This window comes from Coptis chinensis, chromosome 7 (genome assembly GCF_015680905.1).
Source record: "Coptis chinensis isolate HL-2020 chromosome 7, ASM1568090v1, whole genome shotgun sequence".
Taxonomy (NCBI): domain Eukaryota; kingdom Viridiplantae; phylum Streptophyta; class Magnoliopsida; order Ranunculales; family Ranunculaceae; genus Coptis; species Coptis chinensis.
Genome location: NC_141462.1, coordinates 61662713 through 61723660, shown reverse-complemented (window position 1 = coordinate 61723660; position 60948 = coordinate 61662713). Strand labels below are relative to the sequence as shown.

Here is a 60948-nt window from a genome sequence, read left to right as displayed (position 1 = left end):
ATATTTATATTAGAGAAATCTTTATTTTCTTTTCTGCTTCTAACATGAGTTTCCATACTTGGCTTTTTTAAGCTTTTGGATTCCCTTTTCATTTGATTTTGGAGGAAATTCTAACTTTGATTTTTTTTTTTTAAATTTTTGGAAACATATTTCTATTTTTCTTTTTCTTTTCTTCTGAAGCAGGTAACTGATTTTGATTTGTGACATATTTTTCTCTTCATTTTTTCGCACTTCATCCTATTTCTCATACTCATCATCTAGGTGGGATTATTTATTTGTGGTTAATAGATGGGTAATGAATTTTTTGTGAAATAGAAAGGGTTAATCAAAGGTTCAGTGGGGCGACTAGCGGGGTAATTTTTTTTTACAGGTGTGAATTTTTGGCTATATCAATCCAAAGAAGGCCTAAATTCTTGCCTAAGATTCGGGTAGTGATCAAGTAAGTAGACGTGTGAACTTCTCTATTCGGAAAAACTACTCCTCTGAGTTATTACTCACATATCACACATTTTGAGGCTATTTAGTTAGATTCTCACAGGATATGAAAATTAAGTTGTCTAACCGTGGGTCCCAGAAACTTGCTGCTATGTATATTTAATGATAGCCAGTGCATGAATGCTCATGAAAAGATGTAAAAACTATTACATACGTATTAACTTAAGTTTTTAGGAACAAGTCCTAATTCTAATGCTAGGGTGAGATTTCTAAATATTTTTCATCACAGAAAAGTAAATAAGACTTTGTCACTAAATTCACTTATTTAGACATAAAATAAAACTATATACAACCTATAAATGCTTAATTTTTGCAAAAGGTTCTAACCACCCCAAACAGTCGTACGCTATGTCCTCAAAGTGTCAAGAGTAAGAAAGAATATACCTGAGAGGCTTGAGCAAAAATAAAGCTGATAGCTTCAACAGAAAATTATGTTAACATCACATATAGTATACAACACAAAAGTGAAAGCACACGGTTAGGTTATTTATTTTTCACATCAAAAAGTAAAACAACAAATATGTACATCAACTTACACTGCCTTAATCACGAATTAGGGGTCTGTCCATTCTAGCTTCATCTTTATCGAAATGACATTCCTTTGTGTCACGCCAGTTTATCATAGTCTGCCAGACTTCGCTCCACTTCCTCTTTCTAGAAGTGTCCAGATGAGCTATCATGTCTTTGTCATTAGGGAAGCAACGAACTTTCCTCAGGTACGTTGAAGAGCGCCGACGCCAGACTCGAAATCTCAAAGAACGAATTATCTTCATCAGACACATAGAATCTACCCGTACCCAGTCATGAAAAGTGGCCTCAAACTGTGGGAAGAATGTCTTCATTATCCGGCATGCTGTAACTAGCAAAGTGATATAGTGCTACCGAAAAAGACGAGCCCTTTTCAGGTTCTCAATTACTAGGTTTGTGATGTTGAAGGTGGTATGTTGCTGGGCTAGAGCATGGAAAGTCTTACAAGTTGATTCGTAGGCAGTGGAAAAATGCCAATCCCCCATGATGTTTAGAAGGATAAACAACATGGCAGTCCCAACATTCATGGTCATATTGGCTAGTGGAATTGTGTTGTCTGGCCATCGGCCAGGTTCTGCACGTTCAATGACTTGGGTGAGGCCATCGCCGTAATGGCCGGCGAAATCTTTCCAAGAATAGTCATTAAAGTTGTTTTGTATGATGTATTGAATGAGGGTGTTTGGCTGAATATAAGGAAGGTCCAAAGCCATAGCAACTGTTGGCTCGTAAAAGAGATGTCTGGTGTTACCAATACGGATTGCAAATCCGTTCAAAATGAAACCACGTGCAGCAGGTGGATCCTCCATATGATCATAAAAATAAGTTGCCAAACCTAGAAAGTATGCCTACTCAGGGTGCAGAATGAAGGAGGTACAACCAACTTAGGTGATGAAGTCTCTGAAAAGATGTCTATATGCAGGAGAATTCAGCAAAGCATAGAAAGACTATTCTAGAATAATCTTTGGAGATGCCATTGTAGAAGACGTGTGATGAAAGATACCAACTGTAGACAAAGATAACCCAAAAATTAGAATACGATGGGAATGACTAAGTAAAAACAAATGACATTTATTATCATAGGAAAATTGCACTATATTAAAAAATAAAAAAGAAAATGACAAAGAACATAAATTTGCAAAATCTAATTTGTGTCATGGGCCCAAGTAAAGGCGAGGATCCTTAGGTGAGAGAAATCCATTTATAAGTTTCTCGATGCAGTCAATCCGTGCAACAGCCCATTGTAATAGGGCGCTTTGTGTCTGGTAAATCTCGGCTTGGCTCTCCATTATGGGAGTGTGATTTGCCAAGAACTGGTTGTGGCTGTGCAAGAATTGTGCTTGTTCCTCGTCTTGTATTGTCCGCATGTCGTGAAATTCAAGAAGACTAGTGATGATGATGTTCTGACGTGTGTATAATGTCATTAGTCCTTGGTGAATTAAATGAAGGCCTTTCATAGGATTAAATACGTTGTGTATTGCATTTTTAGTGAAGATGTTGACAGCGGAACAAGCTTTGCCGGTTTCTGCACCGGCATGGTTCTTTGCAACATCGGGAGTCCAAAAACCGTTCATGTAGACAGAGTGAATGGTGAGAATATTAGTTGTTCTAAGGTACGTAGTAGGAGACGTAATAGGAAAACCCCAACGCACCATGATAAGTGTCACAATGGTTAGCAAAGGAGCCGACTTTTTCCTGGCACGTGCGATCGCGTTCCAAAGAAATTGAATTATGCAAAAATCATTGCATTTAGTCTCCAGTACCCAGAGCATATGGAGGAGGGGTTTTGTTATTTTGGAAGTCTTAGATGTGCCGAGCAAATTATGAGCTAGCCATTGGATCACAGATAATTGGTTTCTTTGCAAGGATCGCTGATAAACAATGTAGTTTTTCCAGTTGTATTCGTCGTAAAAGATAGTTGCAAACATCAGATGCCTTATATTTTCGAATGGTGAGTCATTAAGGTGTACCCCCGGGTTCGTTATGGGAATTTGAAGGACCTCAGAGATGATTTCCAGAGTCAATTCGCGCTTGCATCCGTTTGCACGGACAAAGAATTGCTCGTTTTGGAAATAAGCGTGTTTATAGAATAGGAGGACCAATTCTCTGGAATATAGTGCCTCCTTATGATGTAATAGAGGGAACCATCCTCGACGTAAAATTTCAGTATCAAAATATGGGTGAAATAGACCACTCTGGAAATTTTCCATAAAATTTTGCTCGGGCACGAAAATTCGAGTGAGGACCATTAAAGATGGAAAAAATGGAGTGGTGAAGATAATTTAGTGGAAAAGGGAAGATTGGATTTTAGAGGTGTCTAGCCTAACTATAAATAGGCACTAATCCGAAAATGCAGAAAATACAGATCGAGGTGTTACAGGGTAGTTAGACCACGTGTATCTTCTAAAATAGTTCTATCAAGTGGGAAAGAATAGTGCATGTGACTACAAGGAGCCCTTTTTTTTTTTTTTTTTTTTTTTTTTTTTTTTTGTAGCGTAAATAGCGTAAGTAGAAGGACAAGGAAAATGTAAATATAATATCACAATAAGATGTAACAACGTACAGAGATGTGAAAACACACTATAATGACACGGGGAATACAAACCTAAATATTAGATAGGACTATATGCCACATTAACAACATTACTATAATAAAACTAACGAGCATGAAAACTTGAGTAGCATATTCAATTTGCCACTGCTCAAACTTTTTTAGTGCATCCATGAAGCTTGAAATTTGGTAAAAACTAAAAAACGATATTAGAATTACAAAAGAAGTGTAGAGGGAAGAAGATGAAAGGAGTGAATGTGAAGGATGTAGTGAACTTTCTATTTATAGAAAGGAAATGGAGCCGTTTTCTGACTGTTTGGGTGCGATTTCATGACCGTTTTCTAACCGTTTTGTCAATCGTTAGTGGACGGTAAAGCTCACCGTTAATATATATATATATATAATATATATATATATATATTTATAATATATATATATATATATATATATATAATCTAATATTAGAGATTTATAATAACTAATATAATATTTGACAAGGCAGAATTTTTGGAAAATGTAGGAAATATCAGACATCCTAGGTTGGAAAATTAAAATGCAAACACGTAAATAAAATATCTGACATAAATAATATACAAGACCGGGAAAATAAACCGTCTTCATCGAGAATCCTCGGGGCCGCGAAGAAGAAGAACCATGAGTCCCGCGGCGGCGGCGTAAAGACGAGCTCCCATGGAGGCTAACTATTCCTGGATATCGCCTAGAGTATCCATCACCTGAGCCTGAAATTGGTGTTAGTTTGCCATTGGCATTCGCTGGAACTGGTTCTGTCAAGTAGTCATATGATCCTGAAATGCATTCATGGAAGTTCGCATTTCTTGCTGAAATTCGCCCATGCTGTCTGTCAGCGACTCATGGCGAGTGGTCATATCCTCCCTGAACTCGCCCATGGTATGTTCCATTGATACCTGGCGAGTATACATGTCTCTCATTCCATTGTTCATAGCGTATAAGGGATCTATATAATGGCTCATCTTGCTCATAGCAATCTCATCAAAGAAAGGACGTGAGTTGAACCCACGTTATTATGTTCAACTGCCATAGGTGTTGTGGGTTCCCATGGGGACAATATGCATTTCTTGAAAACATGCATATTCTCATATGGTAGCATAGGGACTAATGGGGTGGCAGACAGAAAACCCAAATTAATCATAACTTGCGTGACAAGAACGACAAGAGGGGCTGACCTGAGTATGGCATGTGTAATGATGTCGAATAGAAAGGTTACGATACAGAAGTTACCCTTGCGCTCCTGGAGGACCCAGAGTAAGTGCAGAAATGTCTTGTTAATGTCCGATGGCTTCGAGGTGCCAATGACATTCTATCCTAGCCATTGAGTCACGACAAGCTAGTTCCGCCACACAGAACGTTGATACGCACGCTTCCTATCCATATTATACTCACCCTCGATTAGCATGTCGAGCATTAGGTCGTAAGTCTGTGGATACATGGACTGCTGCTGAGTCAGCACGTAGTTGACCATAGGTATGCCCGTGATCCCGGAGATTAAGGCGGGTGTGACTTAGTGGTGCATGCCGTCGATGGTGACCCAAAAATGGTCGCTATTAAAGCCACCATTGTTATAGAACTTCAACACCAAATCCATTGAATACAACCCACCATTAGCATACAAGAGATACTCCCATCCTCTAGAGTGTATTTCCGTATAAAAAAATGGAGCAAACATCCCATTTTCAAATAGTGATCCAAAAATATTTTCCACCGAAATTCGCCTATTTCCAGCCATTGGTGATCGCAGGAAGAGGGTGGTTATTGATTTGAGATGAGGGGAAGAATTGGAAGTTGCTGATGGAAGGGAATTCGTTTATGAGCTGTGGGGGTCGCACGCGAGACTTAAATTTAGGTAGAGGTTGTCTCATGCGAGACTGTATTTTGAGGGGACAAGATCCGGATTTTGGGGAAGAAGAAAGAGGGAATGATGATGCGTGGGAGAGATGTCTCGGGTTATAAATGGGCCAAGAATAACGAGATTTGGTTGGTCCCAAAAAATTTTCCAAGCCCAAATCAAGTCTAAAGCCCAATTTAAGCCTAAAAAATGTAAACGCTCACACACGACTCGTTCGGACTCCGAATTGGATAAATGAGCTATCGAAATGATCGGCACGAAAAATGCCATCCAATTGTATGATTCATTCTCAAAGGCCAAAAGAGATTTTGCAAAGAAGGCGGGATGTTTATTTATTAACAAAGGTTATATATATATATATATATATATATATATATATATATATATATATATATATATATATATATATATATATATATATATATATATATATGGTTTTATATCTATACAAGGGAGATTAATGTGAATAACACTGGATGTCCAGAAGAGTCACCATCTAAATTCTTAGGCAACTGTCATGTCAACTCTGGAGCGAACCCAATCCAGCCAGACTGTGGCTTCACCTTTATGTATTATGGTTCTAGGGGTAGGACGGTACCATCCTGGACCGTGCACGCTACGGTCTAATAATATTGCCCTTATTACATACGGCTATCCTCAAACCGCCCCAAGGGAACTCAAAGTAACCAATTCTTGGGGTTGGCCTGGTGGAATCCATTGCCCGTACATGTTCCAAGTAGGCAACATCCGAGGTTGAACACGAATCTCTATGTGCACAGCTTAATGCAAGGGGAATTTTAAAAGACAACAATATATACATATCTACAAGGTGAGTCTTTTAATGTCAGATCCTCAAGACATTTGCGAGTCTTTTAATGTCAGATCCTCAAGACGATTCCCAACCCGTGGGAGAAACGACGTGGCGATGAAGTTTATCCTGCGCAGCTGGTGTCAGACAAAAGTATACCTTATACCGGCTAGCATCGGATAGGAAGTCAAGACCTGGACAAAAGGTGTTTGACAATGCATACACCACCCCATCCTTCCCTCACGTCGTTTACGAGCAAAAGTACTACGACCATTACCCATTCGTGATGAGTGAGACTTATACCAAATGTTTAGCTAAAGTTTGTGAGGCAGAGAGTAGAAAAGGGAAGAGAAGGAAGGAGGTGCAATTTTTGGTACCCATCGTTTACAAGAAGAAACATTTGCTCGCGTTGCAGAAGACATTTATACTTGGTTTTGAAATAGAGTTTTTGTGGACTACGGCTCTGGCGCTTGCAACCACCCACTTCAAAGAACTTTTGAGATCATAAAATAGAAGATGGCCCGACTACCAAAATGGCGTACCCTCTATAGAAAAAACAAGATTGAGTACGCCAAACAAAACCTCTAGTCTATGCAGACCATATCCTGAAGGAGAGTCTGTTCAACAGTTGGGGAGCGTAACTCGTGGGTTGTTTGAGGCGTTGTCCATTTACTTGAAATTCACTGTTATCTTATGGATTAAGCAAAGAGATTGCCCCATAATGGATCACAGTTGACACAATGAAAGGACCAGACCATCGTGTTTTCAATTTACCAGGAAAAATGTGTAATATGGAGTTGTACAGTAAAACTTTTTGGCCAATTTTGAAATCTTTTAGCAAAATATGCTTGTCGTGCACTCTTTTTATATTAGCTTTGTACGATTTCGAGAGATCATAAGCATTACTCTGAATCTTCTCAAGCTCATTTAATTGCAGTTTCCGCTTCTCACCTGCAGCGTTGATATTGTAATTAAGACTTTTGATGGCCCATAGGGCATGATGCTCAAGTTCAACTGGCAGATGACAAGGATTTTCAAAAATGATTCGGTAAGGAGACATCCCTATAGGTGTCTTAAAGACCGTTCGGTATGCCCACAAGGCATCCGATAAGTGGAGAGACCAGTTTTTTCTAGATAGATTGACAGTTTTCTCAAGAATGGACTTTATCTCTTTATTGGAGACTTCCACTTGGTCACTTGTCTGTGGGTGATATGGAGTAGCAACTTTGTAAGTAACTCCATATTTCTTCATTAAAAACCTAAAAATTTTATTAAAAAATGTGTACTCCCATCACTGATGATAGCTTTGGGGACACCAAAACGAGAGAAAATATTTTATTTTACAAATTTCACGATAGTCTTATGGTCATTTGAGCGACATGCGAGTGCCTCAATCCATTTAGACACATAGTCTACAACGACTAGAATGTAGAAAAAACCTTGAGAAATAGGGAAGGGTCCCATAAAATCAATGCCCCAAACATAAAAAATTTCCACAATTAAGATAGGATTTAGGGGCATCATATTATGTTGGGTAATTTGACCTAGGTGTTGACAAAGAATGCAAGCTTTGCAATGTTCGTGTGTATCGCGAAAAAGGGTAGGCCAGTAAAAACCACATTGTAAAACCTTGACCGCAGTTTTCTTAACACTGAAATGACCTCCGCAAGATTGTTCATGGCAAAAAGATAACATATCGGTGTGTTCCCAGTCAAGAATGCAGCGACGAATGAGTTGGTCGGAACAATACTTAAAGAGGTAGGGGTCATCCCAAAAATAATATTTTACAGTGGATAAGAACTTTTTACGATCAGGACGTGACCATGAGGACTTCCTTCTTCAGTAACTAGGTAGTTAACGATATCCGCGTACCATGGAGAGGAGAAAATAGAGTACAAATATTCATCTGGGAAGGAATCATAGATGGATTCAGAATCACTATCAATGTCACCAACCAGCCTTGATAAATGGTCGGCCACCATATTTTCAGTTCCTTTCTTGTCTTTGATTTCTAGGGTGAATTCTTGCAAGAGAAGGATCTAGAGAAACAATCATTGTTTCACGTCCTTTTTCGTGAGTAGGTATCGAAGTGCGGCATGGTCAGTATATATGATGGTGGATGATCTGACCAGGTAAGGGCAAAACTTTTCCAAAGCATAGACACAGCTAGGAGCTCTTTCTCAGTTGTCGTGTAATTACATTGAGCGTCATTAAGAGTTTTACTAGCATAGTAAATGACAATGGGTTTGTCATCACGTCGTTGGCCTAGTACAACGCCAATAGCAAAGTCGCTAGCGTCACACATCAGTTCAAATGGTTGAGACCAATCAGGTGGTTGAATGATATGAGCGGTAGTAAGGGCAGTTTTTAGAGTTTCAAAAGCTTGTTTGCAATTGAAATTGAAGTCGAAGACCACATCCTTAAGCAAGAGATTGGTTAAGGGTCGAGCACCTTTAGAAAAATCCTGAATGAATTGCCTGCAAAACCTAGCGTGGCCTAAAAAGGCATGGATATCGTGAACTGTTCGGGGGATAGGTAGCGAAGCAATTTTAACAATTTTAGTTTTATCAACCTCTATCCCGTCTTTCGAAACAACATAACCTAGAACAAATCCTTTGGTAACCATGAAATGACACTTCTCCCAATTAAGTACCAAATTTTTTTCTTCACAACATGTTAACACTTTAGAAAGGTTAGATAGGCAATCGTCAAAGGAATTTCCATAAATGGAAAAGTCGTTCATGAAGACTTCCATATAACGTTCCACCATATCACTGAAAATATGAAGCATGCAGCTTTGGAAAGTGCCTGAGGCATTGCAAAGACCAAAAGACATTCGTTTGTATGCAAAGGTTCCAAAGGGACATGTGAAAATTTGGAAGTAGCCGTAATAGCCATCAAGAAAACAGTAGTAAGCATGACCGGCTAAGCATTCTAGCATCTGGTCAACGAATGGAAGAGGGAAGTGATCTTTACGTGTTCTGGCATTAAGTTTGCTATAGTCAATGCAAATTCTCCATTTCACTGGATTGCGAGTGGAGATGCATTCATCATTTTTATTTTGCACAACTGTAATGCCAAACTTTTTGGGAATAACGTGGACAGGACTAACCCAATCACTATCAGAGATAGGGTATATGATACCCGCATCAAGTAAACATATAACTTCCTCCCTCACCACATCTTCATGGTGGGGTTAAGGCGACGTTGCAGTTCCCGCGATGTCTTTGTGCCGTCATCTAGATGTATGAGATGCGTGCATACACTAAGGTCTATTCCTTTGATATCATCTAAGGACTAACCGATAGTGGAGCGATGTTCACGAATGACATGAATCAAACGTGTTTCTTTATCGGTAGTCAAGTGGGAAGAAATTACTATAGGGTGACTACCATCAGGATTAAGATGCACATATTTCAATTCAGAGGGTAGAGTTTTTAAATCCAGAGTTGGAGGATTGGGGATCAAGGATTCGTGAGGGGCTGTTTCTTCAATGGAAAAGAGCGAGTCCGGTTTTTTTGAATCAGTTGGCAACGCAGCAGTAGGGTCAAATAATGGTACTGACTCTAATAATGCATGGACATTCTTAATTTACAAGTCATCATTAAACTCAGGATTATCAAAAGAAAGAAATTAGTGTACCTCGTCTGGGGGAAAATAGTTTGCAAAATATTTCTGTGCCACACTATCAATCAGGCTAATCTCACCTCAATATCAGGATCGGGAAGTTGTTTCATTAAGTTGAATACATTGACTTCTACGGAAAGGTTCCTGAAAGACATTGTCATTGAACCATCCCGACAATTGATGAAAGGGTTAGCAGTCGCAAAAAATGGACATCCTAAAATGATAGGAATTGAGTCACAGGCAACTTCGGTATCTAGAATGACAAAATCAATGGGGTAGTAGAAATCTTGGCCTTTACTAGGACGTTTTCTACTATGCCCTTTGGGTACTTGATGGAGCGATCCGCGAGTTACAGGGTCATGTTGGTAGGTTTTAATTCATGTAGACCTAATTGCTTAAATAAGTAGTAGGGAAGTAGGTTAACACTCGCGCCTAGGTCTAAAAGTGCGGTAGCGATATACTTGTTGCCCAATGTGCATGGTACAGTTGGTCGACCTGGGTCTTTGTATTTAACCACACCATTAGTAGTAGTAATGGAGGGAAACTACTCAGTTAGGAATGCTTGTTGAGGAACATTCGTTCTCCGTTTGTTGGTGCACATGTCCTTCAAAAACTTGGCATGCTTTGGCAAATGCTTAAGTGCATCAAGAAATGGTAGGTTTATGATCAAATTTTTGAAGGTTTCTCGGATCTCATCGAAATGTTCGGCAGGTTTGTCCTTTGCCAAACGGGTAGGGAACGGAGCTTTTGGGCGGAATTGCGCATATAGGGAACGGGTAGGGACGTGGATGTCGATTTAGAAGGAACAACTTCGTTCGCTATAGGTTGCGAGGTAGGAATTGGAAGGACGTCAGCTGCGGCATTCGTCGGTTCAATGTCTGGCATACGTATGTGATTGTCGACGGTTCAGCTAGAACAAAGAGTGGTGATGGTATTTAACTCACCATGGCTGGGATTACTAGAACCTGGTGCATTATTGAGTTCGAAGGCAGTGTTTGTGGGCTTAGGGTTGGGAACTGCTTGGCCAGGAAACATGCCATTTTGACTTTTATCCCGTGCTAACAGCTGAAGAGACTGTTGGATAAATGCTAGGATTTAAGATTGGTTATTCATGTAAGTCAAAAAAGTTTCAGCTGTTTTATCGGTAGTGGATTGTCCCAGTGGAGCATTAGGAAAAAGATCATGGTTATTGTTTACGGGTTGATTTTGGTAGCCATAACCTGGATTAGCGGGGACAAGGCTGAGGTTGTTTTAGTACCTTATATTTGCATTGTTGGGAAACTGAATTTGCCCTTGTTGGAATTGCAGAGGATTTCCTTGACAGTAGGAATTGTAGTTTGTGGGTGGTCGTATAGGAGGGTTGTTGAAACCCGGAGGAGCTGGCTATTGGGTAGGGGGACGCCAAGCCAAAAATTCAGATGTTGTCGCCAAGGTGCATTAGGGATGTTGAAAGCACAAGCCTCTTCAGATGGTTGGGGAGGACACTCGTATGCCGAAGGACAATAAAAATCAGAGTGCTCAAGACTTAAGCAAAGAAGACATGGGGAAGCGTTGGCAGCTATGACTTGGTTGGGTTTTTGATCATTTACTTGAACCGAAAGAGCATCGACCTTTTTGGTTAGGGACTCGATAAAAGTTTTTAATTCTGGATCGGGTTTGACCTCGAACATAGACGTAACTTTGGTAGGAGTGTCTTTAGAAGATTTGGAAGAATCAGTGTTACCCCAATGGGTGTTTCGTGAAGCCTATTTCTCAAGAAAAGTGTATGCTTGACTAGTGCCTTTGTCCATAAAAGAATCGCCGTTCATGATATCTAATGTTTCCTTTTGATGGTCAGAGAGACCATTAAAGAATGACCGGACTAAGACAGCGGTGTTGAGTTGATGATGGGGACATTCGAGAAGCAGATCAATAAATTTGCTCCATGCTTCAGTAAAGGATTCCTGGGGATGCTACCGAAAGAATTGAATCTTCTGAAACATCTCTATAGTTTTCTTCTGAGAATAGAAATTTATCATGAATGCTTGTACGAGCTTGGCCCATGTGTCAAAGGATTGCGGCGCTTCGCCCGCGAGCCAAACTGAAGCTTTATCAGCCAAGGTGAAGGGGAACAACCTAAGCAAGACTTGTTCATTGGTAACGGTCAGATGGTGGAAAGTGGTGGCCACTTGTTAAATCCAATAAAGGTGATTATATGGTTTTTCATGGTCTAGACCATGGTAAACAGGTAACAAACCGAAAACGTTTGGCGGAATGCGAAAACTCCTACAATCTCATCGAGTTTAATGCAGGGAGCAGGTCCTTCTTGTAAGGCAGTATAGAAGTCCGAAAGGGGTTTCTCGACTGTGGGATTTTCCTGGGCCATAACTATGGGAGATAATGACAACGGAGGAAGAACTATGTCTAGGAGATAACTTATGCAGTTGTTTATTGTATTTTTGATGAAAATATGTAAGTTCTAACTCCTTATTAGTACCAGACCGTAGTCTCATGCAAACACAAATTTTAATTCTAGGTTCATAAGGAACGAATTATGATAAGAGGATTAGTTATTAAGGAAGAAGGGAGGTGAACCACGTCTTCCTGAGTTGTTGCTAATATGAGCAAATAAGCTAGGAACGTGTGAATATTCCAGCAATCAGGTCACATGAGAGAATTGAGGGAGGTTGTCCATGCTAGCACGTTCCTTAATTAGGTAACCTCAATCTTTCAACTTTCCTAGACACTGATGGAATAGGATGATGATTTATGAAGGTGTATTATGCGATTATTATTAATATAATTATGATGAAATTTTATTATTAGGATTTTTTTTTTAAGTTTACGTAATTAATGTATTATGGAGACGTGATTACGAAACATGCAATTAAAAACTAGAGATGTCAAAATAGATGACTAAGCATGCATTTAACACAAGCTAGTTTTACACAGGAAGGCTACACATGCAACTACATATTACTCCTACATAAATAGAAACACGTCCTACGCAAGCAAAAATATATATAGCTATGTATACACAAAATATAACCTACACATGCAACTAGATGCGAGCTAGAGGAATGTCGAGAATGTACTCATGCAAAGTAATGTCGCGTATGTGAATCGATGTAATATATACATACAAAAATAATCTAAGCATGTGGTTTGAAATTACACAGACATCCAAATATATTTGAATCATTTTAATCGTATTAAAGTGAATATGTAATGATAAATCACATTTGTTTAGGAAAAAGTCTATACATGCAAAGAGTTTTCATGCCAACACACAAATATGTGAGGTAAAACAGGTTATAGCAATCAATCAAATAATATCCTTGACAAAGTTTGAGGAGTTTAAGGATTTGAAACCTGGCATCCCGCTTTTCATTGTATAACGATCGAATTAACTCCTGAGCTCGGAAACTTACTGGAAGTTGGATAAACAGGTTTAAAGAGTCCAAAATAGTACTGAGAGGGAAAATGGCTTGGACTTGAAAACTGGAGTGTTGATACTCTAGGTTAGTCTCGTGTGCTACTAGTATAGTCTCGTCCGAGACTGTAAGATCAATACATTACTTCAACTTCCTATGGAATTCTTAGACTGTACTAATGATGATAATAAAGATCTAGTTTATAGATCTCTGTTAGTAGAAAAAGAAAAGTTGGTACAAGCAGGTGCACAACACGTTAGTATCGCAAAAGAAATAAAAATAAAAAAATGAGGGGGGTAGGAAGGGGGGTTTTTTCTTGATGTATTCCAGTTATTACGTTTAATCTTCGGAGTCCTTAGGTGTGTAGCGGCGCCATTTGATAAACATTAATTTCAGGTTTGATTCTTTTAAGTTCGAAGTCCAAAGTCCAAAGTCCGTAAACGTCCGTTTAGTCAAGTTACCTTACTCACGTGGGTTGGTAGGATAGGTCGAGTAAGGGATCGCCCATACCTTAGGGCACGACAATGTTCACAACTGGATTTACAACTTTTAGTGAGTAGGGTTTTAGGTTATTTAGTTGGTTTAAGTAAATTAACGGCAATGCAAGTAACCTAAAATAATAACGATTGATTTCTACGTAAATAAACAGGGATAGAGAAACAAGAAAAGGGTTAACCATACTCATGCAAGAATCAGTTTCAACAGTTAGAATACCATATCACTACAACTTTAATCCATCTTGAGTTCATAGACAGTGATTCGGGGGTCTATGCGGTGATTTCGTGAGGTTTCCAGTGAAGGAAACAGGTCGAACCCCACCAAATTTTGCGAAGGCAACCAAAAACAGTTCAGCGAACAGAATGGAGCAATGAATATGGGCCATAACAGTTGGGAATTCATTTTCCATTTTATTGTTCATATTTGCTTATTCTATATACATGTTTTTATTTGTGGATGTTTGTTAAAAATTAAGCCCACATGAATAATAGATAACATGGACATAGGCCTGACTAGTAAACAGAAAGATCCTCAGTTCTAAATAACTAAGTGGGAGCGGGAATTTGTTTCATATAAATCCCATGGTCTCCATTATTGGTTTGCTGGTAATGTAATTATACTTGCGCGTCGGTTTTAGTGCCTTCCTCCATATCGGATGAGTCTAATTACGGATTACCAGAACAAACTTCTAAAGGACAACTATATGAAGTTATTAATGTATGGATTCACTTCTCCATATGAAGGGATTCATTACAAATAATGGACTAAGAAGTTGAGTAATGGTATACACTTAGATGCAAGTAATGGTATCCTCCCCATCGGAGTCACTGCTATTATTTGTAGGACCGAAAAAAGGTCAGCATTTTAGTTTTACTTGTCTAGATGGCATGTGTCCACTCTAACGAGTGGTGTGATGTCAAGTGGACGAGAAGTAGAACTAATAAGAAAAACCTCTCTACACGAATGTAGATATGGTAAACTTGCACACTATCGTTGCTTACTACTTCTCGGTGTGTAGGGTGCAGATGGGTTAATTAATTGATTTTTAAGTTAACTCCAAAAGTATTTCCACGAATGTAGAATGGTAAACGTCCACACTATCGTGGCTTACTACTTCTCGGTGTGAAGGGTGCTGATGGGTTGATTAATTAATTAATTTTTGTTATTAACTCAAGAAGTTTTTGCCCTACATAATAGTTATTTTATGTGATTCTCAGGTTTTCAAAATGGTTACTTTCAACCCACTAGCAACTATTCTTAAGGAAAACAAACTTCTTGGCCCTAATTACATAGACTGGAAACGCAACTTGGATATCGTGTTGACTGCTGAAGTGTACAAATTTGTACTCAATAATGAGGAATGCTCACCTAAGCCTGACAATATTGCTGGAAAAGAGGAGAAAGTAGCATATAAGAAGTGGAACAAGGCAGATGAGATGTCGCGGTGTTACATTCTGGCATCTATGTCAAGTGTGCTGCAACATCAGCATCAGGCCATGACCACGGCTTATGATATGATGCTCAATCTCAAGGAACTCTTCAGACACTAGAATAGGGCTGCTAGGCAAACTGCCATGAAAAACTTGATGACCACAACTATGATGAAGGGACTCCTGTAAGGGATCATATACTCAGGATGATGGCTTATCTGAATGAGTTGGAGATCCTTGGAGCTGATATCGATGCGGAAACGCAGGTCGATATCATTCTCATGATGCTGCCTGAAAGATTTGAACCGTTCTGCCTTAACTACAACATGAACAAAAAGTTGTATTCTTTGGTGGAACTTATGACAGAACTTCAGTCAGCTGAGAGTCTCTTTAAGCAGAGTTATGTTCAGGTTTATGCTACTGAGAAGGTTTCTACTTCTACGCCTAATGGTGGTAAGAAGAAGAATAATGTTCAGAAGCATAGGAACATGGCAAAGAAGGGCATGGGACCTCAAGGAGCTATGAAAAAGCCCAAGGGAAAATGCTACAAGTGCAAGCAGTCAGGACACTGGAAGCCAAATTATCCTCTTCTCAACAAAGAGAATAATGGAGGTATGTCTCATGCACTAATCGTTTAACATGTTTAGCGGTGTTATCTACCAAAACCTAGTGTGTAGATACGGAAGCCACTAACCATGTCTGCATTTCATTGCAGAGGTTCCAGGAAACCAGAAAACTTAGTGCTGGAGAGATTACCATATCTTTGGGGGATGCTACGAAGGTAGTAGCTGTTGCAGTGGGAGATGTTTGTTTATCTTTTGGTAGAAATAAGACTATGGTGTTAAAGAATTGTCTTTATGTGCCTAATTTTAGAAAGAACTTGATTTCAATTTCTATGTTAATTAAGGATGGGTATCCTGTTTCTTTTAAATGACAAGATCGTCATTAAGAAAAATAAACATTTTATCTGTTATGGTGCATTAGAAGGAAATTTATACATCATTAATCTTATTCCACCCACAGTGCATTAAATTTTACCCCGAGTAGTATTATTCTAGAAGTATTGAGAGGAGAGACATTAAACTACTTCAGTACCAATTGTACAAGAATAGGAACCACAACGTGTCACAAATGACGTACAAGAACAAGAGGTGCTTCATCGTAGTGGGAGGGTTGTTAGACAACCTGATAGGTGGATTGGTTTGGGAATGTCTTTAGACATAACCACTGATAACCAAGATCCTGATCCCTGAACCTACAATGAAGCACTCCAAGATAGAGATGTAATATCTTGGCAAAAGGCAATGAATTCTGAGATGGAATATATGGATTCTAATAAGATATGGGAGCTTGTAGAGCCACCCAATGGTGTAAAACCCATTGGATGCAAGTGGGTCTATAAAATGGATGTCAAGACAGCTTTCCTTAAGGGAAGTCTTGAGGAAACCATCTATATGGAGCAACCAGAAGGAGTCATTGACAAAGGTCAAGAGCATCTTGTTTTGTACAAGAAATTTGATGGAAACATAGTGGTATTTCTTGTGCTTTATGTAGATTACATCTTACTCATAGGAAATAATGTGAAAGTGTTGTCAGACATAAGGGTATGGTTATCAAAGCAATTTGATATGAAGGACTTGGGAGAAGCGTCCTTGGGATCAAAATTATAAGAGATCGCAAGAAAAGGATGTTGTGCTTATCTCAGGCTACCTATATTGACATTGTGTTGACTCATTTTAGCATGCAAAACTCCAAAAAAGGTTTCTTGCCTTTCAGGCATGGAGTTCCTCTATCAAAGGATATGTGTCCCAAGACACCAAAAGAGATAGAGGACATGAAAGCGGTTCCTTATGCTTCGGATGTAGGAAGCTTAATGTACGCCATGTTATGCACGAGGCCAGACATCTGCTTTGTCGTTGGCATGGTTAATAGATATTAGAAGAACCCATGACAAGGAGACTAGACTGTGGTAAAACATAGTCTGAAGTACCTGAAAAGGACTAAAGATTATATGTTAGTATACCAAGCAGACAGTTTGGTTCCCTTAGGGTATACAGATTCTGATTTTCAGTCAGATAGGGACAAAAGTAAGTCTACCTCAGGTTGTGTGTTTACCTTGTGAGGTGGAGCCATAGTATGGAGGAGTGTCAAGCATAAATGCATGTCTGACTCCACCATGGAAGCTAAATATGTGGCAGCCACTGAGGCAGCCAAAGAATCAATTTGGCTCCAGAACTTCTTGTAAGCAAGTAAACACATTAAGCACAAGTGCCACCTAATAAGAGGAGATGTTACTGTTACCAAGATAGCATCAAAAGATAACCTAGCTGACCCCTTGAGGGGATGGAAATCAGATGCTTGGCAGCATAGCTTTAAGTATAAGTGGGAGATTTGTTAGTAGTATACTAAAAACCAATGCTTTGAGTATAAGTGGGAGATTGATAGGGTTATATACTAAAAGCATTATTTTTGTATTAACTCTAATTCTTTATATTTTGAATGAGAATCATATGGGCAAATGTTATGCATATTATATATGCTATTAGTTATATGCATGTGTCTAATATTTTATGTTGTAGATGATATGGTGTGGACACACAGAAGATCATATCATCAGTACCTTATAAAGTATAAGTAATCGTTCACAACCTAGATGGATTTGGACAAACCATTAGTACGATTGTAGTATAATCTGGTATTAGTCTATCTTGACTATAGGATTACACTAGTACACTTTGTGTGTATTGAACAGGACCAAGTAAGGTTGTTTCTATTTATACTGACTATATAAGAGAACAAACACCTCTGTTATTATGGATGCTTGTCCTCTTAATCCGGATATAATAATGGACACTTATGTGCATTGTATATTGCTTTAAATCATCAATGAGTGAGATTCATTCGTGAATTAACAAACTCGATAGATTGGGTAATGACATTGTATGTAAGGTGTGCTGTTGATTATAAAAGGAATCCGTGTCCCGCAAGAAGTCGGGCTGATGATGTCCCCTTGAGGAGCTCATATAGATTGTCATGTAAACCCTACAGGTGGATTTAATCCGACATGACAATGAGGTTGAGTGGTACTACTTAAGGACATAAGAAGTTAATTAATGTAGTTGTCAGTAACTTGACTTAATCAATGGACATTCGATATCTTAAACACGGGGAGATCAACGAGCATATAATATGGAGCCCATAAATGCTGACACATAATTTGGGATTAGGGCGGTAGTGCAACAATGGCCTTTAGTGGAATAAACCATTTGTTGACGGACTTAGGCCTTGTGTTCTGGGCGAACATGGGAAGCCCAAGCTCGTCAGGAGGCCCAACCCTAATTTCTCCTCATGGTCCTTGTTGTAGCCTATAAATAGAAACCCTTCTCTCCTGGCCAAAATTATTATTCATCTGAATTGAAAAGAGAGGCAAGAAAAGATAGATCCAAAATTGGTTCTAGCTTTGTGAGAAAGAAGGGGGTTGGTAGATCGTTGCCCACACAACATCCAATCTATTGAAATGAATACAACAGAAGTTCAAGGGGTTGATTGTTGATTCGGATTCATAGCTATTGGATTCTCAGAGTTATCAAGAAGCCGGATTTACAGGTATGTTTTCCAATCCAAAATCGTGAGAACCATTAACTCTGCTGCGCGTGGTTTTCACGGTTTGTTGAAATATTCATTCTGAAATAACGGTTCCTACACCAACAGCCATGCCACTTAAGAATTGAGGGAGGTTGTCCGTGCATGCATGTTCCTTAATTAGATAACCCCCAATTCTTTGAGTTTTTAGACACCGTAAAGTATGAAAAAAAAATTATGTAATTACTAGAGCGGTTGGGCATAACGAAGTATCAGATCAGTACTCATGAGGTAATATTGTAATATATATATATATATATATATATATATATATATATATATATATATATATATATATATATATATATATATTCTACATATTCTACTTAACCTAGGGCGTGCACGCTTAAAAATAGTCTAAATTGGGCGCGGGTCACGTTTTGGTTTTTTTTTTATTATTTTTTTTTCTGTAAATTTAAAGGAGCTCGAGCATGCTTAAGAATAGGGTAAATTAGGCGCGGGTTGCACCTAGGGTGTAATGCGCGGGGCGCTCTATGTAAGGGAAATTCTAGGGCGCGCGCGCTCATAAGTAAAAATAGTAGGTTGAAATTTTTAGGGTTAGGTCATGGAGGTGCAAGGAGTTGGTTGCTCAATTCGTATGCACTAAAACAATAGCAATTTTTTTTTGAAAAATCGTGAACAGTGAAAACAGTGTTTTGGTGTGTGTATAGTGAAAATAGTTTTTGTATTTTAAACACGCAATACGTAACAAAGCAAAATGGCAAGCGGCGCCATTTGACAAAAAAATTTAAATTATGTAAAAACAGTAGTTCTAACATGCCAAAATCATTCTAATCAATCTATAATAATACTCTCAAATATTATGTGATAAAGAGGAGTAATTGTGTTCTCCACTCTTGCTTGTACATACTTGTAACGAATTTAGACTAACTAACTATTAACTAATGAGAGATCAATTTATAATATGAAAACAGTAAATTTAATATGCTAAACAATGATTTATAAGATGATAAAAGAGATTAGAGAGGGGTAATCCACCACACGATTCGCTTGGCTATTAGTTTAGTCATCGAATCGCTTGTTGATCCCTAGTGAATACCAAGTCATCTCTGATCATGGTTTCACTAGCATGAGAGTTTGGCTCCACCACAAATCCCTTTGATGGTGGCTCTAAACTCTAGTTCATCATTATGAGGTTTATCTTTAAACACTCACAACAATGAACTTGAAACTCTATTCTAAACAACAACTATTCTAACAAGCAATCATCCTAACGTAGCTTTATTAATCTCCTCTAATGGAGGTTTTAGCCTTGTGTCATTGGATTATCCATATTAAAGTAGTAAAGTAATGACATTAAAGTAAAGAGAATTATTGAATTGAAGAAGTAAAAGCTTTTTTTGAAAAGTTTTAATGGTGGCTACAAACTAAACTAATTCTAACCCTAAACTAAACTAATTAGAGACTAAGGGGAGGAAGAGGAGTATTAAGTTTAGACTTAACCCTCTTTATATAGAAGAGGGTTAGGGTTACATTTGCGTGCATGTGCCAAAAAGAGGGACTTTGGGCCTCTAATGTGAGCCCAAATTCCATTAGGTTAAGTCTAAAGAGGCCACAACTACTAAACATTAATTTATTGCCCTTGATGTCCACTTTTATAGCTCTGATTGGGGCAAGGCTAGGTCCATTGGAAAGCTTATTCTAAGCCGGCTGTTTTGATATAAAGTAGACCCAATTCTGAGGCCTGAGTCCAAAGATAAGTCCATTTAAAGTTCTGTTGACTTTTCTATTTTTTTTCTACCCGAATTGACTTTGACTTCCCAGCTTTGACTGGCTTTGAAAAAAGGCTTTTCTTCATGATTCTTGGGCTTTAAACGTAGAAATTCCTCGACAATCATCTTGACTTGTTTTTCATGCAAAATGACATATTTAAGCACATAAACAGCTTCAAGACCTGAAATACACAAAAACACGTAAACAATGCTAACTCTTATTTATTATAAACATAATTGGCCTAAATGGTAATACTATTAAGGGGTTTAAACTACACTTTTGGGTGCTTATCAGGATTATTCGAGGAGAAATGGCCAATTGAATCTGAAATCATTTTTATTATACATTATACATTGCATGTTGCTAATAGAATATACATATTAGGATGTCAGTTATTAACTGGTGTACGTATTGTATGTGTTTCATTGCAGCACCATTGCTTGGGATGGAGACACAATTCAAGTACACGGTAAACAGTTTGAAGAATTTATGCTTGACAGATTTGTTAATGGCCAGGTAAGCCAAACACACATTTTGTTCTCAACTTCTCATATATCATCGATCAAAATTGACTTACTTCTGGGATGCACTATGCAGGTATTATATTGGTATCCTCGAGAGATGGAGAAGAAAATTTATCCTGGTCGTAAGCCTCAGAACAAACCACTTAGCCATTACTTTGACACTATGACTTGCGTATGTTCGAAACCTAGGGTTATATAATACACAGTGTTGCATACTATTGGTATTGGTATATTCATTACATATTCTTAACGGTATTCTTATGAGGTATTCTTATTAGGTTATTATTAATATTTTTTGACAGACTGTTGTGATTTGGGCAAAACACCTTGAGAAATTTTTTTGATTGATCCACTACATCAACTTCATGAAAATGTTAAGAATCTATTCTTTCCTCTGAATAGTGGAAAAATAGTCAAAGAAAATGGGGGATACCATTGGACGCTCCTACATGATAACATGATGGATAACGTATGGACACACTTTGATTCAATGAACACAAGATATCCCCTCACATCCGTTCCTTACAGGAATGCCACGAAAGTAGTGAGTTACTAAACTTGAGTTTGTGCACTTGCATGTGAAACCATTTTGTTGTCGATCTTAAGTTGTAGGTTTTGTTAGAGTATTTCTGACTTATGATATTTGTCATATCTTCTATCAATTTGAAATGGCAACATAGATGGAACGTGTCTATACAATTTTAAATGAACACATTGCACAAAAGAAGAAGAGCAAGAAACCACTTTTAAAGGCTACGTTGTTGGAAATTGGAAAGTGCCCTCAACAACGACTAGATTCGTAAGTACTTCTAGCCTAGTTCTTTTGTGATAAAGTTTGTCGAACACTGGAAATGTGACGTGAGATTTTTAATACTTCTTTTGTTTGAGCTTTAGGGTGGACTGCAAACTATTTGTGTGCAAATTCATGGAGTGGAAGGCACGTTCCATTGATCACTTCCCAAAATTACACCAAAACGCAATGACTGATTTTAGGGGGGAGTTAGTGTACAAATTACTAACCGATGAACCATACTGCTGGAAAGCATAATAGAAGCAACACCCCCGAAAAGCAAACAAATGTTGATGATATTAACTGGGGGCTTGCAACTGAGGATGCATTGGATTTGACTGTGGATGCTATGGATTTGATTGTGGATGCTATGGATTTGACTGTGATGACATTGGAATGAAGTATCCAAATTTCGTTAGCACTTAGGGCTCAAGTTGGTCTTGTTTTAGTTATGTTAGCTAAGTATCGTAGTTGTATTTACGTGAGTTACTTGTTTGAAGAATGGACTAATTGTATTAGCTTATGAGCTCTTTTATGAAATCAAAAACTTGGCTTGTTTCCTTTTCCTTTTTAAATGGTATCTATTCTGTTAAACTGACTTCATTTTAGTTTTGGAATGAAGATATGATGGTTGAAAGTAGTTCAGGCAATATCACCTTTTATGTGCTTTACTTTTTAATATGACACTTTATGTGACATACTTACATGTGTTTACTACTATGAAATCAGTTCTAAATATAACACTTATTGTGATATGATTTTGAATATGATACTCTATGTGACATATTCAGGCATGTTCAATACTATGAAATCAGTTCTTAATATCATACTTATTATGATATAATTTTTAATATGATACTCTATGTGACATATTAAGGTGTGTTAAGTACTAAGAAATCACTTCGGAATATCACACTTATTGTGATATAATTTTCAATATGATACTCTATGTAACATATTCAGGCGTGGAAATCAGTTCTGAATATGACACTTTATGTGGTATAATTTGTAATATGATACTTTATGTGACATATTCAATCGTGTTCAGCACTATGAAATCAATTCTGAATATGATATTTTATGTAGTATAGTTTTCAATATGATACTCTATGTAACTTATTAAGGCTTGTTCAGTACTATGAAATCAGTTCTGCATATGACCCTTTATGTGGTATAATTGTCAATTTGACAGTCTGTGAACATCGTCCTAACCAACAAACCATGAATAGATCAGACTATAAAATCATACACAAGTCATGAATATGAAAGTTAATATAAGTAGAGAAATAATAGCATTGTATCCCATCATAACCAAAACAGACCACCACAAGTCAACTTACATTTTGAATCTGTTACAATAAGTTTCCAAAAGAACAACACTATTACAAGATTCACAAAAACCGAAGGTCTTCGAGTTCCAACGTCAATTTGGTTGAGGCAATGCCAAATAGAACAACACTACGATAGAGATTAGAGCAAAGGCTAATTAAAAGATTGACAAAAAACTTAGGTCTTCGAGTTTCAACGTCTCTAAACTATCGAGGCAACAAAAAAGACGTGCAAACTTCTCGAAGCATACGTTCTCTATATCATCTATGGGCGCATTTTGTTTAGTTTCGACATTACCATTGAGACAGCAATGTGTTGCCCAAAATAAGCCATATCCCCCAGCAAGTTCATATACAAATACGCGTGGTTAGTTAAAATGAAGATTTAAGGTAACCAAACTATAGATAATTGATTGGACATATTGAGAAACATACTAGATTGTGTCAAATTGTTACCTAATCAAACCAATGTACCAACTTTTCCCAGTCCCAAAGCTCCATGAATTTCATCATGAACACCCCACAGTCGAAGCTATACATATAAAGATACGTAGTTACTATACTTTCAAAGATTGCACTAAACTTAAATTTGAAACTATAAGTTAATTAGGGCCATAAGATCAGATATATACCCATTGTATTGTTGTGGCACATCTTTGCATTTCTCAATAACCCAGTCTTTCACATCACAATTTTTGGCATGGAAATCTCCAATCAGAGACAAAGTGTAGTGCATTTTCGTAACCTAAGAAAACACAAAAGTCAAATTTAGTTTGAAAACATGAAGCGTGGACTGTGAGATATTCTCAAATGATCACAAAAATACTTTTAAGTTACAAAACTCACCATAGACTTCATCGAATCCGTCCCTCCACAAATGTAGGATGCACTACCCGCAAGAGAGTCCAATATCACAACTTTGCGAGCACTAGGATCAAAGACATATAACCACCAATGATTACTGTCGACGACGAGCACAAACCACTACATAACCACAATCAAAAGTAGTTCAAGGTGGAACTCTCTACCAAAGTTGGGAACTGCCTTATCAAACCATGAGTTATAGTAGAATCATCTTACCCTTCGATATTCGCTAATATCATTATCCAATTTAATTGCACGAGCCACGGAAGTTAGCTGCATCTCATTTTTGGTTTTAACCTAAAAAAAACAACATTAGGGACTCAAAAGGTACATCATCATGTTAGCCTTTTATTATAGAACAAAACCATTTTCACTTCATACCTTACTTGCACCCATTAGGTAAGGGTAGTAATAGTGCCTATTGTAGATTGTAGGCTTGCTGTTTTGCTCCGCGTTCAGGTACGCACACCAAGCAAAGACCAACTACACCAAATATAACAAGTAGCAAGGTAATTAAATTATTTTGTAATCCCAAAAGCATTAGTAGTTTCTAATTAAAAAACAGTGCAACAAAATGCGATCGTAAGGTCTGCCATTCCCAAGTAAACACTTAAATGTGGATCTATTCTCCGACCATCTGTTGAAGTCCACGATGAAGTCCCTACACCAAACAAAAGGAATTTAGTATGGTTTGGATGAAGTTCTACTGAAACTAACCATGTACATAAGCCATCACCGTTTACCCTGCTTTTCCATAAGGTGAGTATATTGAGCGGAATATAGCTGCTTCCTCCACTGTTAGCAGTACGTGAGGTTGTACCCTGTCTGCTTTCACATCTTTAAATGGATAATCTTCAACCTTGTTGTCCGATTCAATCTAGAAAGCGAATAAATTACTATGTGACATATTGAGGTGTGTTCATAAATATGAAAGCATTTCTAAATATGACACTTTACGTGCTCTAATTGGAAATATGATACTCTATGTGACATATTGAGGTGTGTTCATAAATATGAAAGCAGTTCGGAATATGAAACTTTACGTGCTCTAATTGGAAATATGATACTCCATGTGATATTGAGTTGTGTTCACGACTGTGAAATCAGTTATGAATATGACACTATATGTGGTCTAATTTTTAATATGACAATCTATGTTATATATTGAGGTGTGTTCACTACTATGAAATCAGTTATGCATATCCCACTTTATGTGGTATATTTTTAAATATGATACTATATGTAACATATTGAGGTGTGTTAAGTACTATGAAATCAGTTCTGAATATGACACATTATGTGGTATACATTTAAATTTGACACTCTGTTAACATCCCAATCAACAAACCATCAATAGATCAGACTATAAAATCGTTCAAAAGTCATGAATATGAAAGTAAAGACCTTAATCTAAGTAGAGAAATAGTAGCAAACTCACACAATTACCTCTGTTATTATCCTCCTCTTTGCAAAAGGAGTGTCCAGTGAAGGGAACATATTGCATCTTCTCACAATGGGAGGTGTCTTAAAGACATCTTCTCCGTAGCTCTCCGCATCAATTATCTCAATGCCTTCATGTATATCTTTCAGTATGGGTTCCTTCCATTCATAAAACTAGGGGTGTCTTTTTTTGCCGAATTTCTGATTTTTTGAAATCCGACCCGAAATTGGTCTGGCTCTGGGTGTAGTTTTCATGGGCCGATTTTCCGATTTTCGAAAATTCCGAAAAAAAATTGGATCGGATTCGGATATAACTCTAAAAACCGATCCGATCCGAAAGTTTCGATATATAGCCAATCCAAAATTTCCGATATTATTGCCAATTTATTCTGAAAATATGTACTTCTCTCACTATCCACTTGATTAGATCTCGACCATTCATTCATTTTCTAGTTTTTTACTTCCAAAAATAAAACAAAAACATAACCTAGCGGCTACTTCCCCACTTAAATTGGACCACTCCACTGTCATTACACCATCTGCCATAACAACAATGATATGAAAAAAAATGCTATTGAGTCATATAATGACTTCCAGACCAATCTCAAAAGCCAAATTCCAATAGATAGAATGTTATGTAAAGCTACTTAGAGTCCAAGACCAAAATCCATTATTCATGCAGACACTTCACGATTCAATTTCCACACACGAAAAAAGATTGAAACATTACAAATACCTAGACCTCAACAGAATGCAATGTTTCTTGCTGTTGGTGGCTGCAGGTTCTTTTTCTCATTTTTTCTTAGATCACTTGTTTGAATGAAAATGGGTTTTCTCAGTAAACAAGTGTGTATTGTTGTTGGTACATTGGTGTTGTGGACATGGTTTTCTCTCCCTACAATGAACATTGGCGTATGATATTCCGAAAATAATTGAAAGTAAAGAGATCTTTGAAAATTTACCAAGTATTCCGAAATTTTCGAGTTATTCTGGAATTTTCGAAAGTTCCAAAATTGGAAATATATTTTGAATCCGAAAAAAAATTGGATCGGATTTGGCTAGCATATTAGGTTCCGAAAAAAATTCGGAAAAATTCGGAAGGAGGTTAATCCGATCTGATCCGATTCGAAGTCACCCCTACATAAAACAGGCTATGAAGTGTTGTAACACTGTCCTTGAGTTCCGCTAGTGCCGATTTGAAAGCCCTTTTCAGGTCTTGCACATCAAGTTTAAGAATCTCCAACTTTGATTGCACCAAATTGACCCGTTCATAAATATTATAGTTGTTACTAGGTACTCTGGGTGGTCGGTGGTGTTGTGCACCTACAATAGAAAACAAGTCCATATAAAACAGCTACCAAGGTAAGAGAGGTAAGATCATAATATATGAATATCAAAATATATGTGCTCAACACAAGTATCAAAGAAGCAAGCTAAACACAAACACACCAAAAAGTCTTCTAGTTCGAAAACATGTTTCATTTGTCTAAGAACCAATCTTTCACAATTTAATATGTGGACAACCTGCCAATAATCAAAGAAAATCTACAAACTATGTAACTATTACTGATTTAATTTGAACTAAGTAACAAGTATGTCATTTGAGGTCTCGGATTCCTCATATGCAACAAAATATGGCATATGCATATCTGAACCAAGTTAAGAATATGCAACTCAGGCAGATTTTTTCCTTTTCTTATAGTAGTATGCTGTAACATATGTTATATTAATAGATCTGAAGAACCAAGAACACGAACCATGTAAAGTGAGCACTAAGTTTAGGGGGGTTGATTCACATTAACATTATAGTCCTCACAACATTAATCATTTTCACTTAGTGTTGGCATTTGAAAATATATACCGCCAAACCAAGTTTAGTCAACGCAAGTTTAGTGTCCTTACTTTTCCTTAGAAGAACCGTGTTTGCTTCAGAACTTTAGAACTATGAAGACCTTGAAAGTGTTAGAGTTTCTCTCTTAAAAACCAGACCTTGTCTCTCTTAGTTTGTAAAGAGAGCTTGATAGTGGTAATTTTGAGAAATAGATTAGAGTGTTGGAGAGAAGTGGTTATGGGGAGCCATTATATACGATCAGAATAAGAGTAGATAGTGACATATTGTTGATGGCGTCCTTGTTTGTTTTAAGTCCCCAAGTCTGCTGTGAGAGTAATCATTTACAAAACAGGGCAGAACAGAGACACAAGTATGCAGCTGATACGATGTGCATTAATTGTTGGTGGCAAGGGCGCGAAGAAGAAAGTTGATGGGTGTGGGGTTTTCATAGAATGGTAACGAGAGGTACTTACAAAACAGGGTTTGTGTTGTTTGATCTCAAATACACCCTATCAGAATAAGAGATAGAGGGAGATATTCCCACGTGGTATTTTTATGAGCAAGGTGCCACTAAAATCGTGTGGAACCAGGTGTAACATATTGACTAATTGGGTTAGTGAAGTGAGGGAAGCAAGGCCCAAAATATCGCCGATATATCTGATATATATCAATTTTTTGGTACACCGAAATGGATATATTCGATATATCTCAATCGAATATTGAATCCCTCTGTTTTTTTCCCGATATATATCGCAATTTCCGATATAATGATATATATCGACCGATATATCCGCTATAAATTTTTGACTTTGACTGATTTTGTTGACTTTGACCAAATATTGTTGACTTTGACCGATATATTGACAATATTTCCGATATAATCGATGATATTTCCTTTATATTGACATAAACAAAATTTTGACTAGTCAACAAAAAAATACATATCTCCGATATTTCCAATATATCCGATATTTTTCCGTTTTTGGGTACATCGAAATATTCACTTAATTCAATATTTTAGGTCTTGCTGTGAAGTAGGCTTTGATGAGGATCATGATGTAGGCCTCGATGACCATCTATTATGACCATCACATAGTGGTTAATTACTATTACTATGACTCAATTACTACGGTGTTATTACGAATTAAAGTATTAATTATTGGTGTTAATTACGAATTAGTACTAAACAAATTTATTTCTTATTTGGTCCTCTTCTTATTTTTATTTTTTGTTCATTACTAGGGTATGCCCGTGTCGTACGGCATTGATGAACTCGACGCGTCTATGGCACTATCTAACATGAACTTTACGCGCCTTCGGTGTTATCTCCTCTACCAGTCCAATTGGTCATTATCCATAAACCCAATAGCATCAATTGGGCCAGCCCTATATATATATAGTACCATGTTAAATTTGGAGGCCCAATAGTTTATCCGAAGTTTATAGGCTAGCCCAATTAGTTTATAAGCCCACCCACGATTGTTGACTTTTGAGTGATTTTTAGATAGATCATATGGATACTGATTTGGAATATACAAAAAATTGCACAAACCCCTAAATCACTTGGATTAGCCATGTCATATTTTGTGAGGAAGATTTGTAGCCGTAGGATGGGGCCCTTTGGTCCCCACACAATTCTGTTTGGTTAGATCCATAGTTCGGGATTTCGGAATTCTCGGAATTCCGACAAATCCAAAAACCGAAATTCATCAAATTTCGACCCCCTTTATATTCGGAATTTCTACTAATTTCAAAATCCGAAAAGCTAGCGTGCGCAGAGTGTACCCATGCGCAGGCATCTGGGCCACTAATATAAGTACACAAGTACTGGTGTATTGCAATAAAGAAATCGCCAATCAGCGGCTCTCATTCTGCACACATACATACCGATGCACCCTAGATGCCCTCTTTCGAATAATCAAAATTTCGACTCTATATTCGAATTCGGTTTTGAAAAACTAAAATATACATGGAATTCGAGGTTTCGCTTCGAATCACTTAACACTGGTTAGATCACAGATACGCGCACCTTTGGCTCCCGACGCCAAGATCCGCCCGATACTACAGATCCGTGATTTTAAACGCTCTTTTTAGGGCTCGATGCATACCCCCGGTACTAAAAGAACTCCAAACCGAAGCCCGCCTAAAAAAACTTCAATCGAAGCCCATAAGAAGCCCAACAAAAAAACCCAACCGAAGTCCACTAAAAGTCCAGCCGCATTTGTTGACTTCAAGAATGATGCAACACTCTTGTTCCACACTATTAAACAACCCACACCTCATAAGCCCTAGGATTTGCCACCTCATAAGCTAGATCCAAAGGTTAGGGGGTGATGTTGGATGTCCAGCACCACCCTTCTTTGTTATATTGATTAGTGTTAATTATTTGGCCCCACACCATTTATTCGGATCTTTTATTTTCTTTTCAATTCAGTGATTTATATCCATAATATTTAGGTAGCGTTATACAAATTCAAACTTGTCACTTATAAATGTTTTAAGCTTTTAAGGGTTGCCATGTTTTAAGTCCCAATGTCGTTTTTTAAATTACTTGTGCATTTATAAAATCCGACTCTTATAAAATAGAGGTCGGTATAAAATATGTGTATTTTCCACAAGAATATCAACAACGAAATTTCACGAAATATGTCATTTGAATTCGAAATATCGGAATTGATGTAATTTCACTAAATGTGGGAAATGTTTATGGCTTCACTGTGCAGGTTAAGCACTAATCGGGAGCAAGTCGCTCCAAAAGCTTATAACGATTAATCAGATTAATCGGGGATTAATTGCGATTAATCGCCTTAGCTAACCTATAATACATATGTCACATATAAGTGATATAACAACCTAAAACAAAATAAAGTAAAGAAACTACAAGCCTGACTGGTGCAGTGATAGCTGGCCTAAGAGTTTTCTTTGGTTGTTTTTCACTTTTGACGGTTTTGATTATTTCCTCGGTGAAATGAAACGTTTTCAATATATAGATTTGTGGGCTTTTCTTTTTTGGGGATTTTTGTTGGCTTAAATTTTTTCATAAGAAACCTATAAACCTAGTAATCAGCGTTTTTTTTATACTGATTTTCTGATTAATCGCCAATTAAGCGGAAGAAATCTCCTATTTTATGGCACCCACTCAGACCTCTAAATTTTTTCTTGATTGGATCAGTCAAGGGGCGCATATCGCTTATGCGCAGATTAATAGACGCTTAAACCGCCCAGCCACTCAGACCTCTAAATTTTTTGTTGATCGGATCGGTCGAGGGGCGCATAGCGCTTATGTAGCGATTAATAGGCACTTATAATGCCCAGGATTTGACTTGTAATGTTGGAAAATCAGATCAACTCATTATTGTGTGGTTCACTGGTTCAGCAGGTATTAGTTTGATTGGAATTGACTTTGATTACTCTCTTATGTTACATTAAGTTTCATAAAACATGAGAAAATTCAATCCGGTTGGAGACTTGCAGGTACACATGGAGTTGTTCACTAACTTGACTCAACTTAATTGCTTCTTACATGTGGCACTCTTAGCTCACGTCTCTAACCCTTGGTTTTGGGCAATAGAGCCACCGCACCCTACCTAGCTAACTCTAGCTTTAGCCATGATTAATTTCACCAAAAAGTTTTATTTGGCTGACATACTAATAAGTGGGTAACCTCAAGTCTTATTTGTGTAAAACTCAAGAAATGAACCATGATGATGGCACCTACCTATCGACATTGTTTGGGTTGGTTGGATCCTCATTTCTATCCATTTCTATAGTCATCCAAAAAAAATCAGGAAAAATGGTAAGTTAAGTTATTAAGGCATACCTTATCAGTCTACCGATTACAATACCTCGTTACAATATTGTTCGGGTATGTCATTTTTTTGACATATTATAGTCCATAGTACAAACAATAGCGATATATTGCGATATATATTGAGATATCAAAAAATGATACATATTACATAATAAATATCACGATATGCTCGAATATATATATATATATATATATATATATATATATATATTTATATATATATATATATATATATATATATATATATATATATTTTTTAAAAAAAAAAAAAAAAAATTAAGCTAGGGTTAAAGCAGACCCCACCTGTATTGATTCAACCATTCCGTTACATATATTTGTCCACTTACATCATCATTTACAATACATTGCGATTGTATGATCTAGTGGAGGGACAAACCTGTACAACAAAATTAGATGCATCATGATGTGAAGCTAAATAGTCCATTTGCTTTCGGTTCACTTCTCTATAAACATGGGAGAAGGATATAAAAGTGAACTCCGACCCGTTTCATATCTATAGCTTTAATCATGTCCATGCAGAACCAAGGAGGTTTCTCCAACTTGTTGATTGCATTCACACTTCATGAGAGAGTCCGACTCGACCTCCACTTCCTTATAGCCTTCTCGCTATACATCTCTGCGGGCATATGTTGATAGCTTTGATTTCTCGAAACAAAGACATGACGCCAAGCCACCACCGCCATCAACCCCGCTAATGCGACCCTCTTTGTCTCTGATAACTCCACCATGTCCTGCCCCCTTATCGCTTCATCGATCCATCGGTATTGGCCTTCTCTCGCCTGTCATTTGGAGCCCTCCATACACATTCTACTTGCCTTTGTGTCATATATTTGGCGTCGATGTTAAGTCTCTGAAACAGATTCCTAACTCTTGCCGTATCCTTGACTGCTGGTTTTAAAACTTGCAAGTAATTCCTTATGTCTCGCACCATCTTCTCATAAAGGTTTTGCACTGTCTTGGCAACATGCTGAAATCTTCGGTCGTTCCTTTCCTTCCATAGATATGCCACTGCTGCACAGAAAAAAACCTTGTAGATCTCCCCCAAGTCTTCTACTTTGCATATGCGAAGGATAGACGACCACTCCCCCTATTTGTCGCGGCGGTTATCGATATCGATGCCGATGCGCCGCTTGACTCGAGCAAGGACTTCCTTGGAGTATACACATTCAAAGAACAAATGCCCTGAGAATTCTCGGCTATTGATGCATAGGCAGCAAGCTGAATTTTGGAGAATTTTCCTGTGTACGAGTCTGTCCTGGGTGGGAAGGCTTTGAGAGAACAGCTGCCATGTAGAGAAAGAGTGTCTAGGCAACACCCACTTACCCCAAACTAGCTTATGCCATTTCTTCTTTTCCTTCTCTGGTGACAGCGCCTGGTACGCACTGTGTGAGGTGAACTGCCCACTCGAATGCGGTGTCCACACTATCTGGTCTTGTGCGAGGTGTTTGTTGATGTCCACCTCTTGAATCACCGCCTTTAAGGTTTGAGATCAGATTCGATTGATCGCATCAGTCCATTCCCCATTAGAAATGATAACACCGACCTTAGCATCTAGCGGAAAATCCCATTCTCGCCTTTGCTTGAGTCTTCGAAGTAAGCGGTGATCTTGAGCACCAAATGTCATGCCACAAGAGTGTTTCTTCCCCTTTTGCAATGGAGTATTTGATGAGTTTCTTGGCTGCAGTTCTATTGTTCAAAATACTTCGCCACGCCCATGAGATCTCTTGGCACTTTCATAGTCCAAAAGAAGTTGGACTTGATGTGGTGTTTCCAGATCCAATCTACCCAGATGGTGTCTTCTTTAGATATTATTTTGAAAATCAGCCCACAATGTGCACCCACATTCCATCGGTGAACATTCATAACTCTCGGTCCACCTTCTTCCTTTGTTTGTGACTGTGCTCCAACTTCGCTGGTGTAGCCCTTTTCTATTATTTGTGCCAGTCCAAAGGAATTTTGCACAAATACTTTCCACTTGCTCGAGAACTGTCTTGGGCAGAATGAAGGTTCTTGCCCAATATGTGTGAAAAGCCAGCAGGATGGACTTTATAACCTGTAGTCTACCCGCATGAGATAATACTCTTGATTTCCAGTTGGTAATCTTGCGAGTGATCTTCTCTACCAGAGGTTGGCATTCCTTGATACCCAATCGAGCGGAGATGAGGGGGAGCCCTAGATATTTCACTGGAGGTTTGATCAAGTCAACCTCTAAAATGTTAGCCAGAGCACTCGCCTCTTGGTCATCTATTCCTCCCACAAGCAGAGTTGTCTTGTGCTTGTTGATCTGTAGCCCAGTGGCATTTCCAAAAATATCTAGACATTCTTTCATGGCTTGTATGGATGCACTCTCACCTTTACAGAACATCAGAACATCATCTGCGAAAGCCAAGTGCGACATCTTCACCTTTTTGCATTCGAAATGATACTGGATAAGTCGGTTGTTGAGCCTTTCTTGAATCACACAACTCAGGATCTCCATAACTAGGACAAATAAATATGGAGATAATGGATCTCCTTGTCTGACGCCTCTGCCCCCCTTAAAAAAACCTTCCGGGCACCATTAAGCATGGCAGAATAGGAAGGGGATGAAATGCACATTTCAATCCATTGACACATATTTTCTGGAAATCTGAAGGTCCTGATCATTGCCTTGATAGACTCCCAACTGACCATATCAAAAGCTTTCCGAATGTCCAATTTAATGGTACATCTAGGTGTGCTATGCTTCCTGTCATATCCTCGGAGGAGCTCATGAGAAAGCAGAATGTTGTCTTGAATGGATCTGCCAGGAATGAAAGCCGTTTGGTTATTTGAACCGGATCATCAATAACTAGCTTAATCCTATTTGCAATAACCTTAGAAATACATTTATACACGGTATTACACAAGGCTATAGGCCTAAAATCTTCAACTGAGTTAGGGTTATTGACTTTAGGAATAAGACATAAGAAAGTGGTGTTTATTCCTCTAGGAAATATACGCTTTTGAAAAGCATTAAGGATAGCTAGAGAGAAATCATGCCCAACAACATTCCAGCACTTCTTAAAGAAAGTGGGTGTGAACCCATCCGGCCCTCGAGCTGTATTTTCCTTCATCTCAAAAGTGCCTTCTTTACTTCAATTACCGTGAAACCTCCTCTTCCGGGATAGTCTTCATATGTTCGAGATGGTATTTCGGACTTGTAACTGATTGAAGAAATTCTCTCCGCTTATCTTCGGTGCCTCGATTGCCCGAGGAATAGAAGTGTAGTAATCGATGATGGTTTTGTTCACCTCTCACCGTCGATGATAGCATTCCCTTGGGCATTCTGGAGAGACCATATCCCTGCTCTGGCCTTCTTTTCTTCTAAGGATTTAAAGAAAAAAGTTGTGCATTTATCTCCTTCTAACATCCATTCACTATCTTGCTTGCTTTTGATCTCAGAGATTTCAATACCTGCCAGTTCACCGTACCTCTGCAATGCTACCTGTTCTTTCTGTCCCAGATAAGGGTCCCATGGCTTTGATTGAAGCTGTCTCTGGATGTCATATAGGTCCTCTCTGGCTTGCTGAACTCTTTCATGGATGTTGGAGAAGTTATTCCTAGCCCACGACTTTATCCTCTCCTTCAGAAGCTTAAGTTTTTGCATTAGAACATACATAGGATTGGAGAAAACAGGGTTCTGCCACACTTCTTTCAGCATGGAGTGGAAGTGCGGATGTTCCAGCCAAGAGTTCTTGAATCTAAATGGCGTCGCCTTCCTCTCCGCGTCATCCCAAGATAGGAGAATAGGCGAGTGGTCAGAAACACCGTGAGGCAGAAATTCTGCTTTGGAATTGGGAAACCCATTTACCCGGAGGTCATTAACCATACATCTGTCAATTTTGCTCATAATTCTGCCTTTGCCCTTCACCTTGTTGTGCCATGTGTAGAAGAAGCCACCGAATCTCAGGTCAACCAGTTCAGTTTTGAGCAGACAGTCCACAAATTCCTCCGCTTCTCTTGGGTGCATTGGTCTCCCACCCTTTCATTCCTCCGCTGTGGTGATGTTGTTGAAATCTCCAGCTGTGCACCAAGGCAAGTTCAGTGAACTCTTTATGGCAATTAAATCTCTCCATAAAATCTGCCTGAGATTTTTGGTGTTTCTGGCATACACTGCAGTTAAAAGGAACTCTTCGTTATTGGGTTTGTATCTCCCCTTACAGTGGATGTACTGATCAGATTCTGCTATCTTATTGATTTCCATCAAGTACGGATCCCAGCAAATCCAAATACGGCCAGAAGGATCCTTACTGTAGTTATTCATATGCTCCCATAAAGGGCAGCATGTGTTTCTGATGAAATCATATCTGTCTTGTCGGACTTTGGTTTCTAGCAAGCAAAAAACGCTAAGTTTCTTCTCTACTCTGACCTTGTTTATTTCCCTCGCTTTTGCAACATCATTTGCACCTCTAAGGTTCCAGAAGCACATGGGTGTCATTATCTATGATTTCGGTTCTTGGAGCCTTTAGGTCTGCCCCTACTCTTCTTGCCACTATTGTTACTTCTTGAATTCGATTCCTTCTGCTAACCGACCTCAGCTCTGCTCTTTCCACCTTGTTTCCCAGATCTAGTTGTGACCCCAGTTGGTATTTCAAGCGGTCGATTATAGCCAAAGATCATCTGTCCTATTATCTACCCAACACGATCGTGGAAATGCTCAGTTTCCTCTTCCGAGATTTTTGATTCCTCGAGTCCTCAGATAGTCTGTCAAGAGATGAAATCTACTTGCTTCCGTGTTGTACATATGACTCTCTTGAATTCCATGACCGGATAACAAGGTTCGTCATGATTTGCTTCTGTCTTTGGGTTTCCCTATCCCTACTTTCTTCCCTGTTGTCCAATGTACACAATCATCGAGGAATCTATGTTGTCATTCCCGAATATCATCACTCTCCGGTGCATTCGCCCGGACTCCACTTGCTCTTCCCGAAGTTTCCACCTCTTGTGGTTGTATAAGGCTTGTTTTCGGGCATCGAGTTACTAGTGGCTCTTGTGTCGTTCTTGGCCTCCACTCTTGTGCTCTCTTGCTTCTTTGTAGTCTCCTTTTTGACTCGACGGACATTCTATTCCTATCCATTGCGGTTCTGTTCTCTTGGTTCATTGCCTCCTTGTTCCTTGTTTGCATTTCTCGTGGTAGATTGCGGCATTGAGTCTTTTCTTTTGATGTCTTCCTACATTCAGTGACTAGGTGTCCCACACACTTGCGGTTGTTGCAAAACTTAGGGATCGATCCAAATTGGATTCTGCGCGTAACTCAACCCCTAGTTCAGGCACTTCCACAAATATTTGATCCGGGATTGGAGAGGCTAAGTCTATATCAACCAGGACGCTGGCATAATATCCATTCGTTCTTTCCAGCGCAAGTTCAGATCAACATGAATCGGGCAGCCAAGACCTCGGCCCCATACTCATGAGTATTTCTACTTCCCAAATATTCAAAAGGCGGACTGAAACTTAACCCACACATACGCAGATGTTTGTCTATGGGTATCGATATTAAAGTTTGGTGTCCATTTGGTGAATCTAACCAGTTGGCCCTGCAAAAACCAAGGACCACCAAAGAAAATACGATTATAGTCTTCCTCATTAGAGAATCTGAACAAAACATATCCTTTCCCCAGGGGTGAAAGCTTGAATGTTGCAGACAATCCCCACTCAGCGGTAACTGCCGATCTGATGGTGTCCATGTTCAGGGATTTAGCCTCCAGCCTAGTGATTAAAGCAAACTTACAAGCTTCTATTCCTTTTTCCACCGTAGCTCTGGAGATTTTAATTGCCGGCTTATCTCCTTTGCGTGTTGGAAGTGGAAGGTTAGAGATGTTCACTGTTTGCTTCATCCTACCTCGAGCTATATCAGCATACGAATCTCTGGTGGATGCAGGATTGTTTCTGAGCTCGCCTGTCGCCGAGATGTTTCTCGCTCCATCCACCTCGAAGACCTTGTGAACCTTACTTGATGTCGGCCACTATTGAGTCCAACTGGAACCGAAGTCATCGACCTCAAAGATAACCGATTCAAAGGAAACTTGTTTTGACCAGATTTCTGAACTCTCTCAGATCCGGAGGAGATTTTTACCGATGGTGAAAGAGAGGAAGAGAAAGAAAAAATCTTCCACCTTTGAACTCTTCGCTGTAGACAGCGGAGGATTTACCAAAAGTGGAAAGAAAAAGGCGCTCACTCCAGAATATATTCAACTGTAAATATCGACGATATTTAAAAGATATTTACAATATATGCGATATTTAGCGATATTTGGAGATATTTTGTGTAGTTAACAATTGTATTTAATATTTGAGGTTAATATTTATGAGGAATATTTATAATTATATTTCAAATAAATATAAATCGGATATAAATTATATATCAAGAAATATCCATGATATTTGTCGATGAATTCGAAATGTCGGAATTGATGTAATTTCACTAAATGTCGGAAATGTTTATGGATTCACTATGCAGTTTAAGCACTAATCTGAAGCAAGTTGCTCCAAAAGCTTATAGCGATTAATCGGAATTAATCGGGGATTAATTGCGATTAATCGACTTAGCTAACCTATAATACATATGTCACATATAAGTCATATAACAACCTAAAACAAAATAAAGTCAAAAAACTACAAGCCTAAGTGGTGGAGTGATAGCCGGATTAAGACGAGTTTTCTTTGGTTGTTTTTCATTTTTTACGGTTTTGATTATTTCCTCGGTGAAGTGAAACGTTTTCAATATACCGATCTCTTCAATATATAGATTTGTGGGCTTTTCTTTTTTGGGATTTTTTGTTTTTTGTTGGCTTAAATTTAACAAAAAAAAAACCTATAAACCTATTAATCGGTGCTTTTTTTATACCGATTTTCCGATTAATCGCCGATTAAGCTAAGAAATCACCCGTTTTATTGCACCCGCTCAAACCTCTAAATTTTTTCTTGATCGGATTGGTTGAGGGGCGCATAGCGCTTATGTGGCGATTAAGCGGCGATTAATAGGGCTTTAAACCGCCCAGCCGCTCAGACCTCTAAATTTTTTCTTGATCGGATAGGTCGAGGGGCGCATAGCGCTTATGCCCCGATTAAGCGGCGATTAATAGGCACTTAAACTACCTAGCAGCTCAGACCTCTAAATTTTATGTTGATCGGATCGGTCAAGGGGGGCATAGCGTTTATGCGCCGATTAAGCGGCGATTAATAGGCGCTTAAACTGCCCAAGATTTGGCTTGTAATGTTGGTAATTCATATCAACTCATTATTGTGTGGTTTGATTGTTCAGCAGGTATTAGTTTGATTGGAATTGACTTTGACTATGGGTTATATTACATTAAGTTTCATAAAACATGAGAAAGCCATTCAATCCGGTTGCAAACTTGCGGTACGCATGGAGTTGTTCACTGACTTGACTCAACTTAATTGCTTCTTACATGTGGCACTCTTAGCTCACGCCTCTAACCCTTGGTTTTGGGCAATAGAGCCACCGCACCTTACCTAGCTAACTAGCTTTAGCCATGACTAATTTGACCCTCTTATATGGAACGTACTAAGTGGGTAAAAGAGTAAAACTCAAGAATTGAACCATGATGATGGCACCTGCCTATCGACATTGTTTGGGTCCTCATTTCTATCCACTTCTATACTCATCCAAAAAAAGATCAGGAGAAATGGTACGCAAGGCATACCCTATTATACTATTGTTCGGGTATGTCATTTCTTGTGACATACTATAGTCCATAGTACAAACTACTGCGATATATCACGATATATATCGAGATATCAGAAAAGGATATATATAAATTACGATATGCTCTAGGATATATCTCTCCTTTAAAGAACGTGCCCCCACCTACAGTTTTTTTTCATACGCCATTTTTTTCTTTTTTTCCGATTTTCCCCTCGCCAAATACTATTATTACAACCCATGCCATCCGAAATTTTGACAATTCCACCAGAAATTTCGACGATTTTATTAGAAATTCCAGACAAATTTTCAAAAATTATTTATTACTATTTTATTTCGGTTTTATTTTAACCCTCTTATTTTAATTTTTTTAACCCGACAAATTTTAACATATTTAGTCTAAATTAGTGGGTTAGTGGCATAGTTAGCAATTCGTAATACGGTAAAAATTTGATACGGAAAATATTAGAATAAAATTTGAGTTTCAACAAGAATTCGTTTTTTCAATTCGGATTAAAAAAAACGGAAACGGCAAAAGTTCCCATTCATAAGTAATTTGAGTATAATACGAAGCTAAAATTTAAAAAATACGATAAAATTTGACAACATACTAAACTTATAGTGAAAATATGAATAATTCGCGAATTAATGATTTCTTGCCTAATTAACGAATTATTCCGTATCATTGATAAATACGACATTTTTAAACGTTTTCCGAATTAAACAAATAATTCGTGAATAATTTGCTGAGTTGCTAACTATGGTTAGTGGGACCTCCTTACATCTAGAACAACAAACCGGGTCAGAAATTTAAATTAATTTTTAATGATCGATTCAAATTTCAATTTTGGAATTGGGGTTTTTTATTAAGAAGGCATCTAGGGTGCATCAGGGTGTATGAGTGCGCAGGAATGAGGGCCATTGGACAGTACTTCTTTGTTGAAATACACTAGTACTTTTGCCTATATGAGTGGCTAATAAGCACCCAAAACTGTAATATTAAACTTTGAGAGACATAGCATTTTGGTCGATTATGTGTTTAATAATCATGTAATAATTATATTTTCGTACTTTTACAGATTTTAGCAGTTAACATGAATATAATGATAAAACATGCATCGAAGTATGGGAATATTGGAATATCTGAAGTCTTCCCACTCATCCCAGTGAAGCCCAACAAAGCCTGACTAGAGCTGAAGTTTCTAAATGAACAAAACCAGTACAGAACAGGTCCACATATAAAGAAGCAGCAAACTTCCGAAGCTCACATCTTATAAATCTAGATGCCGACGTTGGCTAATGAACTGCCAGAGCGACCAGGGCGACAAACTCTATGCAAAGACAGAAAGTTGTAAAAATATCAAAATCGGCGCCACTGGAAACACTAAGTGGACCCACTCTGCGGGCCCAAAAGGCATGACGAGTCAGCATAGGCAGGTGGTAAGTAATGGTCACAATTTTGTGCCACCTTGCAAAAGGAGAAGACACGCACCAATTCAAAGTTTGAATTGAATTGGGCAAAAGGACAAAACAAAACATAAAAGGAAAAAACAAATTATAATAGGACAAAACTTTATAAAACAAAGTTTTGATCTTAACAATTGAATGAAACAAAGCCTTTTAATGTTGGGTCTTCACGTGAAGGGTCTGGAGCCTATATATATGTGAGAGGGGTCTTCAATATTCTTCCTTCAGTATTTTATGCTTTAGCTTATGCATTAGTTAGTTAGTTTATCGTCTGTAGTTTTCATTCCAGCACTTTACATTCCGTCATTTTCTCTTCAGCAGCTTCAATACTGTAAGTTATTTCTTCTTAATAAAAGTCATTTATTTTCAAGTATTAATTCATGTTCTGCATTTACTTATTTATTATATACAGCAAGTTTAATTAATCCTTCAATGACCATGAGCTAATCCCCCCCCCTTAGGGGAAGGGTTATGCTGCTCGTGTGAGAATCCGGATTGACACTTTAATGTTCTAGAATCACTGCTTAGGAATTAGGTGTAGATTATACATCCGGTCCCAAAATGATTGAGACTGTACAAATTTGGAGTGCTGATGCTCCGGAATAGTCTCGCGAGAGACCCAAAATGTCTCGGTAGCGACTCTGCGGTGTCGATGACTCTCCAATTTGTCCAAATTGATGTAGAATCGAACCAGGAGCTGAAATGATATTCCAGGGATGAAATATTAGTTCAACTCCTTATGCTAGTGCGATGCAGCTCAGAGATGTGGGCATTTCGCTAGGGATCAATACTCGATGTCGTCTCGGGTTTGTCTATGAACTCGAGACGAATTAGAGCTGTAGTGATGTGGTAATATAAACTCTTGAAAAATAATTCTTGCATGAGTATGATTAACCCTCTCCTTGTTTCTCTATTTTTGTTTATTTACATCTAAATCACTGTTAGTAATTTACATTATTTACATTACCGTTAATTTAATTAAATTAACTAAAAAACCTAAAATCTTACTCACTAAAAGTTGTAATTCCAGTTGTGAACCTTGCCGAGCCCTAAGGTTTGGACGATCCCTTACTCAACCTATCCTACCAAACCTACGTGAGTAAGGTAACTTGACTAAACGGACGACTATACAGACTTTGGACTTTGGACTTTGGTCTTCGGACTTTGGACTGTGGACCTCGGACTTAAGTATAAAACCAATAACGTGAGAAATCAGTGTTTAAAAAATGACGCCGCTGCACGCCGAAGGACTCTGGACATTTAACGTAAAAATTGGAATACATCAAACATAAACCCCCTCCCCTACCCCTTCATCTTTTTTATTTCCATTTCTTTTACGATACTAACGTGTTACGCATTACTGTTTGCCCTAACTTTTTTATACTAATGGATATCGTGGAACCGGATCTTGTTTATTTTTATTAGCACGATCTAAATATTCCGTAGGAATTTGAAAATCTTGAAGCCCGACAAAAGAGTCTCGAGGCGAGACTAAATTAGTAGCGCGCGAGACTAACCTGGAGTATCAACACTCCAGTTTTCAGGTACAGGCCACTTTCCTTCTCAGTACTATTTTGGACTCTCTAGTCCTGTTTATCCCCCATCCAGTAAGTTCACGACCTCGGGAGTTAATTCGATCGTTGTACGAGGAATCACCGGACGCCAAGTTTCAAATTCTTAAACTCCTCAAACTTTGTCGAGGATATTATTTGATTGATTGGGATAACCTGTTTTACCTCGCATGTTGTGTGTTGGCATGAGAACTCAATGTATGTAAATGTGGTTCGATTAACATGATTCGAATATATTTAGATGTATGCGTAATTTCAAACCACCTGCTTAGAATATTTTTGTATGTGTATGTTGCATCAATTCACATACACGGTATTCATTTGCATGAGTTCGTTCTCGATATTTCCCTAGCTCACTTATAAGTTGCACGTATCGGTAGCTATAAATTATTGCATGCGTAGGACATATTTCTATCCACGTATAAGTAATATAGAGTTGCATGTGTAGACTTTCTGTGTAAAACTAACATGTGTTAATTGTATGTTTAGTTTCTATTTTGGCATCTATCGTTTTTAATTACATGTTCCGTAATCACATCTCCATAATACATTAATTCCGTAAACTAAAAATAATAAATAAATAATAAAAATAAATAAATAAAAAATCCTAATAATTAAAATTTCATCATAATCATCTTAATAATACCCTGCATAATACACCATCATAAATAATCATCCTATTCCATCAGTGTTTAGGAAACTTGAAAAAATTGAGGTTGCCTAATTAAGGAACGTGCTAGCACGAACAACCTCCCTCAATGCTCTCAGGTGACCTGGCTGCTAGAATATTCACACGTTATCCTAGCTTACCTGCTCAAGTTAGCAACAGCTCAGGAAAACGTGCTTCACCTCCCTCCTTCCTTAATTCTAAAGCCTCCTGTCATAATTTGTTCCTTATGAGCCTAGAATTAAAACTTGTATTTGTATGAGACTACAGTCTGGTACTAATAAGGAATTAGAATTTACATATCGTCGTCGAAAATATAATAAACAACTGTTTATGCTATCTCCTAGACATAGTTCCTCCTCCGTAAACCAACCTCGTCAAATATCTTGTTGCCATTATCTCCCTTAATTATGGCCCAGGAAAATCCTACAGTCAAGAAACCCCTTTCTGATTTCTATACTGCCTTAAATGAAGGACATGCTTTTTGCATTAAACTCGATGCGATTGTAGGTGATTTTCGCATTCCGCTAAACATTTTCGGTTTGTTACCTGTTTACCATGGTCTAGACCATGAAAAACCGTACAATCACCTTCGTCGGATGCAGCACGTAGTCACCATTTTCCGCCATCCAACCGTTACTAAAGAACAAGTTTTGCTTAGGTTGTTTCCCTTCACCTTAGCTGATAAAGCTTCAGCTTGGCTTGCAGGCAAAGCGTCGCAATCCCTTGACACATGGGACAAGCTCGTACAAGCATTCATGATAAAATTCTATGCTCAGAAGAGAACTACAAAAATGCTTCAAAAGATTCAATTCTTTCGCCAACATCCCCAGGAATCCTTTTCGGAAGCATGAAGCAGATTTACTGATATGCTTCTCGAATGTCCCCATCATCAACTCGACACCGCTGTATTAGTCCGTTCATTCTTTAATGGTCTCTCTGACCATCAAAAGGAAACATTAGATATTATGAACAGCGGTTGTTTCATGGGCAAAGGCGCTACCGAAGCATACATTTTCCTTGAGAAATAGGCTTCACGAAGCACCCATTGGGGAAACACTGATTCTTCCAGATCTTCTAACACTCTTACCAAAGTTACATCTATGTTCGAGGTCAAACCCGATCCAGAATTAAAAACTCTGATCGAGTCCCTAAACAAAAAGGTTCATGCTTTTTCGGTTCAAGTAAATGATCAGAAACCCAAACAGGTCATGGCCGCCAACGCTTCCCCATGTCCTCTTTGCTTAAGTCTCGAGCACGCCGATTCTTATTGTCCTTTGGTCTACGAGTGCCCTCCCCAATCTTCTAAAGAGGCTTGCGCTTTTAACATCCCTAATGCACCTTGGCGACAACATCCAAATTTGGCTTGGGCACCCCCTGCCCAACAACAAGCTCCTCTGGGTGTCAACAACGCTCCTTTACGACCACCCGCGAACTACAATTTCTATCGTCAAGGAAACCCTCTGCAATTCCAGCAAGGGCAAAGTAATTTTCCCAACAACGCAAATATAGGGTACCAAAACAACCGCAACCTTGTTCCCGCTAATCAAAGATATGGCTACCAAAATTAAACCGTAAACAATAACCGTGAACTTGTTCCTACTGGTACAATCCGCTGCCGATAAAACAGCTGAAACTTTTCTGACTTACATAAATCAACAGAATCAAATCTTAGCATCTATCCAACAGTCTCTTCAGCTGTTAGCACAGGATAAAAGTCAAAAGGGCGTGTTCCCTAGCCAAGCAGTTGCAAACCCTAAGCCTACAAACACTACCTTTGAACTCAACAATGCACCAGGATCTAGTAATCCAAGCCAGGGTGAGGTAAATGCCATTACCACTCTTCGTTCTGGCCGAACCATCAACAATCACATACGTATGCCAGACGTCAAATTGACGGAAACCACGGCTAACGTCCTTCCAACTCCTACCTCACAACCTATAGCGGATGAAGTTGTTCCTTCTAAATCTACACCCACGTCCCTAAGGAAAGACGCCACTGATCCTTATGCGCGATTTCGCCCAAAAGCTCCGTTCTCTTCTCGTTTGGCAAAGAACAAACCGAACGAACATTTCGATGAGATCCGTGAAACCTTCAAAAATTTGACCATAAACCTACCTTTTCTAGATACACTGAAGCATTTATCCAAGCATGCTAAGTTTTTGAAGGACATGTACACCACCAAACGACGTACAAATGTTCCTCAACACTTTGGAAGATATCAGCTATATTTTTGCTCAAAGCCTCTCAGGTATATTATTTCTTCCTCTTAACACTTTGTGGACACAGCGTCTGACTGTTTGGGGGTGGCAAGAACCTTTCGCAAAAATTAAGCATGCATAGTTGTATATAGTTTACTTTATGTCTAAATAAATGTATTTAGTGACAAATTCTCGTTTCCTTTTCTGTGATGAAAAATATTTAGAAATATCACCCTAGCATCAGAATTAGGACTTGTTCTTAGAAACTTAATTTAATACCTATGCAATAGTTTTTACATCTTTTCATGAGCATTCCTGCACTGACTATCATTAAATGTACACAGTAGTAAGTTTCTGGGACCCACGGTTAGATAACTTAGTTTTCATATCCTGTAAGAATCTAACAAAAAAGCCTCAAAATGTGTGATATGTGAGTAATAACACAGAAGCAGTGCCGGCTCATCCTTAAGGTGAAATAGTAGCCACACTCGAAAAAAGGCCTAGTAAAGTTTGGTTTTACATTACTATCAAAAAGAAATTTCCTAGAAAATAGGAGTTTGATTCACAAAAGCCTTAAATTCCGAAAACATGGACTTTAATTTCAATCATTCAACTAAACTCTGATAAATCACTCGAATCACTTAAACATCTTCCGGTGTATAATCTACATAGAATCCTATAAATTAGGCATTCATAGTAAATAATTCTATAAGAATCTTCTTGTAGAAAATTTCCGTTTAGATTGTTCAAGGCTTTTTTATTTTTTTAAGGATTGGGTCCATAGCCAAAAGTTTTTCGAATAGAGAAGTTCACTACTTACTTGATCACTAAAATAGGCGAAAATTTAGGCCTTCTTTGGATCGATATAGCCAAAAATTCACACCTATAAAATTTTTTTACCTAGTCATTCTAATCGAACCTTTCATTAACCCCTTCTATTTCACCAAAAATTCATTACCCATCTATTAACCACAAATAAATAAGCCCACCTAAATGATGAGTATGAGAAATATGATGAAGTGCAGAAAATGAAGATAAAAACTTGTCACAAATCAAAATCAGTTACTTGCTTCAGAAGAAAAGAAAAAGAAAAATAGAAATATGTTTCCAAAAATCAAAAGAATTATCAAAGTTAGAATTTCCCCCAAAAATCAAATCAAAAGGTAATACAAAAGCTTTAAAAAGCCAAGTTTGGAAACCCATGTTAGAAGCAGGAAAGAAAATAAGGATTTCTCTAGTATAAATATCTCGAAAACCTTATTCTCTCATACTTATCATTTTTTGAATTTTCCATTCCAATTTCTTCTACACTACCACCTAAGCCCCATAAAACCTAATAAAGACCTCTAGCTCAATTAGGAGTAGGATAGTGTGATAATAAGTAGTAGATGTGAATTCTCGACGTCGGCTCCTCTGCTTGTCATTGAGTATGTGAGGAAACGTGTGCCCACTGTACATTGAAGTCAGCAAAACATAAGTGGAAAAATAAGAGAGAAATTGTGTTTTGACACATACCTGTGAGAACCTACTTAAGGACGCTATCCAAAGGATCCAGAAACGGCCATGCTCGTACATTTCATTATAAAAGATCACTGCATGCATGCTCATATGTAGATGTTTTGATTATTGTATGTATATTAACTTAAATTTCAAAAGAATTAATTCTTGTTTCCCGCTAGTGAGATATATAGATATCTAAGAATAATTAAGGAAACGAGCCTTTGTTACTGAGTCGTTGTAGTATAAATGAAGTTTGTGAGTATCTTCTCTGAAAAACTCTCACGAGGCTATAACTCGTCCACTAGGGAATTCCTAGTGGTTCAAGGCCTTGTTGCATACGGTCAATGCAACCGCACTATGCGAAATGAGACTTAGCTTAGGACAACACATTTTTGGCCACTTATTATTTTAATGTCTCTTCTTTGCTTGAGGACAAGTAAAGTGCTGTTTGGGGGTGGTGTGATAAGCACCCAAAACTGTAATATTAAACCTCGAGAGACATAGTATTTTGGTTGATTATGTGTTTAATAATCATGTAATAATTATATTTTCGTACTTTTGCAGGTTTTCGCAGTTAACATGAATATAATGATAAAACATGCATTGAAGTATGGGAATACTGGAATATCTAAAGTCTTCCCACTCAGCCCAACAAAGCCTGACTAGAGCTGAAGTTTCTAAATGAACAAAACCAGTGCAGAACAGGTCCACATATAAAGAAGCAGCAAACTTCCGAAGCTCACATCTTATAAATCTAGATGCCGACGTTGGCTAGTGAACTGCCAGAGTGACAAGGGCGACAAACTCTACGCAAAGACAGAAAGTTGTAAAAATGCCAAAATCGGCGCCGCTACTGGACCCACTCTGCGGGCCCAAAAGGCATGACGAGTCAGCATAGGCAGGTGGCAAGTGATGGTCACAATTTTGTGCCACCTTGCAAAAGGAGAAGACACGTACCAATTCAAAGTTTGAATTGAATTAGGCAAAAGGACAAAACAAAACATAAAAGGACAAAACAAATTAAAATAGGACAAAACTTTATAAAAACAAAGTTTTGATCTTAACAATTGAATGAAACAAAGCCTTTTAATGTTGGGTCTTCACGTGAAGGGTCCGGAGCCTATATATATGTGAGGGGGGTCTTCAATATTCTTCCTTCAGCATTTTATGCTTTAGCTTATGCATTAGTTAGTTAGTTTATCGTCTGTAGTTTTCATTCCAGCACTTTACATTCCGTCATTTTCTCTTCAACAGCTTCAATATTGTAAGTTATTTCTTCTTAATAAAAGTCATTTCTTTTCAAGTATTAATTCATGTTCTGCATTTACTTATTTATTGTATACAACAAGTTCAATTAATCCTTCAATGACCATGAGCTAATCCCCCCCAGGGAAAAGGTTTTGCTGCTCGTGTGAGAATCCGGATTGATACTTTAATGTTCTAGAATCACTGCTTAGAAATTAGGTGTAAATTATACATCCGGTCCCAAAATGATTGAGATTATACAAATTTGGAATGCTGATGCTCCAGAACAGTCTCGCGAGAGACCCAAAATGTCTCGCGCACGATTCTCTAGTGTCAGATAGCTCTCCAATTTGTCCAGCTGATGTATAATCGAACCAGGAGCTGAAATGATATTCCAGAGATGAAATATTAGTTCAACTCCTTATGCTAGTGCGATGGGGCTCAGAGATGTGGGCATTTCGCTAGGGATCAATACTCGACGTCGTCTCGGGTTTGTCTATGAACTCGAGACAAATTAGAGCTGTAATGATGTGGTAATATAAACTCTTGAAAAATGATTCTTGCATGAGTATGATTAACCTTCTTCTTGTTTCTCTATCTTTGTTTATTTATATCTAAATCACTGTTAGTAATTTATATTATTTACATTACCGTTAATTTAATTAAACCAACTAAAAACCCTAAAATCCTACTCACTAAAAGTTTTAATTCCAGTTGTGAACCTTACCAAGCCCTAAGGTGTGGACGATCCCTTACTCGACCTATCCTACGAAACCCACGTGAGTAAGGTAATTTGACTAAACAGACGACTATACGGACTTTGGACTTTGGACTTTGGACTTTGGTCTTCGGACTTTGGATTGTGGACCTCGGACTTAAGTATAAAACCAATAACGTGAGAAATCAGCGTTTATCAGTGGTCGAGATGCTATATGCTGAGTACACCCTGCGCACACAAGCTGTTCGGTATCAATAATATCCACGATATTTATCGATATTTTAGATGTATCCACGATATTTGCATATGAGACAATGTCAAATATCTCCAAAGAGAAAGATATATCCACGATACATATCCATAAATCAGGGATCGATACTTTGCCATATCCTGATATTTTGTACTATGGTTTCACATGCAAATATCGTTGATATATCCAAAATATCGACAAATATCATAGATATTGTGGATATTTCTTGATATATCATGATATATAATTTATATTTATTTGAAATATAATGATAAATATTTCTCATAAATATTAACCTCAAATATTAAATACAATTGTTAACTACATAATATATCGCAAAATATCTCCAAATATTGCAAAATACCGCATATATTGTAAATATCATTGATATTTACAGTTGAACTAGCATTCTGGCACGCGCGATGCCCCTGTTGTTTTTCACGCTTATTTTATGCTACCTATCCAAATTCGAAATCAATTTGGTTAATAGAACAGAAAAGTTAGTGTGCGCAGGGTGTACTCAGCGTATAGCATCTAGGCCACTCATATAGGCAAAAGTACTGGTGTATTGCAACAAAGAAGTACTGTCCAAGGGCCCTCATTCCTGCGCACTCATACACCCTGATGCACCCTAGATGCTCTCTTATGGATATTCTTTGATATATCATGATATTTAATAATTTATATTTATTTGAAATATAATAGTAAATATTAAATAACCTACACAAAATATCAATAAATATTGCAAATATCATCGAAATATCATGGATATTTGCAGTCTTATATATCTCTAAATATATTGTGATATTTATATATCTTTTGTTGACATATGGATATTTATCGTGAAATATTTTGTACTATTGGTGAAACAATGTCAAATATCCCCAAAGAGGGGGATATATCCACGATACATATCGAGAAATTGGGTATCGATAAATACTCATATCCTCATATTTTGTACTATGTTTTGTACTATGCTATAGTCATCCCAAAATTTCCTTGTTGAAAAATACACATAATTTCAAATTTTCATTAGGCACCTCATTTTATTATTGATGTCCATGAATAAAATACACGTATTTAATTAAGTAATTTAAATAATTTTAGCCTTAGATATTTAGATTTTAAGTGACACATTGGAATTTGTTTTGTTTAATGTCGCCTAAATCAATTTGGACAATAAAGAAAAAAATAAGTTCTGTCTCTATTAGGGGTGGCAATGGGTTGTGTTGGGTCGGGTTCGTGTCGTGTCATATTCAGGTCACATGTTAGGAGAGCAAACCAATACCCAACCCAATTACTAATCGTGTTGAGTTTGTCAACCCCAAACCCAACCCACCCATATAACAGGTTACCGAACATATGACCCGCTAAGCCAGCGGTGAATTCAATTTCGGATCGAATTCATAGATAACATGTAGGGGTGGTAACATGTATGTAAAATACACCATAAAATTAACCGAATAAATATTGAGCAATAATATTTAGTACCGACTCTATTTAGTATATCATATATTCCGTATAAAAAATCATCCATAATTCCAGTTAATAGAATTGGCTTCAAAGAATCATACATTCCAAAGTAGGGTCCCGTGTAAACAATAATGTTGAAGCTATGGTAAAGCCCGCAATACCACCGAACTTTAAAGTCTTCTTATAGACATCAATCACAACTTCAAGAAATCAATATTGTCATTCTAGTATATGTCTCAATTTTTCCGAAAGCACTTTATCCGATCCGATCCGAAGTCGGGGGGTTCACACACAACCTGTGTGCAAAATATTTAGTATTTCACAATTATATTTACTGAAAAGCTAATGTGCACTGGGTGTACCCATGCGTAGGCATCTGGGCCACTAATATGGCACACAAGTACTGGTGTATTGCAACAAAGAAGTACTGTCAACGGCTCTCATTCCTGCGCACACGTACATATTGATGCACCCTAGATGCCCTCTTATATTTATAGAGGTCGGATATTTATAATATATATATAATAAAACATGTATTAATTTTCAAAAACCATCAATAATTTAATTACATATTAATGAAAACTGAATAATGAAACATATCTTTATCGAATGAATTAATATGACAGCTAATCCTTTTCCTTTTAGTCGTATCTTTTAGGTTTTGGAATAGTGAGATTTTAAAAAATGAGAAAAGCTAGTGTGCGTCAGGAGAGAGAGAAAACTAGTGAATCTGGGCCACTCATACACACAAGTTGAGGGTGTATTGCATGGCAAGGTACTGAATCTATGCCTTCTTAGCCATATCTTAAAACAGGTTATACATGTCACGGGTAGGGCTGGAAATGGTACGGGATTCAACCCGAATCCGACCATATCCAAATCCATTTTAATGGATATGGTTTCTATGTTTGTGACTAGAATCCGACTCGAGATTCAAACCATTTTAACAAGATTCATAAATTGATGCTTAAAAATTAATTTATATCGTACATTTATATATGAAAATCATTAAAATAGTGTATTTTTTTGTGTTTTTAATGGATATGGATATTCAAAACCCGACCCGAAACCCGATGGATCCTAATATGGCAAAGGGGTTTGACTCAAAACCCGACCCGAACCTGCTCCATTTCCAGCCCTAGTCACGGGTAGATGTCCTGACCCATTATCCCCAAGAACTAATCGGGTCTACAAACGGGTTAACATATGTGACCCTAACCCAACCCATTTATTTGACGGGTTTGGCGGATCAACCCTTAAATGACCCAAAAGCCTTTTTTCCCAACCCAAACCCGCTAATTTCATGTCGGGTTAGCAGGTCGTGTACAAAACTACCACCCCTATATATAACATATTAATCCCAACTGAATGGGATAAATCGTCGATAAGGACCGATATTTCGTGGGTTGATGGTAGGAGTCCGTTTGATATATGACCCAAATTTGCCATAAGTTTTTGGGCGCTCTTTTTCGTTGTTGGCGCTCATATGAAAAAATTGAATTGAATCGTGTCCTTAAAGCCACCTAAAACACTGGGAAATCACAAATATCTTGGATATCAGTTATTTCAACTGATATTTCATCGGTATTTCAACCGCCTCATATTTAATTTAAAATTTGGGGTCGGCTCAAATAAATTCAACCGAATTCAATTCTAAACACCAACCGTCTTTTCTTTCGCTCCTCGTGTCTTTTTGGCTCCCCTTCTCATACAACTTTATTTCAGGCCTCTTCAAACTTTTGTCTCCTAATATTTCTTGTGTGATCCTCTACCAGCTCAAGTAGGTATTACAACCCCATTGTTCACTGATTTCTTTTGTTTCTCACTTTTATAGGATTTTAACCCCCTTAAAATTAATTTGTTGCAGATTGTCGTGTTCATTTTCTGGTTGGAGACGGCTTTGGACTCAAGACCAGGTAATTTCCAGTGTTCTTTTATGTTCATTTTTATATTTTGAGTGCAGTGGCGGAGTTAGAAATTTGAGTGAGGGTGAGTAGTGGCGAAGCCAGGTGAGCACTACAAGTATTCACCACAAACACAATTGAAGCATACAAGCCTTTTATTTTTTTTATTTTTTGGTTTCTTCTTAATTTATCTTTTATGAAAAGCAAACAATTGCTAGTTTATTTTGTCAATTTTTTAAATCAAAATCATATTAATAGTTCGGTTAATAGTTTAGTTAATAGCTTAGTTTATTTTGTCAATTTTCTATTTTTGGATTACAATTACACCTAGTCGTTCCTAAGACTAATTAAAGTTAAGGCCTAAATGTATGGATAAAAAGCAAACTCCAGAGAGTTGCATGTAATATAACACTCAGAGCCGGCTCTGAGGGGTAGGCAGCATAGGGCCCCCACATAATAGACCAATGAAAAGGCCCCCACTCAAGGTTACCTACAGTATATACTAGGCTCAGTTTTGTTTTCACTTTGTTATTTGTGTGGCAAAATGCCTACAGAGGGAGTCGAACTTGGGCTGGAGCTATGAAAACATAAGGTTACCATGTTCTGATGGTAGAAGAGATATAAAATTAATTAATGTTCTAAAAAAAATCTGCATAATGATTTTCTACTGGACATTTTTTGGGTTTTACAAGGCCCCGATATAAGAGTTGGCCTAGGGTCCCCACAATCTCAGGGCCGGCTAACAGAGAAAATAAATCTGGATTATAGTCTCAATCTAGGCACCACCTGGGTGTTCTAGGCCCTATCTTTTCTTCCTAGAAAAAAGTACAGCACACACAAGCAGCATGTGAGTTTAATTTTCACACATGGGTGTGGAGGGCCATGTATTTAGGAAGAGAATATTCAAAAAAATACCATCTAGGAACATGAGTATAAACCGATGTAAACTAAATGCAAAAAATTAATTCTAAGACTATGAATTTACATACATAGTTACCCGGAAACATTTAGAAGTGAGAGAGGTGAATGCTAAGGTTCTCCTAGTAGGTTAATAGTTAAAGAAATGTCATGTCAAATGGCAGTAATATCTCCCATTTAAAACCAAGAGTAATATGTCTTTACAAAGTATATACACAAAGAAAAAAAAGCTTTATCTGAAAGAGTTGGAAGTTAGTGAGAGTTACCGAATTACATAACCAATGAAGTAGGCTGTTGAGGACTAGGCGGTTGCAGGTAGAGTCTATCTTGGACTGGAACAAAAAAAATTGTTTTCTTCTCCTAAGGATTCCTAGAATGGTTCATTAGACGACGTTTGCCCTTATCCAGCAGAAACAACGAACGTAAAAAGATACACAGTGAAACTAAGACTTTGTTTTCCTACATGGAGAAGTACTAAGCGTAGGGTTGGTCATGAGACTCGGTGCTCGACTCGTTTTGAGATCGGCTCGTGCTCGGTCATGAAAAAATATGAGTCAAATATGAGCTTAGTTCTAGGCTCGTTTCGAGTTCGAGTTCGAGTCGAGTAGCTCGCAAGCTACTCATTATTTTATTAAATTTTTTTTTTCTATATATCATATATGATCCAGAAAAATACCCAGGCCCATAAACATATTAAACCACAAGGTAAATTGAAATGTAATGTTTATGAACCCACAAGGTAAAAACGGCATGGAGATGTGATTTTAGACACGCTGTTATTATACTGCGTGTTAATAGCAAGGTAAAACTCCAAAGCTAGAAAAGTATCAGATAACTTCCGATCTAAATCTGGTGAATCAAATCCGAAACCCAACTCCATACATGTTTTAAGTTCATCTAGATCATCATCTGTAACACTTTTGCTTCTTCTATTTTTGCTGTTTTGTCTTCTTCTTAACCATGCTTCATCTCGATACGTGTCAGATGATAAAGAATGTTGTTTGTATAAAGGTGGTTGAGCACATTGAGATTCAGACATGGGTTTGAAGTAAACTTCGAACCGAACCCGTTAAGGGGTTGCAGAGTTTTTGAGTAGCTGCCTTAGCTGCTCTCTCTTTTCTTTCTCTCGCTCTCAGTTGTTTCCAGGAAGGGAAGAAGAAATGTATTTAAAGGAGGGAGGGGTGTTTTCGGGAATTAGGGTTTATTTTGTGCTTCCTACATTGTGAAAACTGAAATATAATGTTTTTTTTTTAGAACTTTTGTACTTAAATTATACAAAAATGGGGTTTATTCAACAATTTTGAGTATATATACGGATATGCAACTGTTTCCAGATGCAAGGATTGCAAGCTCACGAGCTACGAGTCTCGAGCTCGAGCTCGTTTTGTAAAATGAGTCGAGCCGAGTCGAGCTCAAGCTAATTGTAATTCAAAATGAGTCGAGTTTGAGCACAAAGTGGAGCTGGACTCGAAAACTCACGAGCCGAATCTGAGCATGCCAATACTCGGCTCGCTCGACTCGATGACCACCCTAACTAAGCGACACAATATATAGCCAAACTGAAACTTTTGGACAATGCATGAAGCAATTATAGTAGTATGACACTAATTAAAGCTTATCTTACATGAGAACCGGATGGCGGGAGATAAGATAGAGGAACACTATCCGATGGGCGCTGCACATTTATAAAGCAAAAGAAGAAATAAGACAATGCAATATACATAAGGAACAGTGTAGAAAAATAATTCGCAAGTGGGGAAATGAGATTCATAAAGTCAGTATATTAAATGGAAGTGAAACACCTTATGGACACGATACATCCGGCCATTACATTTTTTTTAAAATTAAAACTCATCTAACATGGGAACCGGATGGCGGGAGATTAGATAGAGGAATCCTATCCGATGGGTTATGCACATTTATAAAGCAAAAAAATAAATAAGGCAATGCAACTTAGCATAAGACAATGCAAGCAAGAAATACCTGGAAGCCAAGAGGCGGTTGAAGATTGAGCCTATCTTGGGGGGCAACAAAGACATGTTTGTTATGGTTTGAAGGTTCCTTATAGGAGTCCATTGGGAGTTTTCCTTTGTCAAGAATTGGTTGCGTAGGAAGCTATAAATATTTGAAAGAGAGTTAAAAAAACGTGATGTGAAAGTTCAATTCAGTGCTAGGACAATTTGGGTAACTCTAAGTATGTTAATAGAAGTTATTAGTAACGTATATTGGTGATAGTAATACCTGGGAGCGAGCAGGTCGTTGAGGAGTAGGTGGCTGAAGGTAGAGTCCATCTTGGACTGGAACATAAATACTATTTTCATTGTTCGAAAGATCCTTATAAGGTCTCCTGCAGAAACAAATAGAAATAGATACTCAATAAATTCTGTAGAAACAAACATAAAAAGATAGGTGGGGATAACGAAACGTTGCTTTCCTGCATGTACCATTGAAAGTCAAAGTCGAATCTGCAACGAAAAAGGGCACCTAAAAAAAAGACAAAGTAGCAGTGATTATTTCACATGTAAAAGTAGTAGTAATTAGGCGTAAACACAGATGAAAATTAGGTGGCAGTAAATAAAACAAAGGGGATTAAAAAAATTAGATGGTAAAAGATGGTAGTAAACCACGCTAAAGTAAGAAAAATAAATGGGAAATAAAAATCAGACAATAACAACTAAATCGCGGATGACTCTCTTCAGTCACAGGTTCTCGACACTAAGGCGAATACTCTCTTCAGTCGTGGGTTCTTGACAAGATGAGAAAAGGGGTGGGAGTGATGGGCGGTTAGGGCAAATAGAAAATTATGATCTGATCATATGGATCTAGATGTTGTGGATAGAATCAACATACCAGCTGGGAGCCGCCCTTTCTGCCAGGTCATATTTTGCTGAAAAAGGATTGCAGTCATTAGATCGGGCTTTTTGGGCCCCACACCGTTCTATTTTATTAGATAGATTAGTTAATTTTTATAGATAAGGTTTCTAATTGTCTATATTATATATTTCTGGTGATAAAAGGTAATTTGTCGGGTGTCAAAACCCAAATGTTCATAATGGTTAGCGGAGCATCCAAGCATATAGTACGACAAGCTTCAATGCGTTAATTTTTTGGGGTTTTTGGTTGAAAAGGAGGAAGCGTAAGTTTTCTAATGAAGGAAAAGAGATTTTGGCTACATTATTTTCTCTTAAACATCTTATTTAGTTCTTTCTTAGGCTAAACTTGGGGAGAATCGGATAACTTCCCTACATTGCTACTAGCTACAACAGTAGCTGAGAAATTATCTTTTTTATCAGTTAAAGTGGATCCATGTTGGAAATTCCTGCGTCAAATAACACCAATTACTTTTAGACCAATATAAGTTCTCATCTTTACCAAAAACTAGAGCCTTTAACTCTATAGGCAAAACTGGGAATAGTGGGTATGCTCAGAAGCCCTTAAGTAAAGCTAAAATCTCAATCTTACCAAGACTAGTAGTATTTTTATGCTCCGCCACTGGCCACCACATTCTCGGAGTCCGGCTGTGCTTCAATCTTGCTCATGCCATGCCTTAAAGCTAACTTGATTCCTTGCTCAAGTCCTTGTAGTTCCACTAATGCTATAGTTTCATACTCATACATACCATTTGTTGCCGCTATAACTAACCTAGTACTGTCCCTAATCACTGCTGCCCATTGTCCTTTATTACCTTGGACACTTCCATCTGTGTTTAATGAGTTGTTGTCTCATTCTGGTCTTCTCCTCCATTTGCATCTTATCTGCCGTGAAATCACTAACTCTGGTAGTGTATGTAATATTGGTTTGGTTAGTGTATGTGTTAGTTAATTGAAACTGTAATTTGTATCCAAAACAATGGTGAGTGGAAAGTTATAAAGGCAGTAGAAGAATAACTTGTTGGGAGAAGTCATTAAAGAGGTTGGACTGGACTAGAAGACACAGGCCCAATTGCTTGAGCCTATTCATATGTAAAAAAGCTTCTAGCGCATGGGCTTTCGCTTGTTAAAACCGAAACCGAACCGTAAAATTGGTTTGGTTTGCAATCGGTTATTCAGTAGATCGGGTCGGTTTTGGTTTGAAATTTTGGGAACCAATTGGTTTGGTTTGGCTCAGGATTTTACTAGGAACCGGCCCAAACCGAACTGTGGACAGCCCTAGTTCTAGCGCCTGCTAGTTTCACTGTATTATGCGTGAACTTTTTGCAACAAGTACTCCATAGTTTCATATCATCACGTATATATTATCTCATCAACATCTCCAGTTTTAAATTACCTAAAGAACTTTTAGCGTCAAAAATTAATATTGATCCACCCTGATGCCCAAAAGATTGTTTGTTGGTTATGCTTTCATATCAAGCTTCTTTGCATGTAGTCTAATGTTGGGAGAGAGTGAATTTGTGGAATAACCATAGCATACGCAGGGGCTCCGCTCATGCCCCTACTGCAATGCAGTATACTAGTTAGTTTTGTTCGGGTTATAATAGATTTACGGTTATGCTATATGATTTTTAGAGGAGTTGGATACGGTTTGATTTACTTGTTTGGGATTAAGGAAACGGAGTGTGCTAAGGTAAATATTTGGGCAATTTCGAGTGGGAGACCACTTTCATTTACTCTTTTGTAGGCATCACCAATGATCACATTACGGGAGGAGTAGCTTGAACCCTTGCTGTTAAAAAAACTTCTTCATCTAGGATAAAACCAAGCTTTTATAGCGTAATCACCAACGAGTTATCATAGTTTGGATTGTTCGAAGCCAAAACTCGTTGGTGATTATGTTACAAGAGAAACAGGTTTGAGAAGATGATGATGTTTTTTTTTTCTGGTAAAGGATAATAGAAAACTCAGGATGGCTATATTCTTAAGAAGAAACCAGTAACAGGTATTTCTGGTTAATTATATTTGACTCAGGGTGGCTATATTCTTGAGAAATTACCTGTTACAAGTAACTTCTTAAGAATATAGCCATCCTGAGTCTAATATACTTTACCAGAAATACCTGTTACTGGGATCTTCTAAGAACGGCTAACTTCTTGTTAAATTATAAGAAGTTACTAGTTACCAGGTATTTCTGGTAAAAGATATATTACTCAGGATCTCATGACTATATTCTTAAGAAGTTACCTATAATTACTGGTATCTTCTAATAATTTATTCTGAATGTCCAATACCTGTTAAAATTGGCATGCTAAGGTAATCCTTTGGGCAATTTCGAGTAGAGAACTACTTTCATTTACCCTTTTGTAGGCTTCACCAATGATCACATTGCGAGAGGAGTAGCCTGAACCCTTGCTGTTAAAAAACCTCTTCATCTTTTCAAACCAAGCTTTTGTAGCATAATCACCAACGAGTTATCGTAGTTTGGATTGTTCAAAGACAAAACTCGTTGGTGATTGAGAAGATGCTGATGTTTTTTATCAGGTATGGGTTCAGGCTATTCCTCTCGCAGTGTGATATGCATGCTACAGGTATTTCTTGTAAAGGATAATAGAAAACTTAGGATGGCTATATTCTTAAGAAGAAACCAATAACAGGTATTTCTAGTAAATTATATTTGACTCAGGTAACTTCTGAAGAATATAGCCATCCTGAGTCTAATATACTTTACCGAAAATACCATTCTTCGGGATCTTTCTTGGAGAGCTTCTAACTTCTTGTTAAATTATAAGAAGATACTAGTTACAGGTATTTCTGGTCAAAGATATATTACTCAGGATCTCCTGACTATATTCTTAAGAAGTTACCTATAATTAATGGTATTTTATAATAATTTATTCTGAATTTCTAATACCTGTTAAAATTGGCATGCTAAGGTAATCCTTTGGGCAATTTCGAAGATCTACTTTCATTTACCCTTTTGTAGGCTTCACCAATGATCACATTGCGAGAGGAGTAGCCTGAACCTTTGCTGTTAGAAAACCTCTTCATCTTTTCAAACCCAGCTTTTGTAGCGTAATCACCAACGAGTTATCGTAGTTTGGATTGTTCGAAGCCAAAACTCGTTGGTGATTACGTTCCAAAGGCTTGGTTTGAGAAGATGATGATGTTTTTTATCAGGTATGGGTTCGGGAAGCAAAGATGATATGCATGTTATAGGTATTTCTAGTAAAGGATAATAGAAAACTCAGGATGGCTATATTCTTAAGAAGAAACATTAACATGTATTTTTGGTTAATTATATTTGACTCAAGGTGGCTATATTTTCAGAAGTTACCTGTAACAGGTAACTTCTGAATGATATAGCCATCCTGAGTCTTATATACTTTACCAGAAATACCTATTACTGGTATCTTCTAAGAACATCTAACTTCTTGTTAAATTATAAAAAGATACTAGTTAGTGGTATTTTTGGTAAAGGATATATTACTCAAGTTCTCCTGACTATATTGTTAAGAAGTTTCCTGTAATTACTGGTATCTTCTAATAATTTATCTGAATGTCCAATACCTGTTAAAATTGGCATGCTAACAATTGGTGCACCATTTGGATGAATGAAGGGAAAGTTATTGCTTTGACAAGTTGCCTAAAAAACCTAGAAAGACGAATAATTCTAGAAATGAATTAAGAGATACGTAAGGCTTGATTCCAAACCTTAAAGGATTTGGATATGGTCTCTCATTAGGAATATTTTAAAATATGTGTATTATAAAAAAAGAGGATAAAAAAATTCTCTGAGGCTGAGTCCAATGGTGCATCCACCCTCTATCTCCATTCCACCAAAAAATAGTGTTTTGAGGATGGGGAGTCACGGCTTTTGATGCCACGGCAGTTAAGAAAGTGAGGGAATGTGGTGGGATTGTGTTTGGGAACACTAATTTGGATGAGTTTGGTATAGGGAGTTCCACTAAACGTTTCGGTTTTCAGGTCAGAGGTTTGAGTTTTATTGGTTTAAGTTTAGTTTGTTTTGATTTTTGTGTTTTTTGCTTTGAATTAGCTGTGGAAACAATTAGAGATTGTACTCAAATATATATATATATATATATATATATATATATATATATATATATATATATATATATATTTATATTTATATATATATTTATATCAACCTCGCTCTTAGACGGACGTCCGTTTACGGACTTACTTAAAAACCGAAATTTCAAAATACTAAATATATTCTCACGAAGGGTTTTCTCATGACTCGCTCCTTCTCACTCCGAAGTCCAAACTTATGCGACTATTTCCCTCCCTCCTGGTACTCTCTTTCTCTCTCTCATGGGGAATAGTGTTGGTTCTTCACATCAGGAATAATGCTTTTAATTCAATCTCATGTTCTTGTTTAAGCATGACTCTATTGAGGAACTAATGATTGCTAGGTGGAATCCAGAGCAATTATACGAGGACAGTATGTCTATTCTTGTTCTTAATGGAAGAAGCTAGTAATATCTCCTCGCCATTCCTCAACTTCATGAATCCTGATATAGTGCCTCGTGTAAATTATAAGATAGATTCCAGAAATCTACTATCTAGCTCACTTCTGCTTTTCATGCAAGGCCCAAGGTTTCATGTTTCTACTGGACCAGCCAAAATATCTCTCATGTGGAATGTAATAGTGAGATCTGACCAATCCTCTTCACTTCTCATCCAAGAAAAATGAGCAAATATTAGTCTCAGTGAACATGATGTATTAACATTATTTCAACTGAGTTGGCAATTCCTTGGTTTTTGAGTTTCTTCAGCCTTCTTTATTTCCTCTTATTTTTGGTGCTTGTGACAACAATGTGCTTTTTTGAAGGTAGCTCAGAGCTCATAGGTTTTAAGATAGAATTAACTCGTTCCTAGTAGAGGAGTGGACTTCATCCTCAACTACTTAAACCTCAGAGAATGTCTCTTGGAAGCATGGGTAATTAGTTTAACTTGGGTTCTTGATTCCACCTGTCTGTATTGCAATTTAAAGGATCTAAGTTCTAGTAGCTAAATGGTTCCCTCTGCGTAACATGGAAATTAGATCGTAGATGAGAACAAAACTCCGCCCAAGAACAAACAAAATGCATCTTTAACTTGCCGCTTCATCCCAATCTACCCAATCTATTTTGTAATTCATACTAGTTCACAGATTGGTACTTCACTTTAGTTCTGATTTAGATCAAGTTACCAACCCAGATAAAATGTTGGAGCAGCATTTGTGGATTTACT

The 60948-nt window shown here is 37.7% G+C and overlaps 2 protein-coding genes and 1 pseudogene across 2 annotated transcripts; 1 reads left to right on the top strand and 2 right to left on the bottom strand.

Annotated features, from left to right (window-relative positions):
• The first annotated feature begins 15028 nt into the window (after nt 1-15028).
• Nucleotides 15029-22322, top strand: LOC147488265 (uncharacterized; annotated as a pseudogene).
• Nucleotides 22323-23706: 1384 nt separating this feature from the next.
• LOC147488264 (putative ubiquitin-like-specific protease 1B) lies at nt 23707-24510 on the bottom strand. The gene is made up of 5 exons (XM_086574326.1): nt 24496-24510; nt 24331-24411; nt 24097-24234; nt 23883-23995; nt 23707-23782 (listed from the first exon to the last, which is right to left on the bottom strand). The coding sequence occupies exons 1-5, from the start codon at nt 24508-24510 to the stop codon at nt 23707-23709; spliced, it is 423 nt and encodes a 140-aa protein (XP_086430452.1).
• A 9975-nt stretch (nt 24511-34485) lies between these two features.
• On the bottom strand, nt 34486-35208 carry LOC147488263 (uncharacterized). The gene has a single exon (XM_086574325.1). The coding sequence runs from the start codon at nt 35206-35208 to the stop codon at nt 34486-34488; it is 723 nt and encodes a 240-aa protein (XP_086430451.1).
• Between the last annotated feature and the right edge of the window lie 25740 nt (nt 35209-60948).

Bases quoted from the DNA above. Each gene is read 5' to 3' on its own strand.
- LOC147488264 (XM_086574326.1), bottom strand. The intron at 24,235-24,330 runs GTAAGATGATTC...GTGGTTATGTAG, and splicing joins ATATTAGCGAATATCGAAGG to TGGTTTGTGCTCGTCGTCGA. The intron at 23,783-23,882 runs GTATATATCTGA...TTATATGTATAG, and splicing joins GTGCCACAACAATACAATGG to CTTCGACTGTGGGGTGTTCA.
- LOC147488263 (XM_086574325.1), bottom strand. From the start codon at position 35,208: ATGCACCCAAGAGAAGCGGAGGAATTTGTGGACTGTCTGCTCAAAACT.